This window comes from Vipera berus, assembly GCF_964194415.1.
Source record: "Vipera berus genome assembly, chromosome: W".
Taxonomy (NCBI): Eukaryota; Metazoa; Chordata; class Lepidosauria; order Squamata; family Viperidae; genus Vipera; species Vipera berus.
In genome coordinates this window covers 57,290,520-57,358,742 of record NC_138210.1, presented here as the reverse complement: position 1 = coordinate 57,358,742, position 68,223 = coordinate 57,290,520, and the positions used below count along the sequence as shown (strand labels likewise).

The following is a 68,223-nucleotide window of genomic DNA, read 5'->3' as shown; positions in this document are numbered from 1 at the left end:
CCATATTGGGGGTGATAGTAAAGAGAAATCTTTTTTCCATCATTTTTATTCTGAAACTTTTTACAGAAATGTTGTTCTTTGCTTCTCTGTGAGATTCTCTGCTTTTAAGTAATTGTACTGTTGAAAGAAACATCTTCATCAGGGTCCAGTCCAAGCTGGAAATAAACAAAATGGAGACTGCTTTAGAAATAAGGTTGTAGTTTATTGAAGAGGAGAGCCAGACAGAAAGATGGCTCTGGGGAAGTTGACCACATGTAGCTGGGAGTGGTGGGTTTTTATACCTTCTGGGGCTCTTGAGGTTGTTTCCTGTTCCTGTTTGAGGTTTTGTATTTCCTGTGTCATGTACTTTGACCTGAGTCTGAATGTGTCCTTTTGGTATTGGTGGGTTAATCCTATTATGTTTCCAAAGGTCATGTCTTTTAGAGTTTGGGTGGGGTATGTAGATTTTAGGTGTCTTTGTCTTCCTGATCTCTTCAGCTTCTACATGGAAGGCTCCAACCTTTCTGAAAGCATTACTGAATTTGCATTTCTAAAAGCTGGCCTCTGCTGAGTTTTCTGGTTCAGGTTTCTGGGTTGTTGTGTTTTTAAGATCTTCTCCATTATTTCTTTGGGGAAATATATTCTGCCTTTCTAATATTCCCCAAAATATTTCTTTCTCTGGATTCTTCCCACAGTATTAAGAATTATATTAAACAGATAAAACAGACAAAATGAGAAAAATAAAATAAAATATATAGAAGGTGTTGAATCCCCACCAAAAAAAAACAGTTGTGCTTCATCACCAGGAAATATATTCAACATTAACAACTTATCCCTGTCTCTTAAAATAAAACCAAACAGATCTTCATTCATATCTCCCAGGTCCTTGCATATAATGAAATTATCATCTTTACGGTAAAGGTAAAGGTTCCCCCGCACATGCGTGCTAGTCGTTTCCGACTCTAGGGGCCGGTGCTCATCTCCGTTTCAAAGCCAAAGAGCCAGCGCTTGTCCGAGGACGTCTCCGTGGTCATGTGGCCAGCATGACTAGACGCCAAAGGTGCACGGAACGCTGTTACCTTCCCACCGTAGTGGTCCCTATTTTTCTACTTGCACTTTTACGTGCTTTCGAACTGCTAGGTTGGCAGAAGCTGGGACGAGTAAGAGGCGCTCACTCTGTTACGCGGCACTCGGGATTCGACCTGCCAAACTGCCAACCTTCTGATCAACAAGCTCAGTGTCCTAACCCACTGAGCCACCACGTCTATCATCTTTAGTTGTGTTCATAAGAAATTGTCTGAATTTACTGCAAATAATATGTGGGTGGTTACAGAATCTAAGTGAGACATTAAACATGGTAAACAGATTAAAGAAATGTAATGAATAAAAATCAACACATTTAGAGTTGTTTTGACTTTTCCAGGGATTTTTCAAAATGCACATCTTTCTTCCCACTAGGAAAGAAGGGCAAGATCCAGTTTCTCTAGATAGTATTTGGATACCATTGGACAACTGCCTTTCAAGAAACATGCAAAAGATTCCACCATTATTTGAAATACAGAGGTTATGAGAAGATGTTTGAAGTGGAATGTGGTGGTTTATAATGAATTCAGGATTGGGGATGAAAGGGCAACCATGCGTCCTACTTTCCAGAGAGTGGTCCTCAATTTAACTTTCTCTTTTATCTGAAATTTTCTATTTCAAATCTAAAAGCGTTGGAGAAGGAAACTGCACTGACCTCCACATACTGAGAAAACCCCAACCGAAGTATAATTCAAGCTGGAGGAATGGTCGATAAAGATGACAGAGCTTGCAGAGATGGCAAAATTGATTTTTTTTTCCTCTGAGTAGAGAAAAGACAACTACACCTGTTAATGACTGGAAACCCTTTATGGATTTTTTGGATGAAAACAGGGGGGAAAATGAACCTGTGATTTGTGGATTTGACAATTAGAAAAGGTAGAATATGGGAAGAAAGGAGCCATAATAAAACTATAGTCATGATAAAACATAAATCTATTTATAACTGCTAGAAAAAAAAAGGAGCTGCTTCTTTATATCTTTTTTGGGTTTTTTTCTTTCTTTTTTCTTTATTTATTTACTTATCCCTTTTTTCTTAGTATCCTTTTCTCTTCTAAAAATATGTATTGCTTTTACTCTGTAAAAAAAAAGTTATCCAATAAAATTAATTATTAAAAAGTAGTTCATTGAAGCTTTACAATGCTCAATTCGTTCAATAGTATTTGTCTTCACATCTTCCAGTTGGCTTTAATAGGGGTGGAGGGGACGACTGACACACGTTTACTAATGGCAGGAGACTCTAATAAAGATCCTGTTCCCTGTCACAGCCTTTGAAAGACTCTGTTTCAAGATAAGGAACCAGAAGAAGAAGGGAAAGCAAAGGACTTGAAGTGCCTATCAACAGCTAATGCCTGGATAGGTGTGTGAGCCTTTCCAGGGATTCTTAGTCTTCTCAGTAGGGTTAAACATGTCATTGTTGTTTTAATTCTAGCGATTATTTATAAATTTGCCTATAAGTGATCACATTCAAATTTGATGCAGGCATATATCCCAGTTTGTCCTATGAAGTTCATTTCTTCTTTTAAAGCACTTAACTAGCAGCCAAGTCAAAACGGGTTAAGAGAAGTGATTTTAACAAACGCCTCAGAAATCTGAGGAAGTGGGCAGGAGTCCATTTTTCCACAGTGTCTTAATGGAAGAGGGAGAAGAAGCTCCTTCTCCTTCTTCTTTATAATATACAGAACAACTTCCAGTTCTTTAACCAGTGTTGATCTTCACTCACATCGACTTCATCCCAAGAATTTGGGATGTCATAATTTTTCAGTATAGTATATGTGCTGATCCAAGCACTGTGGCCTTTTTGTAACCGACAGATGGAATTTTTTTGTCAATGCACAGATTTTCTAAGTGTTGCCCAAGGCTTTTTGGTATGGCACCCAGTATACTGATAACCACTGGGACTACCACTTCCATATAATATTATTATCGTTGTTGTTGTTGTTGTTTAATGTAATAATATCTTAAACAATAATTATTACTTGTAATTATATGTATTATGGTTCATTGCACAGTCAAGCAGATGTTTAGATTGGATTTGGCATTTTTATCCACCTCTCGAGTCCTTCCAAAGGATGTGGCATAGGCAGATGTTGTTTGTTGGTATTCAAGGTATTGTCACAGCATGTAAGCTGTTCCAGATAAAGCTGTAATTGACTAATGATGATTTTTGTCAATGCTGCTGATGTTCGAATGGCGTTGTAGAGGTTTGGGTTGCACCCAAGGCATCTATTACTACTGGTATTATTATGATTAAAAAAGTGTCCCTGCATTTGATATGTATACAGAAGTCATGTGTTTTTGCCAAGATACAAACACAAGAGTGACAGATAGAAAGAGCTGCCTCCACTCATCAAGTAAAGAGGTGTTGAATGTGTCTGGGTAGAATATCTAAGGGCCTGATGAGGGAGGAGGAGAAGAGGAGGAACAAGAAAGGGCCTTCCATTCTGAAAGGCTTTCCAATCTGACAAGGAGTGAGAAAAATAAGAAGAGTAATTGAAACCATCCTAAATCAATAAGGTGGGTGTAATGTATTGGGATTTTACTTGAACTGTTTCACGTGTCTGATTGAATGCTGCTTAAAGTTGCTCAGTTGGTGTGTCTGTGTAACGGTCACTGACTAAGCCAGTCTCCAAGAAGATCATTGGATGACTTGGGGCGGGAATGGGTTCCTTTAAACCTATTGGCCGCCGCCTAGTGGCCAACCGTATAAATAGCTGCGCAGAAGCCTCTGTTTCAGTTCTGTTCCTGTTTGCCTCAATAAAGCAATGTTCCTGTTTGCAACCTCTCATCTCACTTATTGCCAACAAAGAACTCACTAGACAACAGTGGGATGGTGGTATCCTCCCAGGGGAATAGTCCCCTTCAAATTTGACAAGGTTTCTTCATGATAGAGAGCTGGTCATGATCTCTGGAAATCATCTCCAGGGATACCCCTAAAAGTCAAGAGTGCGAAGTGCAAATTCTGAATGGACACACTGTTTGATTGCGCCTTACCAAAAGTAAGATAGGCAATTATCAATCCAAACCCAGGATTTTTTTTAAAAAAAAGTCGTGATACACAATCAATCAATCAATCAATCAGAATAGAGCTGGAAAGGACCTAGTCCAACCCCCTGCTCAAGCAGGAGACCCTATAGCAGACATGTCAAACTCGCGACGTCACGTGACGTCGTGTGTTCTGTACCAGCCTGCTACCGGCCCTGCAGCAAAAGCAGGGACGACCCCTTTACAAACGGCAAGAGGATGGAATAAAGCCTGCCAAATTTATTCACATAAAACAAGAGCAAGACAAGACACCAACCATAAAACACGAGCTAAGACGCAGGAACAATCCAAGCGGTTGCCTTCAGCAAACCAGCCCTCCCACGCATTCCCCTTAAATACAGTTCAGGGCGTGGCCTCTCTGTGCCTCCTTCCGAGGTGCCCCATTGCCTCCCTCTGTTTACTCCTGACTGACTGCCTCCTGCGTCGGGCGTCCTTGAACAGGGCCAGCTGTGGGTCATCTTCATCCACGCTGTCAGGCTCACACAGCTGGGTCTGCGTCGTGACCAGATGAGAGGGGCCTTGCTGGGGGCTCTCATCAAGCTGTCCAATCCCCTCAGCAAGCTCTTCAACACCCCCCTCCTCCTCCTCTGAGTCGTCCGACCCAACTGCCGAACCCACAGGCTGACCCTGAATCACAACATCGTGCGACGTATCGGAACTTTTTCCCATTGCCGGCAATGGGATGGGCGCAGTTTCTCTGTGACATTCTGGCCCGCGGGCCAGCAGTTTGACACCCCTGCCCTATACCATTTCAGATAAGCACCTGTCCAGTCTCTTCTTAAAAACCTCCAGTGATGAAGCACCTACACAACCTCTGAAGGCAAGCTGTTCCACTGGTTAAGTCATTAAAATAGCCACAGAGAGAGAGAGAAACTGGAAAAGTCAAATCAAGCATGACGTACAGAAAAAAAAGATGGACTTCAATCACATGGTTCTGGATGACTTATTTGAGTCCTCAGTGGAACATCCCTGAAAATAACATTTAGATTTTGCTTTTATAAACCTAACTGCTCAGGTTTTTTAACACCCTAAACCTGACTGCCCAAGCCAAATTCTACCAGGGTTGCAATCAGGAATAAGGATAATTCTTGTAATGCACAATAACCCTTTTCTACTAAGTACCCTGGGAAGCAAATGCTGCAAGGAAACATCCAACACAATAAGTCCCACAATAAGTGACCCTTGGCAGTTTCCCTAAGTCCAGCTTAAATGGTGAACAGGATGTCTGGCTTCACTTTATCTGTATGTATGCTTCTTAGTTGTCCCACCATTTGCCAGTTAACTGAAATTGCACTTCATAGCAAAGGGCAAGTAAAGGTGCAATTTTTTTAAAAACCTGAAAAAGTTCTAATTTCAGTTCCCTGGCATTGAATCATGTGTAAATATGAAGGATTGTAAACTCTTTAGATTTTCCACGGTTGTCCTATACTGAACAGTACCTAGATGGCCTCTCTAACCCTTGGGCCAACCGCAGCACAAACATGTTCCTGATGAAATTTCTCTTTGATGTCAATCCTCAAGACGCCACCTTCATCTCATCCCCAACCCTTCCCCAAGGCAGCTCAAAGTCATCCTTAGCTGCTCCAGTGTTAATATAGTGTTTCCCCCCTTAAACTGACCAACCTCAGCAGTTTTGCCACAGGCACAACTTGACGCAATTTGCTTGGTCTGCCCCTTGGATACCATGTTACAGAACCCTTCTGTCTTTCCTCCTGTACTCAGGACTTCTCCAGACCAATCCCTGGTTTGAAGACCTGGATCAGCCTGAAAAGCCACTCACTACAGGGACATTCAGGGAAGGGGTTATAGAACAATAGACTCAGGTTTCTCTCTGCTCTTCCCACATCTGTCAGCTGATGTCAGGTTGCTTTTGAACACGGTTGGGAAGCTCTCATGGAACAACATTACACTTCTGTCCAAAAAGAGCTTGCTAATCTTTTGTTTGGCACAAATGTTTTGTGTGGGTGCATTCTCAGAAAGCCCAGTGATCAGCTGGTATTTCAGTTAACTGCAGCACAAAACATGCCCTGGCCACATTCGTTTTTTCTGATGTGCCCTCAGGACACAGCCTTCCTCTCATCTCCAGCCCAAAGATCCGAAAGGCTTCACTCATCTTTAAGTTGTGCCGGTGTTAAAGCAATATGTTCTTCCTTTAGTCCAAATAACAACAACAACAACAACAACAACAACAACAACAACAACAACAACAACAATAATAATAATAATAATAATAATAATAATAATAATAATAATAATGTTGGAAGGGACCTTGAAAGCCATCTAGTCCAACCCCCTGCTCAGGCAGGAAACCCTATACCATTTCAGACAAATTGCTATCCAGTCTCTTCTTAAAAACTTCCAGTGTTGGAGCATTCACAGCTTCTGGAGGGAGGTTGTTCCACTGGTTAATTGTTCTAACTCTCAGGAAATTGCTCCTTAGTTCTAGGTTGCTTCTCTCTTTGGTTAGTTTCCATCTGTTGCTTCTTGTCCTGCCTTCAGGCGCTTTGGAGAATAGCTTGACTCCCTCCTCTTTGTGACAGCCCCTGAGATATTGGAAAACTGCTATCATGTTACCTCTAGTCCTTCTCTTCATTAAACTACACATACCCGATTCCAGCAACTGTTCCTTATATGTTTTAGCCTCCAGTCCCCTAATCATCTTTGTTGCTCTTCTCTGTACTCTTTCCAGAGTCTCAACATCTTTTTTACATCGTGGTGACCAAAACTGGATGCAGCATTCCAAGTATGGCCTTACCAAGGCATTGTAAAGTGGTATTAACACTTCACGTGATCTTGATTCTATCCCTCTGTCCAAGGTCATTCTCAAGATGGGCAAAATGTGTGGTTGGGAGAGAGAGAAGAGGGGGTCAACCTATTTTCCAAAGCACCTTAAGGCCAGACAAGGAACAATGGATGGAAACTGACCAAGGAGAGATTCAATCTAGAAATAAGGAGAAATCTTTTGACTGTGAGAACAATCAACCAATGGAACAGCTTGCCATCCAATATTGTTGGTGCTTCATCACTGGAAGCTCTCAAGAAGAGATTGGACAGAAATGGTAAGGGGTCTTCTGCTTAAGCAGGGGGTTAGACTAGATGATCTATAAGATCCTTTCCAACTTTGTTATTCTATTCTATTCTAGATTGAATAGCTAAATATTAAGGGTCCTCGATGATCTCTGAGCTTGGTTGCTTTCTTGCAGACATTTCATTACCTAAACTAGGGTAATGATTTTAACCCTGAGCTACAAATATTCTCCTTTATTGGTAGCTAAATATTCCTCTGTGGAACAGATCCCTGAAAGTTCAAAAAATGGCAAAAAGGCAAGCTATTTAGTTATTTACCATATGGCAAAAGGAGAAAGTAATTTGGAACAACAGTCTGTCTCCCTGCCAAGTTGTGTGGGCATAGATTTCCAATATATACACACAGATATACAAGCATACACATATATTCCAACATGTATTTACATGGGAAAGGATACAAGTCTAGGCCCAGCTGGGAACCTCCTTGCCCTCCATTTAGAACCAGTACTATGATCGCTGATGGCCAACCACCATCCAAATTTACTTCTATGTTCTTGAACATTTAAACTGAATCTCCTCAGTACTAACAGTAGCATGATTGCTGCTGATGAAGTAGGCATCCCACCCAAGAACATCTCTCCCCCCCGACTCAACTTGGCACCTGCCAAACTGGTACGAGGGAATTCCGTTGGGCAATAAACCTTCTGCCCCTTTTTGCTGGGCATTTGAAAGTAGCCCATTGCTGCCTCACGCCCAGATGCTATGTGATTCCTCAGAACATTCAATCCTTTGACCTATGAACACCAAATCCTTGTCCGTGTATGATATGAGTTAGTAAAGGAGAAGGTAAGGTTACTTGGTGGGTGCTTCAGTAACGTGCCTTGCTTTGACCTTAGGTTGACCCCCAGCCACATCCAAACCTGGCTAGCAGTTAGCACAGCTTCTATATGTCACTATATCTTCTGGGACCATAAGAGGTCAGATCTCCTTCTCCTTCTACACCAGCCTTTTTCAGCTGGGTTCCCTGGCCCATAATTCTCTTCAGACACAAAAGAGACACAAGATTGGGGAAGGGGCAGCATATAAGCACCGCAGCAGGCCAAGCTGAAATCCTCAGCAGTGACAGAAAAACAGAGTGGGAAGGGACTTTGGGGGTCTTCTAGTCCAACCCCCTGCTCAAACAGGAAACCCTATATTATTTCCGACAAATGTTTGCCCGATCTCTTCTTAAAAACCTCCAGTTTTGGACCACCCACAACTTCTGGAGGCAACCCCATTGATTAATTGTTCTGTCAGGAAATTTCTCCTTAGTTCTAGGTTGCTTTTTGTTCTGCCGTCAGGTGCTTTGGAGAATAGCTTGACCCCCTCTTCTTTGTGGCAGCCCCTTAAACATTGTAACACTGCTATCATGTCACCCCTAGTCCTTCTTTTCGTTAAAATAGATATACCCAATTCTTGCAACCATTCTTCATAGGTTTTAGTCTCCAGCCCTCTAATCATCTTTCTTTGCTCTTCTCTGTACACTTTTTAGTCTTTTTTATATTGTGGCAACCAAAACTGGATCCAATATGACAATATCTCAAGATATTATAAAGTAATACTAACACTTTATGACCTCTGGCAAAGGATATTTTCTCCATCCCTTTTTAAAAGAAAGGTAACCTGCTTTTGGAGGCAACCAAAGCCTTAAAAATGTGTAGAAAATTTAGTTAAAATGACTTAAAGATACCTTTCTTCCCTCTCTTGGATGCATGCCTATCCATTAAAAAAATAAGATCAAACTGAAACATGCCAAATTAAAACGCATATGCAGACACAATAAATTGCATGAATAACTAGAACAAAATACAACAAATGGAATTAACCAGAGGCCCACATATTGCTAGAAGAAAAACTGGGATCTAAGAACCCAGAAGAACTCTTAAAACCAAGCTGGGCCACTATAACTAATGTACACAAAGAAACAAAACATTTTTTTTTCTTTATAATGTCCTCAAAGGGTGCTACCCAACCACAATTGTAATCAATGCATTAAAATAAAAGTGAGAATTACACACACACACACACTATGAAATCAACACACCACTTAAACAAAGATAAATGCAAACACATGCAAACCCTTAGACCTACTTTAGGACCTCCTATCCTATCAACTGTTTTGTTTCTTTTTTTAAAAAAACAATTCTTAAAATCAATTCATTAACCCAATGTTTGGTAGAATATATATGCATATATATACTGTATATAACATACAGCTTGTAGCATAGACCATAGAGCACACAGCACCTAGCATATAGCACACACACACACACACATACATACATACATACATACTATATACTGCTATGTGCTCTATACTTATCCTACATGATATTTATTTATTTAGTTTATTTTATTTTATTAAATTTATATACCGCCCTATTCCCGGAGGACTCAGGGCGGTGTACAGGGAAGATTAAAACAAACATACAAAAATTAAAATCAGATTAAAACAATTAATTAAATAAAGTCCCCGAAATTTAAAACTAAAGCCTAATAAAAATTAAAACCCCTCAGCCTGGGCCAGACAGCTCAAAGAGCCAAGTTTTCAGGTCCCTGCGGAATGAGCGAAGGTCGGGGGCAGTCCTAAGTTCCATGGGGAGCTGGTTCCATAGGGCCGGCGCGCCCACAGAGAACGCTCTTCCCCTGGGAATAACCCGCCGGCATTCCCTAACCGGCGGTATCCTGAGAAGGCCCTCCCCGTGGGAGCGCACGGGACGAAGGGAGCTTGATGCCGGCAGCAGGTGTTCCCTCAGATAACCTGGACCCAAGCCATTTAGGGCTTTATAGGTCATCACCAGCACCTTGAATCATATATATATATTATGTATATATGCATGTGTATACACACACACACACACACACATAAAGAGAGAGAGAGAGAGAGAGATTTGTATTATGTTCATACTTGGTTTTAATTGGTTTTATGATTGTTCACCACCCAGTCATTTACTTGAATTGGGTGGCTATATAAGTGGAATGAATGAATGAATGAATGAATGAATGAATGAATGAATGAATGAATGAATGAATGGGCTTATCCACCATGCGTCTTTTTGGGCTCTGAGAATCAGGATATCAATGAGGCCTTCTTTGATCTGCTCAGCAATGCTTGTGTTATGGTTATACGTCCAAGGGTTTGTGCAGGAGCAAGCAAATGCTTACGACTGAATTTCATTCTGTTGAGAAATGCTTAGAGGATGAGGACTTTGATGGATGAACCTTAGAAGGGGGAGGACAAAATAAACCCAGCTGGAATAATAGGAATGCTATAGATATAGTGAATTGGGGGGGGGGGGTTAAGCCAAAATGGCCAGCTCCATTTCAGAATCCAATCTGTGAGCTCCATGTGACCTCATGTGTATTCCTAGAGAAATACACCCCCATGAAGAATATCCAGACTCAGTTTATCCTATTCTATCCTACCAGCTCTTAAAACCTCTGCAATACAGAGAATAGTCATCTGTTTATATAACTAATGATCTCCATTCAAGCTAGAAAGAGTTGCTCACTTACTGCTTTTCCATCCTGACTCCATGATTCGGAGCAAGAAGCCATTGGCCATAGCAAGCCAAGATTTGATTTGAAACATCAAATAATTAAATGAATGGCCTGACTTTGAGAGAGCTTCCTGAACCAGTTTTTCCCTTGCTACATTTTCTGAAAAAGAAAAATTCATTTAGAATTACAAGAAGTTGTCAGAACTTTTAGAACAGGAATCAGATGTTAACCAGATTTATGTGTACTTCTATGAACAACTGCCTCCATGGGCAGAAAATGTAATGAAAGAGAAAATAAATTTTCATCTATTTATAAGGAGAAAAATAAACAGAAACCTGCTAGGGTAAATGCTCAAAATCACAACCTCTGAACCTTAATAACAAAGGGCAGAAGGATTTTGCAACCTTGTACCGTCATCACATAAAACAAGTGTGCTATATGGTTATATATTTAGTATGACTTCCTTTTATTTCAGAAAAGAGTAGATCATACATCAGAAAGGTTTGTGGTTCACATTCTGAAATCACTAATAATACGAATGCTCCAGCAGGAACCATCACCAAGCCACATCAGCTAGAATTCTGACAAAACCAGACCAAACGAATAAAAAGCACAGAGGAAAGCCAACAGTCTAATTGCAAACAGAGCCACAACCTCTAAGAATAACCAAATCTTTGTTGCCGAGTTTCAGCTCATTGCGCTTGTGTCAGAAATAAATCAGCTTAAGCAGAATTGATTGTTCCAGAATGGGGCAGAAGAAACTTGATGTAGGAGGGCTGTTGGATAAAACCAGTTGATGGCAAAGAATGTCTCCAGCTTAAACAATCTGAAGGAAGACACAAGGACTTCTGCAATTGAACTACCTGCATATTTTTTTTAAAAAAATGTAGTAATTTTCAAGGAGAGAGGATCAAATCAGAAAGGCTGAACTGGTCTGGGGAGTGAGAGGGTTTTTTCCCCCCTCATTTTCCTTACTTGAACTTTCACCTCAGACTAGCATTTGACTCATACAATAAACAGAATTAGGGGGATCAAGGTTCAATACTATGGCAAAAAAATTATAATTATACTTTAAGTCAAAGGTGAACAAGCTTTTCTTTCAGGCAGAAGGCTGTGATCCCAAAAATAAGTGAAGGCATGATGTAGGTGAGCAAGAAGCAAAACTAACTCTGATCTTTTTAATTTAAAGAGTTATATAACACTAGTCCAATTACAATTTAATTTGAGACCTCCCTACAATTTAATACCTCCATGCATATAATATTGGTATCTATGTTTGTATGCGCACAAACACACACACACACACACACACATCAGACGAATCTTATTGCATTCTTTGACCAAGTGACAAAATTAGTGGACCAGAGGAATGCTGTGGATATAATTTATTTTGGACTTCAGTAAGGCATTTGATAAAGTAGACCACAACCTACTACTTGATAAGATAGAAAAATGTGGGTTAGACAGCATCACCATGAGATCAAGGTGTGGTCCTCAATGGAACTGCATCTACATGGAGGGAAGTGTGTAGTGGGGTGCCCCAGGGCTCTGTTCTAGGCCCAGTGCTCTTCAACATCTTCATCAACAATTTGGATGAGGGGATAGATGGGGAACTCATCAAATTTGCAGACAACACCAAGCTGGCAGAAATAGCCAACACTCCAGAAGACAGGCTTAAGATACAGGAGGATCTGGACAGACTTGAACACTAGGCGCTATCTAACAAAATGAAATTCAATGGAGAAAAAAAGTAAGGTTCTACACTTAGGCAAGAAAAACCAAATGCACAGGTACAGTATAGTATAGGTGGTACCTTGCTCAATAGTAGTAACTGTGAGAGGGATCTCGGAGTCCTAGTGGACAATCATTTAAATATGAGCCAGCAGTGTGCTGCAGCTGCCAAAAAAGCCAACACAGTGCTAGGCTGCATTAACAGAGGGAGAGAATCAAGATCACGTGAAGTATTAATACCACTTTATAATGCCTTGGTAAGGCCACACTTGGAATACTGCATCCAGTTTTGGTCACCACAATGTAAAAAAGATTGTTGAGACTCTAGAAAGAGTGCAGAGAAGAGCAACAAAGATGATCAGGGGACTGGAGGCTAAAACATATAAGGAACGGTTGCTGGAATTGGGTATGTCTGGTTTAATGAAGAGAAGGACGAGTGGGGACATGATAGCAGTTTTCCAATATCTCAGGGGCTGCCACGAAGAAGAGGGAGTCAAGCTATTCTCCAAAGCGCCTGAAGGCAGGACAAGAAGCAACGGATGGAAACTAGTCAAGGAGAGAAGCAACCTAGAACTAAGGAGAAACTTCCTAACTGTTAGAACAATTAACCAGTGAACAACCTGCCTCCAGAAGTGGTGAATGCTCCAACACTGCAAGTTTTTAAGAAGAGACTGGACAACCATTTGTCTGAAATGGTATAGGGTTGGACTAGATGATCTCCAAGGTCCCTTCCATCATCATCATCATTATTATTATTATTATTATTATTATTATTATTATTATTATTATTATTAATCCACACATACACACACACTCTCATAGTTATGCTTTTTTCTGATCCTTTTTCCAAAAGAGGTATTATTTGTGTTCCTTTTTTTGTTTCTGGTGCTGTGCCAGTCCTCCATCAGTTATCAAATGCAATAATTAATACCGCTGAGATCTGACCAGCTGTCGTCTTCCGGATCCCTCTGATAGATGCCATCATGCACTGCTCACTTGAATTCAGTGAAATATTCCAAGTATCTTTCTAATGTGTTCCTTTGATATCCCAGATTTCAATCTCCCCCAAGATTGCCCTCTTCAGCTGTGATGGATTACAGTTCTCATCAGCCCCAGGTAAAATGTCCTCTCATTTACCTTGACAAGTGAACAGATTGAAGGATGGGCACTGGAGAACATGAAGAGAACAAGAAGCAAATCCAATTAGGACTAGGAAAAAATGTAATTGAAATTTGGAAAAGCAAAAGGCTTATCCAACTCGTCAAAGGTCGACCTCATATTCATATTCAACTTTCCTTCTTTAATCAAGCTATCTTGGTCAATTTGTCTTGCAAATAGGTGTGTGATGAAAGTCGCATAGAGAAGAAGCATTGAAACACTCTCTCCTAAATGAAAAGCTGCCAATTCTTGAACATGGTATTTTATTTGAGGTGGGAGGGTCATTTTTTATGTTTGACTATCTACCCAAACCCTCATGCTGATAAAACAAAATAAAATTATATATATTGGATTGCTAACAAAGAATTAAAGTTATGTTAGCAATCCAAAAATTTTACACAAATATGAGTTGTCACAGTTGCGACTACAGCTTGTGGATGGCCTTAGGTTAGGCTGAAACAGGCAATAAGGTTTGGCCTGTATTTGGGCCTGGCAAGATATTCTAAAAATACTTAACAAATACTATATATATATAGTTAGTAATTCAAAATTTTTACATATATATATATATATGTAAAAATTTTGAATTACTAACAAAGAGTTAAAAAAAGAATTTACACAAATATGAGCTGTCACTGTTGTGACTACAACCTGTGGATGGCCTTGGGTTAGGCTGAAACAGGAAATAAGATTTGCCCCGTGTTTGGGGCCTAGCAAGGTATTCTAAATACTTAACGAACACTTAACATATATATACTGTATATATATATCAGCCTCCCTTTAATTCTTTGTTAGCAATCCAAAAAATTTACACACACACACACACACACAAACACACACACATATATATAATGTGTCACATTTATACAGCCACCCCTCTCACAATCAAGTAAAAAATAAGTAAAATCAGAAACCATTTAAAGCAATTATACCCCACTAAAATGGTTTAAGAGGGCAGATTATAATCATGTGTCTTGAACCCTTCTAAAATTCGAGAGAGGGAGCACCAACTGTAACATTATACTTTGGGAGCAACCCAGGAGAAAGCCCTCCTTCTCAGCTTTCAAATATTACTTCTCTTCCTCATGACAGCAATGCTATTCAGAAGGGGGGAAAAATGGATTGACTAGGGTGACACATTGCTAGACCAGATACTTCCCACATAGACGAGAGTTTCTCAGTAGAAGAGAAATTTTTCATCTGTTGTGTTGAGGGACACATCTTACGTCTAGCCATCATTAATTTATTGTCTGTCCGGCTTAGGCCTAATACGTTGCAAGGAGTCAACTACTAGCGATTATACATAGCGGTTTCTGGTTTGTCAGGTTGAGTAAATTGGCTTATTCCAGTTGGTCCAGGGTAATGGGAAAATGGAGGCATTACCTTGGTCAATTTCTTAGCTTGGAATAATGGTCTATTTTGCGGGCACGAAGAGGGGATGCAAGAAATGGAAGGGGAAAAGCCCATTTTATACGTGGAAATTGTGGGTTTTGAAGCAAATATCCAAAAGTGTGCTGGAAGACACTTCCAGGAGCTTTTGTTATATTTGGGGAAATTAACAAAGCTCCTTGTTAAAACAAAAGAAGTTTGATAAAGTTAACATTTCTACTTCTAATTTCTGTGGTCCAATCCACAGATAGGGCTGACCTGAATCCACTAGGCTATTTAATGATCATAATGGTGCCACTGTGAGCAAGAGGAAGACAGAAGCCCATCTGTATGGGGCTCAGGGTCAAGTTATGCAATGGACCAGCATGGGAAAACCGTGAATTTTATGCGCTGCACAGAGAGGGTGTTGAGTTCCCTAAGGCTAATAACAAGCCCAGCTGCTGCATCCCGCGTGGCTCCAGTTACCCCTGCAACCTTTTGGGATTGGCAAAGTCAGCGGCCTCAGGAGAGAATGGAAAGGAGTGGGAGCCATGGAGAAAAGATGGGAGGATTGGAGAAACGGGGTTCCGGAAAAGAATTGGAATCTTCGGGACTCTGAAGAGTTGAGAATGGGAGTATTGGTATAGAAGACTTCATCCTTATGGCAAATCCACTTACGTTGATAGTTATGATTTTCTCTATTGAAATAGTAAGGAATGGAGAAGAAAATAGAAATGAGGTACAAGGGAAGATTTTTTCCATTTCTGCTTCCCACCAGGTTCTCTTTGGGAATTCCAGACATCTATTCCTAAATCTATTTCTCAAATCCAAATCTAACTGCTTTCTCAATATTTTCACATATGGTGTTAAAAGTGAGTTTAGGCATCTATTGCTCCTTTTTTTTCTCGTATATGATGCTAACAGGAGACAGAAATCAGAACCACATTCTGGCTGACACAGGCATCATGTTTTTATTATACATATAAGTGAGATTCAAACAAACAATATAGGAATCACCAGGGCTTTTTTTCTCATAGAACGCTCAGAACGGAGTTCCGGCACCTTTTTTGGATGGAACCTTGTAGGGTAGGCAAGGCAGGTTGTATGACATGTGTGAGTTCCAGCACCTTTTTCTTTTACAAAAAAAGCACTGGGAATCACCAAAGGGAGAACTTTATGCAGGCTTAATAAGCCCCGGCCAGCAGTTACCTTAGGTCATCCCTGATTATTCAGCTGGTGGATGCACATCAGAAAGTGCATGGGGCTCAGACTGGGTTAATGGCCTGGGTTCCCCATCACGTCCTTGTTTCAACTTGCAGTGCCAGTGTTCTGTACCAGCCTGCTACCGGCCTTGCAGAAAGGCAACCCCTGTACAAACGGCAGAGGCTGGAAAACGTCTGAGGCTGGAAAACGTCTGCCAAGTTTAATTCACAAACAAACAACAGAACATGAAACAAGATATCGGAACTTTGATCCTCAAACGGAGCGGTTGCTTTCAGCAACCAGCCCTTCCCCAAACACTCCCTTTATTTAGAGTTCAGGGCGTGGCCTCCCTGTGCCTCCTTCCGAGGAGTCCCACAGCCTTTCTCTGCTTGCTCCTACTAGACTGCCTCCTGCGTCGGGCGTCCTTGAACAGGGCCAGCTGTGGGTCATCATCATCCGCACTGTCGGGCTCGCGCAGCTGAGAAGAGGGGCCTGGCTGGGGGCTCTGCGAAGCCTCCAAGCCATCATCAGCAAGTTCGTCTTCAACACCCTCCTCCTCCCCCTCGTCTGAGTCATCCGAGTCATCCGACCCGGCTGCCGGACCCACAGGCTGACCCTGAATCACAACAGCCAGGAGCTGCAGCTGGTGAGGTCAGTTACCCCATCCCATCTTCGACTTATCACCCTTCTCTAGAACTTCTCCACAGAGGGATGGGGTTACCTCAGGCCATACTGCCAGGCCCACCAACCCAACCCAAGACGAGCAGAGTCTGTAAATGGTGGGCCTGGAAACTCCCTGTCACTGAAGCCCTCTTCTGCTCCTGAAGGACATTCTCTGAGAAGATCAGGATAGAATCTTCATTTCCCAATGTTAAAAATCCGAGGCAGGCAGAGATCTGGACTTTTTGTACACAGGATCCCCCAATTCCTGAAGACCACTGGATTTTTTTTGCCAAATTTTTCATTATCACTTGCTTAGCAGAAGCAACAACAAGTAGGAGGGGACCTCCTTTTCGTTGAATTAACATCTTTGACAAGGTTATATTTGAAATGGTGTGAGAAGTGTTCTGTATTTTTCTTCCAGCCTTTCACCTCTGCCCTTTCCACAAATTTCAGTTTATTCTCAGTCCTATCTCTGTGGCCTCTCACAAAACATAGGTCAGGGCTTTTCAACCTTTTCACCCATTGCACCACTTTCAGGATATGGCAACATCCGAGTACCATCAGTCACCTAGCAAGGTGTCAAAAACTTGATGACCCCCCCCCACAAAAAAGGAAAAAAAGTAATGAAGTACAGGTAGTCCTCGACTTACAACAGTCTGCTAAGTGACTGTTCAAAGTTACAATGGCACTGAAAAAAGTGCTCCCGAAGCCACAGCCGAACAAGACACCAGCCTGCCTGCCCGGAGGCGCTCTTCCTCCTGTCCAAGGTTTTCATTGTTGTGAGCATTTCTGTTGAGGATTGGCAGCGGGGGTGGGGTGGGGTTTTTTGGTTTTTATTCCCCCCCCCGCTGGGTGGTTGCAGCAGATTTTGGTCACTTCACATGACCCTGGGACACTGTGACCGTCATAAATATGAATCGGTTGCCAAGCATCTGAATGTAAATCACAAGACCCTGGAGATGCTGCAACATTCCAGTTGATCGGCACTGCTTCTGGGCTCAGCAGACATGCCGGGATCAGCTCCGAGCTCCAGCTGGAGCCTGGCGCTGATCCTGGTGCTTCCACTGAGCCCTGACAGCCCTAAAGAAGCACTGATTCTGGCACTTCCGCTGAGCCCTGACAGCCCTGCAACTCCAGCTATTTCTCGCTCAGGCTTGTGCAGTGCTGCCACCTGTTCAGCTCATTCCCCTCCCCTGCTACCACTTTTCTAGGATGGTCACGTACCACCTGCCAGGTGCCAATGTACCACAGGTGGTACCCGTACCACTGGTTGAAAAGCCCTGACATAGGTCACTTGATAGTGATTATAATAGTACTTAGCAACATTTTTCATTAGAATTCCAAAACAGAGAGGAATAAAATAAATCCAAACCTTAAAGCCACACATAATTACAATAATTAAACCATAAGTCAGAATCAGTGCAATAATGACCATATGGATGAATAGCATCTTTTTTTATAGATAAGGCACTCATCCCTGACTTCTCCTGAAAGAGGAATCCAGAAACCGTGGATCAAAAGATGGTTATTTGCTACAGGGTGTATGTGTCACCAAGTGATTTTAAAAATGCTCCGGCCAAGTGAAAACATTGTCAACACATTATGGCTTTTGCTTAGTACTTTGCTGTTGTACACTTTCTCAGGCTTTGCCAGCATGGGAATAGCAAGAATGCTGTCAGCTCTCAGCTTTGCTTATCTAACACATGAAAGCCTACATTTGTCAGTTATGATACCACAAAGTTTGTAAAGCCTGAGTAAAATTAATTTAAAAAATAAGTGGTGTTATTTAGTTCTTGTCCAGCCTAATACCAATGGGTTCGTTTGATTTATCTCCAGGAGGCCCATACAAATTCATTTACCTTTTTAGGGATCAGGGAACCACAAAGTTTGAGAATCACTGCAATACACATGGTTTAACAAATAGTAGTTTAACATAACTGATGAAATAGGACAGGTTTCTGCTTCTAGACGGGAATTGCACCAATATATGGCTTGGGAGTACAATAATTATAAAACTATACCACTGAGCTCCCATTTTGTATCAGGCCCCAAACCCAATATTGTAGTGAAAAGCAAAAAATAAAACAAATCTAAACAGATTCCATCTATCTACAGTCTGCCCAGTACAACTGCAGATAAGATGGTGAAGAATCAGGATGGACTTCATAGATTAGAATTGAAAGGGGCCTTGGAGGTCTTCTAGTCCAACCCGCTGCTCAAATCAGCTGGAATTTTGAGAACTGCAGTCCCAGCACTCAAGGAGAAAGACTGAAGTAGGGAATAAGGCGAAAGATATGGCATCAGTTACAAACTTCCTTCTTTTGCTGGATTAAGAAATTCATTTGCACACTGATATCCAGTAGCTGCCTAGTGCTTCATATCGCCAGACCATCTCTTCAACAGCTTGAAGGTCCTTGAGGGCGGAGCAAAATCTCACGAGAGCTGCATAATGTGTGGAATGGATAGAGCTGGAGTAGGTCCAGGCAGATCTGGAATCACAGCCTTGCTCAGTTTTGAAATTCAATGTGATCACACCTCTCAGCCTAGATAGCAACATGGTCTACTTGTAAGGTTTAAATGGGATAAGCTTTATCAGTTCATTACAAGTGTGAGATACAACTGTTAATGTTTTCTAAGACAAAGAGAGAGCAAGATATCTTTGTTAATAAATTGGGTTGGTTGTTTTTTTTAAAAAATAAAACTGAGAATCAAAACATGCATGTCTGGCATATCTAATAATAATAATAATAATAATAATAATAATAATAATAATAATAATAATAATAATAATAATAATAATAATAATAATAATAATAATAATAATAATAATTTTATTTGTATACCGCCCTTCTCCCGAAGGACTCAGGGTGGTGAACAGGGCAAGCATATAAAAGTACAAAGATACAAAAGTTAAAAAGAATTAAACACAGTGCCCAAGTTAAAACAATAAGTAAATATAATAAAAACAACAATAAAATCCCCACCCATCCCCCATCAGGCCAGGCTGGCTTGTTCGAACAAATACCGTATATACTTGAGTATAAGCCGAATTTTTCAGCCCACTTTTTGGGCTGAAAAAATCCACTTCGGCTTATACTCCAGTGAACAAAAAAAAAGAACTGTCCCTTCGTTCGGAACAGGCTGCTGAGAGAAGGGAGCGGCAGAGCCTTGCAGAGCTGGTAGAGGTGGCGGCAGTCCAGCGTTGTTTCTCCCCCTCGTGCGTGCGTGTGTGTGTCAGACCCACGGGAATGGCTGGTAGGGAAGCGGCATTCCGGCATTCCCCCCCTTCCTGTGTGTCGAGCCCACGGGGCTTGACACACAGAGAAACGCAAATGCCGGACTGCCGCCACCTTTACTAGCCATTCCTGCGGGTCTGACACACACACACACACGCACGAGGGGGAGAAACAACGCTGGACTGCCGCCACCTCTGCCAGCCCTGCAAGCCTCTGCCGCTTGCAGGGCTGGCAGAGGTGGCGGCAGTCCAGCGTTGTTTCTCCCCCTCGTGCGTGCGTGTGTGTGTCAGACCCACGGGAATGGCTGGTAGGGAAGCGGCATTCCGGCATTCCCCCCCTTCCTGTGTGTCGGACCCACGGGGCTTGACACACAGAGAAACGCAAATGCCGGACTGCCGCCACCTTTACTAGCCATTCCTGCGGGTCTGACACACACACACACACACACACACACGCACGAGGGGGAGAAACAACGCTCTGGGCGGCAGAGGCCTGGAGAAGGAAAAATCGGCCGCAGCCTCGGGGTCGGCTTCTCCGGGGGCGCCGCCGCGATTCTGCAGGGGCCAGGTAGTGAAGACTCGCCGGGGAGGATGGGTGCCGTTGCAGCGCCCGGGGAAGCGTAGCCTGCTTGACCCACGGCCGGCGGGGGAGACCGGTGCAGGGACACGCCGGGGAGCCTCCGCCGTGGGGAGGTGCCGCCACTGCCTTTCGCTCCTCCACGACTGCGGAGGCTTCCCGGCAGCGACGTCGAGAGCCACAAAGCAGGAGCGCCCGCCGGACGGGTCGCGGCTGGAGGGCCGACCTTTTTCCTTCCGTGTGCGGAGCGAAGCGCTTCGACTGCGTCGTGGAAGCGCCACCCGAGAGTCTTTTGGGTGGCGGATCCAGCCCCGCCACGGGCGCTGAGTTTGAAGAGAGGCTGGGCCTCCCGCTGCATCAGCCGAGAAGTGGAGTTGCCGGTCCTCGTACTTTCTAAAAGCAGCGGGTGCAGATGCGCTGCTGAAATGTTCAAAATCCAACTTTTCTGCTTTTTGAAACGCACCACCGGCCGCTCCATCCAGAAGCCCAGATTCGGGAGGGCTGCTTGGCTTCCACTTGAGCCCATCTATGTCTGCGAGCCCCCCCCCACTACCCCTAGACCTCAGCCTGGGTCCCCTGTCCGACCCGGAGGAGTATTTTTTTAAAAAAACTTCCATCGGGATTTGTTCCTGGAGTTTAAATCCTTGCAGTCCGAAGCAAGAGAGAAAGCCACGACCTCCTCCTGCGGGAGATTCTCTGCCGGCTCCGAAGAGCTCGACCACCAACGCCGGGGCGGCAGAGGCTTGCAGGGCTGGCAGAGGTGGCGGCAGTCCAGCGTTGTTTCTCCCCCTCGTGCGTGTGTGTGTGTGTCAGACCCGCAGGAATGGCTAGTAAAGGTGGCGGCAGTCCGGCATTTGCGTTTCTCTGTGTGTCAAGCCCCGTGGGCCCGACACACAGGAGGGGGGGGACGCCGCTTCCTTACCAGCCATTCCCGCGGGTCTGACACACGCACGCATGCATGAGGGGGGGAAACGCCGGACTGCCGCCACCTCTACCAGCCGTTCCCGCAGGTCTCACACACACACACACACACACACACACGCACGAGGAGGGAAACAACGCTTGACTGCCGCCTCCCTAGCAGACCTTCCCTGCGGGATGTGCTGCCAGGAAGCCTAGCAGCCTGATGAGCGGACCCTGCGAACCGCGGCCGAGCCAGCTCCGGGATGCTGCCAGAGTCAACGAGTGGCTCGTCGTGGCACAGAATATAGATATGTTGCTAAGAAGGGGCCAAGCTTATACTTATACTCGGCTTATACTCGAGTCAATAACTTTTTCCAGTTTTTGGGGTAAAATTAGGGGTCTCGGCTTATACTCGAGTCGGCTTATACTCAAGTATATACGAGATATAGTTAACATTTGACATATATATATATATATATATATATATATATATATATATATATATATATATATATATATATATATATATATATATATATATATATATATATATATATATATATATATATATATATATATATATATATATATATATATATATATATATATATATATATATATATATATGTCAAATGTTAACTATTTAGATTACCTTGCTAGGCCCCAAACATGGGGCAAATCTTTATTTCCTGTTTTCAGCCTATCTTGAAGGCCATCGAACAGGCTGTAGTCACACCGGACAGTTCATATATATTTGTGTAAATTACTAACAAAGAATTAAAGGAGACTGATGCATTTCTGACTCTTTAGTCTTCATCAGTCAGCCTTACCCTTCTGAGATTTGAACCTGGGCTGATTGCATATTAGGCAGTGTTATTTACCTCTTGAGCCACAGGATCTCTCTCGCTTTGTTAGCTTTCTGCAAGGGGAGATATGTGTCAAATGTTAACTATTTAGATTACCTTGCTAGGCCCCAAACATGGGGCAAATCTTTATTTCCTGTTTTCAGCCTATCTTGAAGGCCATCGAACAGGCTGTAGTCACACCGGACAGTTCATATATATTTGTGTAAATTACTAACAAAGAATTAAAGGAGACTGATGCATTTCTGATTCTTTAGTTTTCATCAGTCAGCCTTACCCTTCTGAGATTCGAACCTGGGCTGATTGCATATTAGGCAGTGTTATTTACCTCTTGAGCCACAGGATCTCTCTCGCTTTGTTAGCTTTCTGCAAGGGGAGATATGTGTCAAATGTTAACTATTTAGATTACCTTGCTAGTTAACATTTGACACATATCTCCCCTTGCAGAAAAAATTTACACACACACACACACACACACACACACACACACACACACACACATATATATAATTTAAGGTCAGAGATTCAAGTTTTATTTGATGACTATTTCAAGTCTCATAGCCTGACCAGAGATCTGCTTTGAACAAAATCATAAGGATGAACATCAGTGTTGGTGGGAGGCAGCCGGTGCACAGGTAAAATCACTATGCTAATTTGAGGAGGTGGAGTGGAGAAAAGTAATTTAAAACAACTTTTTTCTGTGCCTGAAAGAGAGTGTGAAGTTAGATCTACCTGCCAGGAGGCAGTTGAAGACATAGACCACCAGCCAAAAGCAAAGGTAAAAATGTCCAAGGAGAAGAAGGTGTGGGTTTTTCGCACCCTGCGGGCTCCTCATGAACTTGCCGATGAATGAGGACACGTGTCTGAGCTTTCTCGGGATGAGGGCCCAGACCGAAGTCCCAAGCTCTCTTTTATTGAGATACCAGCAACGCATCAGCAACAAGCAATTAGCAACGAACAATTATCTAAGCGTTCAGCTATCCATGAAGCAGTTATCTTAAGATTACGAATGGTTACATCTCAGCCATGCACTAAGCAATTATCTTAAGGTTATAAATCAGCTACATATCTGTATGGAATGTCTTTGTTCTTGTTACTTTCTTGTACGTGTTCCAACGGGGGTGTCCGTCTGCACGTAGCAAGGTCATCTGATTTTTGGTAAACTGCAACTTATGCACAGAAACGAAACTTATCTCTGCCCTGAGCCAGACCTGCGCCATTTTATGTGAGCCTAAGGTGGAAATATGACAGGTTTCCTACATCTCCTCCCTTTTTGTTTTTTGACCCAAGGGGCTCAGGAGGACAGAGATGTGGTGCATTCCGTTGCTAAGCATAAGGCTTTCTTTTGGCCCTCCTCGCCATCTGTGTCTAATACGAAGGAGGCCTTTTCAATGGCGCGGTCCATAGTATTTGACTCAAGGTCTTCTTGAGGCAATAACTGATATTTTCTTACCCACAAGGCATTTACATGCTTGATGGCACGTTGCTCTGCTATAAATGAAATGCTATTAGAGATAGCTCTAACAAAAATAGGTAAAATACAAGGCAAAATAATACATCCTAAAGCAATCATACTAATTAAAGCTACAATAGCTTGCAAACCAGGTAATTTGGGAAACCAGGAGCCAAATAATTCCTGAAAGTTAAAACCATTCCATGTTTGAACAGGAACATGAGCTACTTTAATCATTTTATCTGTGATCTCCTGAATCACTTTCCCACTGTCATCAATTTCAATACAACAATTTGTAAGATTAAATTTTCCACATACCCCCCCTTCTTTAGCTAAGAGATAGTCCAGGGCCAATCGATTTTGCATAATATAAGTTCTTGATTTAGCACTTTCTTTTGCTAAATGGGTCATGGCTGAAACTGTTTCATTAGTGACAATTTCTACAACTGCTTGTAGCCGAATCAGACGATTGAGTAAGTAAATTGGGGTCCTATAGCCATAGGTCCCATCTTCTGCCCAAGTTGCAGGTCCATAATAATGGATTATACGGTCGGGGGGCCATTCATTGTCTTTCCAAACACCCCGATGAATGTTTTTTGTGTCTCTTTCACTACGGATGTTACCAATTTCTTCATAAACTGGAACACCCAACACTTGTCGCTGTTGGAGGGGCAAAAGGAAAAAGCTAGGCCTGATGGCTCCTAGAACACAAGAACCATACCAGTCCTTGGGAAGAAAATTATAAGCAAAACGTCCACAAATCCAATATAGGCCGGTAGGAGCTTTCCATTGCAAGGTGTTGTTTTCTGGATCTAACAGGAAGGCCATGTTTGTCATTTGTGCCAATGCGTTGTTGGGCTGTGAGTCCGAAGAACCTGACCACCAAGTATTGTTCTCCCAAGTCCCTTTGCATCTTAGTGAGCCCACGTTACTATGGCGAAAATCAGTCTTTTTACGTTGGTAATAAATGTTGCCTACCAATTTGGTAGTTATAGCCCAAATTTCTTGTCCTTTCTGATTAAAGGTGTAATTGGCCTGATTTTCTAACATTTGAGTGTAATTGAGTTCATGGGCTTCCCATGGCCATTGATCACCCATGTTAGTGCCCCCACACACAAAACAATTTTGTACCGTGAGCTCCTTTGCAATGGTTTCTGCCAAGGCCAAAAACATGTTGTGAGCTCTAGGGGGAAGTACCAACCCCTCCATTTGTTGGCTTTCTTGATAATAAGAATGAAAAAGTGACTGACTAAGGGGATCTAAATTGTGCTGAATAATCTGGATTGTTAAGATTACACTGGGGTCTGAGCCTGTTCCGTCGATACCCAGCCCATATTGATTGTTGACCCCTTTCCAGGAATGCGATCCCAACCAATTTTGTGGGACCGGGAATGTCAAATTTATTAGGTTGCAATTATGCCGGTGGCAGGAGGAGTTTGCTGGCAACCTGGTAATATAAAGTGTTTTATGCTGATTATACCTGGGTATGGTATCTGGATGGACAGTCATTCCTCGGGACTGAAAATCCACACATTTCCAGTCCCCACAATAGGTGCCTCTGCCGCAAGAGTCACGGTAGTCGGATCGTCGGGCGCATATATACTTTTCATTGTTGGAGTAAGTTCGCCGCCATTCTAAGGATCCGCATGTACTGGCCCCTTCGTCCATGGCTCTGCACGCATCAAAGATGACAGATTGAGAAACCTCTTTGTTATAAAAATCATGACTAACCAGGAGAGCTGACCCTGCTTCAATTTTAATTGTGTATCGATGAGTGGGTCCCTTTGGATTGAAACATTGAATCTTACCAGCATCAGTACAGATGGAGTATGATGTACCATTATAGGTGCATTGATGTGAAAGTTTGGTTTTGCAAGATAGGTGAGTGTGAAAAATCAATGTTCTAGTTATGAGGGTGCCTTGTTTGGTGGTTGCCATGCAAAGTTCACATTGTCCTTTAGTCTGAAGCACCGCGGTCGCATGAGTTGGTAATGTTAATGAAAAACCGATAAGAGTCACAAACCATATTGTCGTCTTTAGCGGGGTCCATAGTTGTTTTTGTGGAGGCATGATATGGGCGAACATGACGACCGGGGATCCACAGCACTTTGTCTGGCAGTTGAACAGCTGCGTAGCCTCTGCCCCAGGTGATAAGGTCTGCGGGGCCTTGCCAAGTCAGGTCTGGAAGTTGTCGGTACCAAACCTGTGGCTTAGGGAGATCTGAAGAAGAAGAAGAAAAATGCCGCTCTGCAGCTGTGGTTAAGGGATGGCCAGTCAAGTTTGAAAAGTTCAGAGTGTAGAGGCAAAGGTTAAGAGTTTCTTGCACTGCTGGGAGGTTGGGGTTTCGTTTTCCCCCGTTCTGATTTTTATAACGATCTAAAGCATGTTTCAAGGTTTGGTTAGCTCTTTCCACCAAGGCTTGGCCTTGGCTATTATATGGAATTCCAAATTTGTGTGTTATTACCAATGATGACAAAATTCTGCCATGGCTTGACTGCTATAAGCAGGGCCATTATCTGTCTTGCGTTCTTTTGGACATCCCAGCACTGCAAAGGTCCGAATACAATGATTAATGACATGTTTGGTGGCTTCTCCCCTTTGGGGGGTAGCCATGATGAATCCTGAAAAGGTATCAATTGAAACATGCAAATACTTCCATGGGGCAAATGGTGCATGTTGTGTGACATCCATTTGCCAAATTTGGCAAGGCTCCAATCCCCTGGGATTGACACCCATAGGGATTGCAGTTGCTTGTTTACTGCAGGTTGGACACTGCTGGCGAATTGCAATAGCTTCTGCAGCGGTGATGCCAAACTGCTTTTGCAAAGCTTTGGAATTTTGATGAAAATATGAATGACTTTCCCAGGGGGTGAGGGGTTGCAAAGAACAGGCTGAAGGTCCGGAGGCAGCCTGATCTGCAACATTGTTTCCCTCTTGCAAAAAACCTGGAAAAGGCTGATGACTACGAATGTGAGCAACAAAAATAGGATGTTGGCGTTCAAAAAGCAAATTTTGCAAGGTTAAAAAAAGTTGTAACAAATCTGGTTGAATGGAGGGGGATAAATAAGATCCATAAATCACTTGAATTGTGTGATAAACATAAAAGCTATCCACAATAAGATTCAAAGGTTGAAATGAAAAAATTTGACAGGCCAAAATTGAAGCAGCCAATTCAGCTTTTTGAGCTGACCACTGGGGTGTTGTTTGCTTGGTTATCCATTGACCATTTTCCAACCAGGCACAGGCGCCACACTCCTTGCTCCCATCTGCAAAAACTGTAACAGCCGAATGTAGGGGGTGAGGAGACAAGGGTGACAACCAGTCAATGGGTACAGTGCGAACAATTTGCAAACAATAATCGGGTGGTGGGTGGCAAGAAACCTTGCCATGCCAATCAGCTAAGGAAAATTGCAATTCACTCGAGGTTTGAAAAAATGATTCCCAAATTTGCAAAGACATAGGCACAAAAAAAGTGTCTATCTCCAGCCCAATCAAGGCTTTCGTTCGGTGACGAATTTTAAAAATCAATTGAGCCAATTGTGCTTCTCTGGTTAAAACAGAAACTTTGGGCGTGTGGGATAAATGAATCCACTCCAAAATTTTCAATTGGTTAGCACATAGAACAATAGCAGCAGTAAATAGTCCAGGCGTGTTTAAAATAATAGCAGCAAAAGGAACATACGACTCCCATCATGCAACATCCACCTCTCACTTTCTTCTACTTCCCATGTTTCTCCCTTTCCATATTTCTATAGTACATTCTTGTTCCTTCAGCATTCTAAGGCTTGTGTTAAGGCATACAATTCATGTATGCAATTCACAAATCTGTGCAAACCAACTTAAAAGTATGCAATTCACAAATCTGTGCAAACCAACTTAAAAACCACTTTTCTGTTTCTCCCTTCTATTATCCATTCATTCACTGCCCTTCTGCCACTCTGGCCTAACTTCTGTCTTTTCTGCTTCCACAGCTTCTATCAACTTTTGCATGAGCCAACTGTTTCCCTTAGCTATTAATCAATCCTCTACATTTCTCTTCTCCAAAAGTATTGAAGATTCCATAATCATATTTGGAGTCAGTGTATATGTTCCTCCTTTCCTGTATTAACAATCTCAGAGCCTGTTGTAAGGCATAAAATCCACAGGTTAGTGCTGATTAAGGGAGGGAAATTCTCCCAGATATCACCTTCTATCAATGTGTCCTGCACACAGACACAAAAACATCAAAAAGAAAAAAACAAAAACAAAAAACAACTCCACAAAAAGATCAGAGTAATTTCTTTTGGGTGATGTTTAACTAAAACTCAAAGATTTCCAAAAACTTGTCCAAAAACTTGTCCTGTGCCAAATAATTGATCCCTATCTACTTGAGGTAATCCAGCAAGAATTTTTTTCTCTATTTCTTTTTTTACTCAGATTCCCAAACTACATATTGTGAAGGTGTCAGTATCATGTGTGCAATGGACTTCCAGTTCCTCCAGCTGCCGGAGCTGGTTAAATGTTTACTGGATAGCAAGATAAATCTTCCAATGTTAGCTGTCCTGATCGGGCGGCTTGTCTAACAGCATTTGCCACCATTCCTTCTTTAGGACAATTGTTAATTACTTCTGGCTGAGCCTGAGGGGCACTGGGAGCCGCAGCTGAGGTGCCCTGCTGAGTTTCTCCCGGCTGAGTAGGTTCCTCATAAGGAGGGGGAGCCGGAGAAACGGAAAAGGCTTCTTTAAGTCCCTTTTCGTGAATCCACAAACTTTCCATTAAGACTCGCCAGGCTGTTAACATTTTTGGAGGTGCTCGAGGAGGTTCGTGGAGCCATTCTCCAATTTTTCTCCAAGTCCCTGTTTTCAACGAGCCCTTTTCCGGATAAGCCGGAGTATTTTCCCAAATATATTCCATTAAAGCAATCAACTCCTTTTTTGAAACTGCTGGTAATTGTTTGCCACTACTTTTAAGTAAAATATTAGAAGTTCTGACTATTTCCTCAAGCTTTTTCAGGTTCGCTGCCTGTTGCTTAGAAAATTTGTTCCCCATACTCACGAATGGATCGTCGTCTTCACGAGGCGAGATCGTGTGCACAGCCTATTCCAGGCGATGAGTATGGAGACCGTCAGACGTATCCACTCGCAGCAGATCACGTCGGGGTGCTGGGAACCCGTTGCTTGAAGCAGCTTGAAGCAGCCGGGTTGCTGGGAACCTGCTGCTTGTGAACAGCCAGGTTGAGCACGGCCACCATCGGGTGAATGAGGATGGACGGCTGAAGACGTATTCCGCAGAATCACGTCGGGGTCACCAGTTGTGGGTTTTTCGCACCCTGCGGGCTCCTCATGAACTTGCCGATGAATGAGGACACGTGTCTGAGCTTTCTCGGGATGAGGGCCCAGACCGAAGTCCCAAGCTCTCTTTTATTGAGATACCAGCAACGCATCAGCAACAAGCAATTAGCAACAAACAATTATCTAAGCATTCAGCTATCCATGAAGCAGTTATCTTAAGATTACGAATGGTTACATCTCAGCCATGCACTAAGCAATTATCTTAAGGTTATAAATCAGCTACATATCTGTATGGAATGTCTTTGTTCTTGTTACTTTCTTGTACGTGTTCCAACGGGGGTGTCCGTCTGCACGTAGCAAGGTCATCTGATTTTTGGTAAACTGCAACTTATGCACAGAAACGAAACTTATCTCTGCCCTGAGCCAGACCTGCGCCATTTTATGTGAGCCTAAGGTGGAAATATGACAGGTTTCCTACAAGAAGGTAGTGTCAAAAAACTCAAGATGATAGCTGTGACCAGGAGATTGAAGCTTTGCACCTTTTTAACGTATGTCTTGTACAAAAAAAGTGGTGCAGGTAAAAAGGAAGAGGGTCTTCAATATCATGGTCACTGATTTGACTTTTTGGAACCTCCCACCTTCATGGCAGTGTGGTGGCTAAGTGGTTAAGATGTTAGACTTGTACACTAGGCTGGAAATCCGACAACCCAGGTTCAAAACCCAGGCTTCACACGACAGGGTGGCTCGCGTCCTTGCCCCAGCTCCTGCCAACCTAGCAGTTTGAAAGCATGCAAATGCGAGTAGATAAATAGGTACCACTTCAGTGGGAAGGTAGCAGCGTTCTGTGACATCATGTTGGCCACATGACACGGAAATGCCTTTGGACAGTGTTGGCTCAATGGATTTGAAATGGAGATGAGCACCACCCCCTAGAGTCGGCAATGGCTAGCAGAGTAAAATCTGCAGGGACTCCCTTCACCTTCATATGGATATCCCTCAACAGTTAGGGTCCTAGAGACGACAGCATAAAGTCAATGGCAGCATGTGGGCATCTTCCTTGAAAGTAACAATTTAATTGTCAGTTACAAATTACATCACTTGCAATGTTTCATCCTCATAACCACCTTGTTAGGTAATTTAGGCTAAGAAATAATGCTCACCTAAGAAGCTTCACAGCTCAGCAAAGCTTTGAACCAAAGTGACCTGATGGTTAGTTTAATATCTCAGCTGTTGTTCCCCCAGATGTGATGGACTACAACTTACAAAATTTCCATGTAGACCAGACAGTATTACGCCAAGTGAGAGGGCTGCCTGAAGCAAATTATTTTGGCTTTCATAAAGGGACAGCAAGTGGTTAGTTGCTTAATTTATTGCATGTTTGATTCCCAGGCTGGGAAGAGAAATGCATTTGGGAATCTTCTGCCTGAGGTACCATGACACTATATCAGTGCAGGACTGGCATTTGCTGCCAAAGCAAGCTCAATACTGCTGTTGACCAATTGTAATGGCATGTGGGAATGACTTTGAGAGCCAGGGGGAAGAAGCCACAACCGAGGAAAGTGTTGGGTAAAAGACAGCTTAACCCACAAAAGGGATGTGGGCACAGCAACTGTCTCAGAAGGGATTCTCCCTAGTTTTTTTTTACTGTAAAGGCAGTGGGGGAGAGATATACTTTCAGACTTGTAAGATTCTGTTTACATAACCTTACAATAAAGTAAAATTAGTTCATCAAATTGTGCTTCCTGTCTGGACTACATCACAAGCTGACGTCAATCTTGCAAGCCTGAAAGAACATTTCTCCCCTTCACCTTGCAGGCCAAGAAACTAAGAAGAGTCCCTTCTCAGATGTTTGCCACACCCACATATTTCTGTGGGCTAAGCTGCCTTTTATCTGACCGTTGCTATGGTTGGGATTCTCTCCCCCCCCCCCTGCCTTCTCCCTCTCCCAAGATCATTCCCACATACCATTACCCCAATGGACCCTCCTGGCCATTTTTAGCAAGGGTAGAACAGAGGGCAAAAGATGTCCACCCAGGATAGGTTTCCTACAAATCAGATGCCTTCCCAAACAGGTTGGGCTACAATTTTCCGATTTCTTATCCAGAGTGGCCAATAGCCCCGCTCACGGAGAATTCTACAGGAGGTCTTAGTTTTTTATTGAAAAGTTTTAAAATACATTTTTGAAACATATACCCCATCTACCCCACCCCTCTCCCCATCCATCCCATCCCAACACACACACACCGACTTCCCAGAGCCGAATACAGGGTACTACATCATACAATCTTACTCTAAAATATTCTAATTATTATAATTACTCTTTAAACCCTATCGCACTTTAACTCTCCTTAGCCATAGAAAAGAAAAATAATATAGCCTTTAATTACAATAACTAATAACTATTCAAATGCTAAATGATACTTTGTAGTCCCATATTTGTTCTGGATAAAATCAATCCATCTTCTCCATTCCACTATATATCTCTGTTGCGAGTGATCTTTCACATATGCCGAGATTTTAGCCATTTCTGCCAAGTTCGAAACTTTCAAAGTCCATTCTTCAATTGTAGGCAGGTCCTCCTTCTTCCAGTATTGCGCTACCAAAAGTCTTGCAGCTGTTATTAAATTCAGCATCAATTTAGTTTCTATAGCAGTACAATCACTGATAATACCCAACAAAAACAATTGTGGTAAAAATCTTATCTTTTTCTTAAAAATTCTACAGGAGGTCTTGTACCCCAGCACCTGCTGGGAAGCCTGATCTAGTCATCATATATCAGGGGAATGGTATTAATTCTGCCTCCCTTTCTTTGCTTTTGGCCTCAAAGCAAACACTATTTTAAAAAATCAGCCCTTGTGTATGGTTATTTTGTCATTCTTAACTCTATTTCTGTCAAAGACGTAACAAGGGAGACAAAGGTTTCTATTCAGTTACTATAAAAAACCTTCCAGAGCCAGTAATTTTATTAACCCCATTTCACAAAGTGATTGTGAGAAGAAGAGAAGGGGGGAAACCTGTATCTCTTCCACAAGTTCCAAGCAAGAAGGGGAATGTCAAAAAAAAAACAACACCTCAAGATGGTGACTGAAGTCTCAGTCTTTGATATATAGCCCCATCTTGACTACCCCTCTGGTTTAAGACTACATCTCTGTAAATCAGATTTCCCAGATTTGATGCCCTGCAAATGTCTGTAATTACCAGCACTAACTGGCATTTACACTTCAACCCAGTATCGCCCTAAGCAAGACTGTGCGTACCCTTTCGCTAGGCATCCATCCTTGCGACTGCGTCGCAAGAGCAGTTTGTTTGTTGCTAGAGGCACCCTCTATCTTGTCACGTGTCAATAGGAGTTTTGTTGGAAAGCAACCATGAGAGGAGATGAATGGCTTTTGCACGGTACTTTTAAGTTTCCCAAAGGATCAGCCTATTGTGGGGAATGGGGTGGACCTCTGGTTCAGTTTGTCTTTTCTCTGGGGACGCTCCAAAGCCCGGAGCTAGGGCTGAGTGCTGTAGCTACCGCTCTGTTCACTGAATGCATATCTACATTTTCTTGAACTGCTTTTGCACCAATGTGATCATGAAGCCTGTGTGCCAAGCACCGTGGCACCCCAGCTGCATGCGCAGGGGACAAGGTTCACTGAGGTCTCATACCTCGCCGTCACTCCCTTCCCCCCGCCTTGCCTGAATGACAGGTCCTCTTACCTCCCCACCCACCTTCTCCAGCCACCAGATCCGTCTTGAAGGAGGTGGTGTCCGTGTCTGTCCCCTGCTGGGGCACCGGCTTTTACCCTATATGGGGAGCAGCTGGGAGCTCCTTAGGCCCAAAATAGATGCAGCTGCCTCCTCTGGATTAGAGAGCTCAAGAGGAGACTTTCAGAGGGAAAGGGGAATTAAGATGGGAAGAGGGGGGGGCTGGGAGGGAGAGGAATGACAGAGAATGGAGAGGTAGGCCGATAAAGGAGACTGAACGGGATTTAGCATGCATGGACCAAAAGCCAGGTAGATCTCTATGTGGATTATTGCTAAATAAATGCACATGCTTGTTTTTGCGTGGCGTCATCTACTCTAAAATGGAATGCTGAGGTTTAAAGCGGGAAAAAAACACAACCTAATGGGATTTAGGTAGGGCCGTGTGCAGTCAGCATCACCTTGCTAAGGTTACCTTTGGTAATAAATATTGAATGTGATATACCTTTATTGGCTTCCTACAAGTTTCTAGCCCTCATCGATGCACAGATAGGCTTCTAACAATAGGAACAACTGATTAAGTTTTGAAGTTTTTTGAGGGTGGATAAGCCAGATTTCCAGTCATGACTTTGTCCCTTGTCTCCCTGAATAAAAACAAAATACAGTGTATAGTTCTGTTCTTTCTAGTTGCTCTGCCCCCATAAGCCACACCCCTAGGCAGAGAATTTGGACTGGTATGATACTTGGTGTTTAGTGGTGGCTTGAAGCACAAAATATACTTTTATATTAAAAATTGGATCTCTGTACTATTTTAGGCCTGGCAAAAACAGAAAACAATTACATGCTTTTACTGACTGTGCACATCTATTCAAAGGAAAGTCCTACTAAGTTTATTGTCAGGCAAGAGTGCATAAAATTGCAATCTTATTGTAGGACAGGATAAATATTGGTCTTACAAAATGTTTGTAATCAGATTCCCAAGACCTATCAATTATGGCCACATGCGGTAACTATGGAAAACGGAATAATGTTTTGAGTATTTGAGTCTTTCCATTGGAGAACTTAATTCTTCACTTAACAGCTTGGGAACTTGAGATCCTTACAGGTCTTTGGTAAATCACAGACTCCAATACAGCTTGGCCTTGATTTAGTTCACAGTCTGACAGCTGCCAGTCTCCTCTGGATTAAGTTTGTCGCTGGGGCTGATCACTGCATCTTTCCTATTTGGTATTAGGAACATTTTAGTGAGGGCTGCAAAAAAATCTAGATCAAACTCAATTTCATTGAGGGCCACATCAGCATTGTGGTTGCCCTCGGGGGGCTGGGTGGGTATGGCCAGGGTGGGCGCGGCCTACTGGTTGGGCGCAGCTGGAGTGCTTATGGCCTACTGGGTGGGCATGGCCAGCTCTACATCATTGGCATCAAGGGTGCCTATGGGGGCCTGGGCAGGAGTGGGACAGATCTGGGGGTCTCTGGCAGAAGGAGGGTCTCTGGACCAGGGCCAAGGCAGCGGGGGCTGTTCCCTCACTGTTTCCAGGATGGCTTCGGGGGCCACATGAAACCACTTCATGGGCCGGATCTGGCCCCCGGGCCTTGTGTTTGACATGTCTGATCTAGATGATCATAAGGTTCAGAATTGGCCATTCTGCATCTCTTTGCTGACATTTTGAGGCGGTCCAGGTTTTTGCAATCCTACTGCTTTGTATTTTAAACCATGGTACCCAGGAATACAGAGAACAGCAGTCTAATTGTTCAAATTGGACAATCTTGGTTTAATTAAACATTACAAAATATAATTCAGGACATCTCTAGAACTTTACATAATGCAGATTCCATGCACTCTAAAGGGGATGGAGTGGCAGCTTTTAGCAAGCCTCCTGAAGATGCTCAATATACCATAGTTAGAAGAAACTTGAGCGACCAAATGAAACTGGGGAGGATAGTGCAAAGTTGGGAAATCTGCTCTCCAGATATTGCAGAACTACAACTCCCAGCATCCTTCACTCACTGGCTATGTTGAATTGGATTAGTAGGAGTTACTCAGCAACGTCTGGATCCCTTCCCAGCTACACTGCTTTTTTCTGGACAACCTTTGATCAACCACCTCCTGTTTATCTAATCTAGTTCAGGAAATGATAGGAAAGAGAAAAACTGAAACCAGTATTGTCATCTTGAACACTTAAGAGGAAATCTGGAGATAAATGTAATTAGCAAGTTTAACAGCAAGATACAATAAAAATGTCTGCCGATAAATGTAATTATCAAGTTTAACAGCACAATACCGAAAATGTCCACTGAAAATGATGACAAGGAGGGGGTTGGATAGGGAAGTTAGAGAAAACATATAATTCTCTGTTATAGCTGGCCAACAGGATTGCCCCAAAAAGTTCTCACTTAATCAAAATGGAATATTTATATGTATCTAGGTTATTGTGTCAACCCCCACCATGATTCCCCCCTTTTAAGACTGAACTTGAAGGCAGAGACTAATTTTTTTTCATAAGCTATTTTAGGAGTCTTTGGATTGAAAACCAAGGTTAAATGGCTTATATAAGGCTACATAGACTGCAAATGACATAACCCTTTCTTAGGGTCCAAGCGTAGAATACTGAAGCTAGCCAAATTGTTTTGGCACATGAGGCAGGAAATCTTATGAACACCTCACCCCATCTCTAGCAGGAAACTCAACAGTATATTGACTATCATCTCATTCTACCTAACAGTAGAGCCTGCCCTCTACCAAGGATGATGCCAATGTGGTCAAATGGATTCTTTCTAAAGACAGAATAAGAAAGTTGGAAGGGACCTGGGAGGTCATCTAGTCCAACCCATTCAGGCAGGAAACCCTATAACATTTCAGACAAATGATTGTCCAATCTCTTCTTAAAATCCTCCAGTTTTGGAGCATCCACAATTTCTGGAGGCAAGTCCTTCCACTGATTGTTCTGTCAGGAAATTTCTCCTTAGTTCTAGGTTGCTCCTCTCCTTGATTAGTTTCCATCCATTGCTTTTTGTCTTGCCTTCAGATGCTTTGGAGAATAGCTTGACTCCCTCCGCTTTGTGGCAATCCCTTAGATCAGGGGTGTCAAACTCACAATGTCACTTGATGTGTTGCGACGTATCGTGACTTTTTTGCCATTGCCGGCAATGGGGTGGGCACGGTTTCACTATGACTTATCCGGCCTGCAGGCCGGCAGTTTGACACCCCTGCCTTAGATATTGGAACACTGCTATCTTGTCCCCCCTACTCCTTCTTTTTATTAAACTAGACTTACCCAGTTCCAACAACCGTTCTTTATATGTTTTAGCCTCCAGTCCCCTAATCAACTTTGTTGCTCTTCTCTGCCCTTTCTAGAGTCTCAACGTCTTTTTTATATTATGACGACCAAACCTGGATGCAGTATTCCAAGTGTGGTCTTACCAAGGCATTATAAAGTGGTATTAACACTTCATGTGATCTTGATTCTATCCCTCTGTTGATGCAGCCCAGCACTGTGTTGGCTTTTTTGGCAGCTGCAGCACACTGCTGGCTCATATTTAAAGTGATTGTCCACTGGGACTCAAAGACCCCTCTTCACAGTTACTACTACTGAGCCAGGTACCACCTATACTACACTGTGCATTTGGTTTTTCTTGCCTAAATGTAGAACCTTATTTTTTTCACCATTGAATTTATTTTTGTTAGACAGCACGTAATGTTCAAATTACATCAGAAACCAGGACACAAGGATTATCTCACACTTGGCATTTGAAGCACAGCCACATCTGACCATATAATGGCAGCCATTTATCAAAGGCTTTGTATAGATCTTTGTATAGATCAGGGATCTTCAAACTTGGCCCTTTTATGACTTGTGGACTTCAACTCCCAGAATTCCTCAGCCAGGCACACTGGCTGAGGAATTCTGGGAGTTGAAGTCCACAAGTCATAAAAGGGCCAAGTTTGAAGACCCCTGGTATAGATTTTGCATATATTTTGTATTGCAGGCTTCCAATGGTCAGTTGCTAGAGACACTTTGTTCAACTGTGATCAGCCACTTATGGCCCTTCCTGGACAGGAGGATCACTTATAGAATCTCAAACTTTCATCACTCCTCATCCGAACGACTGTAATATGCTCTAAATGGGGCTGTTATTCAGAAACTTCAGTTATCTAGAATAGAACAACCTGTTTATTAGCTGGTGATTATTGTCAGAAATACACAACAATACTGACTGTTAGAATCTTCACGAGTTGCCTCCAAAAATTGTGGGTGCTCCAACACTGGAGGTTTTTAAGAAGAGATTGGACAACCATTTGCCTGAAATGGTATAGGCCAGGGTTTCCCACTTGAGCAGGGGGTTGGACTAGAAGACCTCCAAGGTCCCTTCCAACTCTGTTATTCTGCTACATTATGCCTATACTCTGGGCCATGCACTGTTTTAATTGCACATCAGGGTGCAATTAAACATTGTGGTTATCACCTATAAAACCCTATTTCAGGACTGTGATATCTGTAGACCTTGTCTAACTTGAATCTGTCTACCCACTTGAACATCCTGAGAAAAATTGGTTATTGCTCTCCCCCCCCCACCTCCTTTTTCAAGGTATAGGGCAGGGGTAGACAACCTTGGCTCTTTTTATGACTCGTGGACTTCAACTCCCAGAATTCCTGAGCCAGCCATGCTGAGGGGAAAGGGAAAGGTTTCCAAGCTGAGCCATGCTGGCTCAGGAATTCTGGGAGTTGAAATCCACGAGTCATAAAAGAGCCAAGGTTGCCTACCCCTGGTATAGGGAGTGAAGGCTGGTACGGTTTGCTTTTCAGTAGTAGATAGGTAACCTTTATTGTCTTTTTTTTTACCGTGCACATTAAAAATGAAATTCTGTTGCCTGGTCTCAAAAGTGTACACATACATAGGTAAAGGCAGGGCTTTTTTTCTCATAGAACGCTCAGAATGGAGTTCCGGCACCTTTTTTGGATGGAACCTTGTAGGGTAGGCAAGGCGGGTTGTATGACATGTGTGAGTTCCTGCACCTTTTTCTTTTACAAAAAAAGCACTGGGTAAAGGGAAAGGTTCCCCCGCACATGCGTGCTAGTCGTTTCCGACTCTAGGGGCCGGTGCTTATCTCCGTTTCAAAGCCAAAGAGCCAGCACTTGTCCAAGGACGTCTCCATGGTCATGTGGCCGGCATGACTAGACGCCAAAGAGGCATGGAACGCTGTTACCTTCCCACCGTAGTGGTCCCTATTTTTCTACTTGCCTTTTACGTGCTTTCAAACTGCTAGGTTGGTAGAAGCTGGGACGAGTAACAGGCGCTCACTCTGTTACGCGGCACTCGGGATTCGACCCGCCAAACTGCCAACCTTCTGATCGACAAGCTCAGCGTCCTAATCCACTGAGCCACCGCATCCCTACACATACATAACATAGATATAATTATCCCTATTGTGTGAAAGATGCTTCCTGTAGAAATTGGAACTTATTTTGACCTTTTGAAAGCTTTAGAAATTTTACAAATGAAGGCAAGTTTTATTTAGAAATTTTATTTCAGAGTACTTCTGCTGAGTCTTATTCTGCTGTACCTGAAATGGTATAGGGTTTTCTGCCTGAGCAGGGGATTGGACTAGAAGACCTCCAAGGTCTTTCCAACTCTATTATTATTATTATTATTATTATTATTATTATTATTATTATTATTATTATTATTATTATTGTTATTGTTATTGTTATTGTTGTTGTTGTTGTTGTTGTTGTTGTTGTTGTTGTTATATAGAGGAAAGCTTTATATTTTCAGGGCTTTTTAAAATTTTACTTGTTATGATTTTATGAATACTTTTTTTAAAAAAAAAATCTGTTCTTGCACTTTTGAACCAAAGCTTCATTTCCAGACATATGATTTTCCTTAGGTAAAAAATTATATTACTATAATTTGCATTCTTAAAACTCAAAAGCAGGTGAGGCAGGCTGTTTCTTGCAGGTGGAATTAGAACCCTTTTTTGGGTGCTTATTGTTTTAACAAAATTTGTGAAGACAAGATCAGCATAGTTGCAGCATCCTGAGGTCACATAATTGCCATTGGTGACTTTCCCAGCCAGCTTCCGACAACCGAAGACAATGAGGGAAGCTGGATTTGCTTAATAATTGGAGCGAGTCACTTGAAAATTGCAGTGATTTACTTAACCTGGCAAATTAATGTCATAAAATTAAGCACGACTCACTTAACAACTGCCTTGCTTAGCAACAGAAATTCCAGTCTCAATTATGGTCATAAGTCAAGGATTATCTGTATGTGTTCCAGACCAACACAGATACAATAAATAGCAATACTTCCAAAATTCAACCAATTCCCTTCTACCAAAATTATTGAATAGGTAAATTATCCTAATTCAAATGGCATTTAAACATGATAGTTAGTAATAAAGGGGTTAAAGAACTGATGTTGCCCCAAAGCTCAGGTTCTTATTCAGAAATTAAAGACTTACATACATTCCTGCTAAAAGAGCCAGCAAAACTTCAAAATAGAGCTATTTATGCTTGATGTGGGCTGTATGCAGTGCTTTTTTTGTAAAAGAAAAAGGTGCCGGAACTCCGTTCTGAGCTTTCTATGAGAAAAAAAAGCCCTGGCTGTATGCATTTGGATTTTATCTGCTTCCCTACCAGAGTTTGCAGCTGCTTCAACCTGAAATGGCTGAACTGATTAAGAATTTGAAATTTAGCCCAACTACTCTGGAAGGCACCAGATTGGGAAAGGTTATTCTAAAGTTAAATGGCTAATTAACATGTTATGATTAAGTTAGTTAAGGTTCGCTACACCTACGAAGGTCAACAGCACCCCCTTCTGGCCTACGTAGGGCTCCATGAACTCTCAATTCAATAAATTAAGAAACATTCCCCATTCCAGATTTTGCATGCTGTCACCTTGGCTGCATAGAAATTCAAAATACTGCCAAAACAACAATGATTATTGCTGTTCTCTATTAGCATGAATCCATCTATTAGTATTAATATTCTGCTTGATTAGATGCTAGGATTTATGAAATTACCCCTCACCAACTGTAGCTGCAAATAGCTCGCTTAATTAACATGATAAAAGAATGCTTCTTACACGTATCTGAAAATAATCTGAAAAATAAAAAAAACATAGGAAATAACAATAATCGTATTTGCACATCACACTGTGCCACAATTTGTTGAATAACTACAGCTGGCTGGGTTCATGCTTTGGCCTTAAGAGCATATATCTATTTATTATTTATTTATTTATTTAGTTACATTTATATACCGCCCTATTCCCTGAGGACTCAGGGCGGTTTACAGGAAATTAAAAAATCCACCATACAAAAGTTAAAAAAAACCAAATTAAAAAATATTAAATTGACCCTGTATACTTAAAACCCCAATTAAAAATTTCTCCTCAGCCTGGGCCCGAGAGCTCAAAGAGCCAGGTCTTCAGGCCCCGGCGGAATGATCGGAGGTCGGGGGCAGTCCTCAGCTCCACCGGCAGCTGGTTCCAGAGGGCAGGCGCTCCCACTGAGAAGGCCCTATCCCTGGGTGTCACCCGCCGGCAATCTCTCACCGGCGGCACCCTGAGCAGACCCTCCCTGTGGGAGCGCACTGGGCGAAGGGCGTTTGATGCCGGCAGCAGGTGTTCCCTCAAATAGCCCGGACCCAGGCCATGTAGGGCTTTATAGGTAATAACCAGCACCTTGAATTTCACCCGGAGGGCAACCGGAAGCCAATGCAGCTCGCGGAGTAGAGGTGTTACATGGGAGTATCGGGAGACCCCCATTACAACTCGCGCGGCCGCATTCTGCACCAGTTGAAGCCTCCGAGTGGTCTTCAAGGGCAGCCCCATGTAGAGAGCGTTACAGTAGTCCAGACGGGAGGTAACAAGCGCATGAGTAACTGTGCGTAGGGCGTCTCGGTCCAGATAGGGACGCAACTGGCGCACCAGGCGAACCTGTGCAAAAGCCCCCCTGGTCACGGCTCCTATGTGGTCTTCAAAATTGAGCCGTGAGTCCAGGAGGACGCCCAGGTTGCGAGCCCTATCAACGGGGGGTAACACCTCACCCCCCATCGTTAGAGGTGGAATAAGTTGGTTAACCCGAGATGCCGATATGCACAGCCACTCAGTCTTGGCGGGATTGAGACGAAGCCTGTTTCTCCCCATCCAGACCTGAACCGCCTCCAGGCACCGGGACATCACGGAGAGGGCATCGCTGGGTTGGTTCGGGGTGGAAAGAAAAAGTTGGGTATCATCAGCGTACTGGTGATACCCCACCCCGAAACCACGAATGATCTCGCCCAGCGGCTTCATATAGATGTTGAACAGGAGAGGCGAGAGGACCGACCCCTGAGGAACTCCACAAATGAGAGACCTCGGGGCGGATCTCTGCCCTCCTGTCAACACCGACTGCGAGCGGCCCTGGAGGTAGGAGGAGAACCACCGTAGAACGGTGCCTCCCACTCCCAACCCCCTGAGACGCCGCAGCAGGATACCATGGTCGATGGTATCGAAAGCCGCTGAGAGATCTAATAGGACCAGGACAGAGGAGCAACCCCTGTCCCTAGCCCTCCAGAGATCATTCACCAGCGCGACCAATGCCGTCTCCGTGCTGTGTCCGGGCCTGAAGCCCGATTGGTACGGGTCCAGATAATCAGTTTCCTCCAGGAACAGAGGGAGCTGATGCGCCACCACACTCTCAACAACCTTCGCCAGAAAGCGAAGGTTGGAGACTGGACGATAGCAGGCTTCTTGAGGAGGGGTCTCACCACTGCCTCCTTCAAGGCGGCAGGGAAGACACCCTCCTTCAAAGAAGCAGTTATTACTGCATGGAACCAGCCTCGTGTTCCCTCCCGAGCCGCATAAGCTAGCCAGGAGGGGCACGGATCCAACAAACAGGTGGTGGTGCTCAGTCTCCCCATGATCCTGTCCACATCATCAGGGGAAACAGGGTCGAACTCAGTCCAGATAACATGCTCAAGACCGCCTGATTCCTCCACGTCAGACTCTGCCCAGTCAGAGTCCAGACCGGTCCGGATCCGAGCAATTTTGTCCGCCAGATGATGACTAAACTCCTCGGCTCGTCCCTGCAAGGGATCCTCTCTCACCTCCTGGTTAAGGAGGGAGCGAGTCACCCTAAACAGGGCGGCCGGGCGATTATCTGCGGACGCGATAAGGGCGGCAAAGTAGTTAGACTTCGCCGTCCTTATCGCCGCAAGATAAGACCTTATAAAGGTTCTTAACTGCAATCGGTCGGATTCGGATCGGCTGGATCTCCAACCGCTCTCTAGACCTCGTCTCCGACGCTTCATCTCCCGGAGCTCCACAGAGAACCATGGGGCCCAACGGGATCTGCGCCGGGTCAGAGGTCGCATGGGTACAACGCAGTCAAGTGCCCTGGTGGCAGCCGTTTCCCAGGCCTCCACCAGAGCATCGACTGGGCTGTGGGTAAGGGTGATAGGTATAGGCCCAAGCGCCCTCTGGAACCGATCCGGGTCCATTAGGTGCCTGGGGCGGAACCACCTGGACGGTTCCGCCGCCCAGCGGCAGGGGGTGGCATGACGGAAAACCAGCCTCAGGAGGTGGTTTTATCACCCTAGAGTTAAGATGTGCTCTAGTTAGCACAGTGGAACAACCATAATTTCCTTGGCAAGTGGCTTACTTGTTTCTGGAATTTTGTTTTTAAGACTGTGCAATGCTTTAGCTTCAAGGTCAGAAATGAAATAACTTCATGTTTCTGAGCGCTCAAAAGAACCTTTTGCAGATTTGAACCTTCCCAGTTTAACTTAAAGCAAGGTTTGCCAATCTTGGCAATTTTAAGACTGCTGGGCTTTGAGCTCTGGGGAATTCTGGGAGTTGAAGTCCATGCATCTTAAAATTGCCAAGGTAGGGAAACTCTGGCTTGCGGCCTTGGTATTCATTCTCTAGTCTAGTGCAACTCCATTGAGGTATTCACCAGACTTAGATGGTATTACCGTCTGTATGATGGGTTCTTTCTTCCAACTCCGTGTTTCAGCTCTTTTCATAGATGTTCTATTGGATTCAGATTAGGACTCATAACAGGCCACTCCAGAAGAATCCAGTGTTTGCTTTTCTACCATTTTTGGGTTCTCTTAAATGTATATTTTGGGTCATTTTACCTGCTAGAGGACCCAGGATCTGTGACTAACATTGTATTGTTTTTGCTCCAGAATGTCTTGATAATCTTGATTTCATAGTGCTCATCAGAGACTCAAGTCATCTGGTGCTGGAGACAGCAAAGCAACCCCAGAACATTATGGACTCTCCTCCTCCACGTTTTACAAACGTAATTTTCTTTTCTTTTAAAGTATCACTTTTCTTTTGTGCACCTAGATGTGCTGTGACTTACGAAAAAGTTCTAATTGTGTTTCATCTCTCCAAAGGACATTCTCTTAGGATTGTGGCTTCTCATAGTAGCAGTTTATTAAACCCTACTCTGCTTTTTCTGTCAGTCTTTCAAAAATGGGGTCTTCTATCATGGATACCACTTTCAGATAGCAGTGGATGGTGCAACTTGATATTGTTGTACTTGATTGTAGAGGTCATCCAGGATCTCCTTTTGAAATTTTCCTTGGTTATTTCTTCACCATTCAGACTATCCTTCTGTTCAATCTGGAGTCAATTTTCCTCTTGCGGCCATGTTCAAGGAGGTTGGCTACAATCCCATGGACCTTAAACATCTTATTAATAATCATGGGCACAGGAACATATAGCTCTTTAGAGATGGGCCTGCAGCCTTTGCCATTACTATAAAATGCCTTATCCTAGAAACTTCTCGTGATATTGCTAATGCAGAGTTTAAGCAGGTAGCAATTAAGTGGCTAATAATAATAATAAAAAGTTGGAAGGGACCTTGGAGGTCATCTAGTCCAACCCGCTGCTCAGGCAGGAAACCCAAAGTGCATGGCAATACGTCAATGAAGATGCTCAGCAGAGAATCTACTATCCAGGTAGAATTGGGTTCTTCCCCAAGGTGTGTGGCAATTCTACCTGAATGACTTGAGAATCTTCATTTAGGAGTTGGTACATTCCAACGATCTCTGCCTACTCAAGATTCCCCTAACTAACTTGTTCAGACTGAAGAAACTGCTTGGACGGGCAGCAGGAAAAACAAATCCAGTTGCCACGACTCAACTTCCAGACTAAGTCACGATGCTATTGGTGATTTTAATTTGGCACTATGTGAATTGGGCCACTTTCTACTCCATTTTTTTTTTCAAAAAATGGGACATATTTTTTACAACGAAAGGGACATATTTCAGGACTATTTTCCATCCAAAGCAGTATCTTTTCAGATGTACCCTATTCCTTCATTCGGTCCCTGCAGATAGAGAAAAGCCAATGCAAAACACTTCAAAACTGTTACTAAGAAAATCAGAGAAATCTCCATTAAGCAATTAGCAATCAAATGTGACTAAGAGGAGGCTTATATGTGAAGCCTGATGATTATCAAGCATTATACTGATAGTCCTTGCTTAATTACCATTCATCCAGTGACTATAGAAACTCACAAGGGTGCTGGAAAAATAACTTTATACCTCATTTGCAACTCTTTATGACATATGCAATGTCCCTCAGTCAAATGATTACCATTAGTCAACAAGAATTGCTTTGTTCTTACCGATTTTCCCCCCTTGCAGAACAGAGAAATTGGAAAGGGGTTTCAAGAGAGTAAGCTGCTTGCTCTTCTACACATCGAAAGCAATGTAATCACAACCTCTCCTTTGTCTGACCCTTTCTCCCCCCTTCCACAGGGAAGATTGGAGTGGAAAAGCTTTCAAAAGGGAAAAATCAATTTGTTCTTCTACATCAGGGCTTTTCAACCAGTAGTACGGGTACCACCTGTGGTACATTGGCACCTGGCAGGTAGTACGCGACCATCCTAGAAAAGTGGTAGTGGGGGAGGGGAATGAGCTGAACTGGTGGCAGCACTGCACAAGCCTGAGCGAGAGACGGCTGGAGCTGCAGGGCTGTCAGGGCTCAGCGGAAGTGCCAGGATCAGCGCTTCTTCAGGGCTGTCAGGGCTCAGCGGAAGCGTCAGGATCAGCACCAGGCTCCAGCTGGAACTCGGGGCTGATCCTGGCGCTTCTGCTGAGCCCAGAAGAAGCACCGACCAGCTGGAATGTTGCAGCATCTCCAGGGTCTTGTGATTTACATTCAGATGCTTGGCAGCTGATTCATATTTATGACGGTCACAGTGTCCCAGGGTCATGTGAAGTGACCAAAACCTACTGCAACCACCCAGCAGACAGGGAGGGAATAAAACCAAACACCACCCCACCCCACCCCCGCTGCCAATCCTCAACAGAAATGCTCACAACAATGGAAACCTCGGACAGGAGGAAGAGCGCGGGTGGGCGGGCAGGCAGTTGTCTTGCTCGGCTGTGGCTTGTGGGGGCACTTTTTTCGGTGTCATTGTAACTTTGAACAGTCACTAAGCGAACTGTTGTAAGTCGAGGACTACCTGTACTTCATCACTTTTTTCCTTTTTTTTTTTGGTCATCGAGTTTTTGACATCTTGCTAGGCGACTGGTGGTGCTCAGATGTTGCCATATCCTAAAAATGGTACAATGGGTGAAAAGGTTGAAAAGCCCTGTTCCACATATTGATAGCCTGGCAGCAGGAAAGAGTCAGAGATTGCCTATAGAAATCACTTGCTTTTTTTTTTCATTCCTCCTCACGCCCCCCCACCCCATCAAAGCAAAGCCTGGAGAGAAACAGATTTCAAGAGAGCACTATACAGGTGAAACTCGAAAAATTAGAATATCGCGCAAAAGTTCATTTATTTCAGTAATGCACCTTAAAAGGGGAAACTAATATATGAGATAGACTCATTACATGCAAAGCAAGATAGTTCAAGCTGTGATTTGTCATAATTGTGATGATTATGGCGTACAGCTCATGAAAACCCCAAATCCACAATCTCAGAAAATTAGAATATTACATGCAATCAATAAAACAAGGAGTGTACATAGAACAATATCGGACCTCTGAAAAGTATAAGCATGCATATGTACTCAGTACTTGGTTTGGGCCCGTTTTGTAGCAATTACTGCCTCAATGCGACGTGGCACGGAAGCTATCAGCCTGTGGCACTACTGAGGTGTTATGGAAGACCAGGATGCTTCAATAGCGGCCTTCAGCTCTTCTGCATTGTTCGGTCTCATTGTTCTGAACCAGCCCTCTTCTGGCCTTGTAATAAGGCAAACCCCTATTCAGAAAGAAGAGACTGGAGAGCGTCCAAGGCTAAAAGGCATCTGCCAAGATTTATTACGCAGTTAACAAAAACACTAGAGCTTGTCTTCTCAAGCGGAAAAGTTGCTTTCAGCAACCAGCCCCTCCCCAAACACTCCTTTTATAGAGAGCTCAGGGCGTGGTCTCCCTGTGCCTCCTCCCGAGGAGTCCCGCAGCCTTTCTTTGTTTGTTCCTGCTCGACTGCCTCCTGCGTCGGGCGTCCTTGAACAGGGCCAGCTGTGGGTCATCTTCCTCCGCACTCTCGGGCTCACGCAGCTGAGAAGAGGTCCCCGGCTGAGGGCTCTGCAAAGCCTCCAAACCGTCATCAGCCGGTTCGTTTCCCTCCTCCCCCTCATCTGAGTCATCCGATACATCGGAGCCGGCTGTCGGACCCACAGGCTGGCCCTGAGTCACAACACTCATGTCTCTCATCTTTCTCTTGGCAATGCCCCATAGATTCTCTATGGGGTTCAGGTCAGGCGAGTTTGCTGGCCAATCAAGCACAGTAATCCCACGGTCATTGAACCAGGTTTTGGTGCTTTTGGCAGTGTGGGCAGGTGCCAAGTCCTGCTGGAAAATGAAGTCAGCATCCCCATAAAGCTCGTCTGCGGAAGGAAGCATGAAGTGCTCCAAAATCTCCTGGTAGACGGCTGCGTTGACCCTGGACTTAATGAAGCACAGTGGACCAACACCAGCAGATGACATGGCTCCCCAAATCAACAGAGACTGTGGAAACTTCACACTGGACTTCAAGCATCTTGCAGTGTGTGCCTCTCCATTCTTCCTCCAGACTCTGGGTCGTTGGTTTCCAAATGAGATGCAAAAGTTGCTCTCATCAGAAAAGAGGACTTTGGACCACTGAGCAACAGACCAGGTCTGTTTTTCTTTAACCCAGGTAAGACGCTTCTGACTTTGTTTGTTGTTCAGGAGCGGCTTGACAAAAGGAATACGACATTTGAAGCCCATGTCCAGGATCCGTCTGTGTGTGGTGGCTCTTGATGCACTGACTCCAGCCTCAGTTCACTCCTTGGGAAAGTCCCCAACACTTTTGAATGGCCTTTTCCTGACAATCCTCTCGAGGCTGCGGTCATCCCTGCTGCTTCTGCATCTTTTTCTTCCACACTTTTCCCTTCCACGCAACTTTCTATTAATGTGCTTTGATACAGCACTTGGGGAACATCCAACTTCTTTTGCAATTACCTTTTGAGGCTTTCCCTCCTTACGGAGGGTGTCAATGATGGTTTTCTGCACAACTGTCAGGTCAGCAGTCTTCCCCATGATTGTGATTCCTACTGAACCAGACTGAGACCATTTAAAGGCTCAGGCTCAGGAACCCTTTGCAGGTGTTATGGCTTAATTAGCTGATTAGAGTGGGACACTTTGAGCCTAGAATATTGCACCTTTACACAATATTCTAATTTTCTGAGATTGTGGATTTGGGGTTTTCATGAGCTGTACGCCATAATCATCACAATTATGACAAATCAGGGCTTGAACTATCTTGCTTTGCATGTAATGAGTCTATCTCATATATTAGTTTCCCCTTTTAAGTTGCATTACTGAAATAAATGAAATAAATGAACTTTTGCACGATATTCTAATTTTTCGAGTTTCACCTGTCAGCTGTTTGCACAAAATATCTGCAGCATTGAAACCCTGGGCTGTGGTGCAATCAGATTACTTTAAGACAGTAAAAAGGCAGTCCAGCATTTGGGAAGTGGTTAGGAGGCAAACAACGCCAAAACCAAACCAGAGATGTGAAACTGACTCGTCCCATATTTGCCAATCAAGGCAGGAAAATTAGTTTAAAGCAAAAGGACGCCTGACAAACATTCATCTTACCCCAAAATAAACAAGCTGCTCCCCCACCTTTCCGTTTTTATTCATTTTACTTACTATATTTTTTTCTTTTAAAAAGTTCACTTTAAAAAGGTAAAATGATGTTTCCTTTATTTTTTTTATACAAACTCCCCCCCATAAACAAAACACAGAACTGTATCCCAGAATAATTAAAAAAGGGAGAGAGAAAAAAAAATTGAAAAGGCGGGGAGGGGCGGGGGGGGGGGGCTGAGCAGTCCAACTAGTCCACAGTAGAAAAATAAATCTTAAAAGAGGAGGGGAAGGAGGGGAGCAGTGGGAACAAGAGGACAGTCTCCCCAAAAAGCTGCATTTTCATAGCACGAAACCATTCCCTGGGGTGTAGACTGTTTTAATAAGTGACCAGTTCCCATGATTTGGAGGGAAGGAAGCAAAAAAAAAAAGAAAGAAAAGAAGAGAAAACAGAATATAAATATATATTTGAATTGAGGGGGGGGGGGCGGGAAGCAGCCAACTTTCCCCAACAAGAGGAAACTGGGAGAGGAAAGGATTACATTCAGAAAACTCCATACATTCACCAAGAAAGGCAAGGGTAACAAATGATGGAAGTCAACATTTATCCTGGAGCTAAAACCACTCCCATTTCCTCCAGTTAGTGTTTCTTGTGGACTATCCAACTGCAGAGGCTTGAAGAAAGACAGGGGTGGGGGGGTGGTATGAGGAAGAGGAGGAGGAGGAGGAGGAGGAGGAGGCGAGAGGGAAAGAAGAAGCCAATTTCTCCAACAACCCAAACAGGACCAAAATAGTGCAGACTGTGAGGGGCTGAAAGCGGATAGCAGAACCCCCAAGAGGGGTTGTGTACCTAGATTGGGTGGGGAGAGGGGGGGGAGGGGGGTAAGCAAAAGTGAGGCTCACGCCATAGCCAGGGAAAGGGGGCAGGAAGAACTAGGGGATGAGGCCCATCCCCACCTCAAGGATTTCTCAAGGAAAGTCTGTTGGGTGTTCAAGCCCATCTGGTACCTATGGTCAGCCTCAGATCTTCCACCTAGTAATGGTTAGAGCAAAAAGGGCTTGTTCCCTTTTCTTTTTTTTTCCTTTCTTTTTCCGTATCGCCGCTGGGTTCAAACAAATGAGTACTGGTTGTTCACAGCCCTGGCTCGCCCTTCTGACTCCTCTGGCAGAGGAAGGGATCCCCCGACTCTCACCGATGCTCCCTCATCCATCTCTGGCTCCATCTGGGCCTCTTCCTCACTCTGCCCTTTTGGTTCCAGCAGTCCATGGTCCAGAGGAGCGTGAGGTGGCCGGGCTGGAGGGAGAGGAGGCGGCAGTGGCAGGTTACGAGAGATGCTCGGCTCTGTGGAGGGAGAGAAGAGGCAGATGGACAGATAGAGAGACAGGATGGTCTGGGTTTAAGGGTAGGAAGAAGGAGTAAACACTTGAGAGCCCGTATTTATATCTCAGCAAGACATTCTCCTCGGTGAACAGATGCGGCATCAACTATGTTACGGTATCCAGGGCTTGTCAGATGCCACCGTTCAGGAATTGTCTGGAAATGGTTGTATTGTGTCGATTGGGCTTCTAAAATATGTTTTTCTGCAGTAGCCCCTGAATGAAATCAAGTTACTATTGTTGCAAGACTGTATAATAGACAAGGGCTGGTTAATGTCCCTTGGGGCTGCGCGCCACATTTTTAAAAAAGTTACAGAAAAACAGGCGTTTTCTATAATCCATTACAACATGCAAAATTGGCGCAGAGCATAGTGCTTCCGCATAAAATGAGCTTAAATCATTTGTAAAGCAGTCCCTTGGCTTAGTCAGGTTCCTATTCCAGGAACCTTTTGCAAACTGATTATACCAGATTGCACACTCTGCTCATGCGCAAAAGCACGGACGTCTTACACATGTGCAAGAATGGGCGCATTACATTTTGAACTATATCCTTAAAATCAGGTTTACTTAAGCCAGGACTTATGTGCGGTCAGAAATTGTTTGAACTAGATTATTATTAGGACTATTACCTACTCAAAACAATCTTACCTATTTAATTTTTAGGTATTTTTACTGTCAATCTACAGTTAGTGCATTTTAAGGACATACAGCTCTCTGAACTATCATTCAACAAGGTGAAATCCTCAGCTGTTGTAATGTATTAAGTTTCTTATTGGATGGATACCATTCAGAGATTGCAGTTCCAAATATTAATAGAAAAAGGTGGATCATTATGGAGAGATGGAAGGCATGATAAATTGCCAGCATTGAAATTCTGTCCATTATTCTATACCAGCATGTCTCAACCTCAGCAAATTTAAGAGGTGTGGATTCAACTCCCATAATTCCATAACTGCCTGGCTGACGAATTCTGGGAGTTGCAGTCCATACATCATAAAATTGATAAGGCTGAGAAATACTGCTCTATTCACCTCTCACAGAATAGCAATATACTGTGAAATATGAGCATCAGAACACAATTTTCCAGTGAAGAGAGAATTTCAAATACTTCTAAAATTAGAAGGGATTCTTCATGTATTTTATGCTGGCAATATTAGATAATTCATTCATTAAACTACTTTAAGGAATGGCTAAATATACCAGGTGAAGCCATAATATGATTTATTTTGTCCTATGAAACTCCAACCTACATAATAAATGCTGAAGATTCTACTGTTTAAAGTTGGGGAAACTGGCAATTTTTAAAAGCATAAACATTTAGTCTCCATTACAAATATCATGTGCTATTTCAGAACTATGTTGTACTTTTCTTTTCTTTTTTCTCCCCTACAAGATACCTGGATGGTATCTCTTTACTCTCCTACCATCCGGTAGGAGATATAGGAATATAGCCAGCCGTACCAACAGGCTGAAAAATAGCTTTTATCCGTGGGCTGTTAGGCTTTTAAATGGGACATAATCTTATGCAGAATTGACTTGGGAGGCCAGTGTGTGGTGTAGTTGGTTCACATAGTGTGGTGGGATGGAGGGTTTGTTGTCACTGTGTGTTGGGGGGAGAGAGCACGGGGGGGGGGAGGCTCAGCTAATCTCAATGTACACATGTTGTACTTTGACAATAAAGGTTTTATTTATTATTATTATTATTATTATTATTATTATTATTATTATTATTATTATTATTATTATTATTATTATTATTATTATTATTATTATTATTATTTGTAGACAATACCTATGCGATATACTGTACCTAACTTATTTCTAGAACATATTTAGGAGATATAAGACTTTTCAATTATGGATACCTTCCTGTGCTTCATAGTGGGGACAAAAGTTAAGGCAATCATGTTGGCCTTTTTTCTACTCTCTGTTGCCCTAATAAAATTTTTCTCAAACCTAGAATTCATTAGATGCCTTGGCTTATAACTCTCGTTAACACCCGCAAATGGGGAAGGCAGTCTAACCCAAACCGTTATGAAGGATCTGGCTGGTCGAAAAGAGGTTTAATAAATAGTATTCTTCACGTTACATTATAACCCTGCCCGGGAGGGGAGGGGAGGCAAAGAGGGAAATATCACCAAATTCAGGATTGTTTCAGCCACCTGAGTTAGTAAATTTCTAGAAGAGGGGAGTAAAAGAGGCAGCGCTGCTCTATTATTTGGAGTTTGGGTAGATAAACCTTTAACTTTGGGCTGTTCTGCAGAGTTAAGTGAGGCTTCTCTGCAGAGTTCTGCTACATCTAATACAACTGAATTATAGAAGGAGTTGCCCAGGTGATAACTGAAACAATAGTTCTAAGATCCCCCTCTCCAGAACAAGAGAAGTTGCCTTATGCCAAGCCAGACTATGGTTCCATTCAGTTAGAGAAACTATTAGGGACTCTTCGGGGTTCTGTACAAAAGCCTTTTCTTAGTCCTACCTGGAAACGCCAGAAGGAGCACCTGAAATCTCTTCCCTGCCTCCTGGTGTCAGACACAGTGGATGGCGTAGACACTGCATTCACATGACCCATGGATAGCGATGGCTATGGCGTGGGGGCCGTGACACATGCACACACACGGTCATATCCCTGCCTTCCTCCTGTGGTAGCTATTGCACACTTACACGCAGTCACCCGCGGAGGCAGGAGCAAGGATGGAGATGAGGTTGGGGGGCGAGTCGGGGTGCCCACTGAACCCAGACACTGGCGCTCGGCTCCCAGCCCGGTCCCGGCCTGTGACAGAGATGCCCACATCAGAAATAGGGATTGGGAGGTGAGGAAGAGAGGGAGCAGCGAACATGGGGTGGGTGGGCGTGTGAACGGGTTTATCCTCCCTCCTGCTACCATGCATGGCCGCATAGGGCTGGAAGAGAAGGCTGGACGAGGAGTGGAGTAACCAAGGAGGGGCAGACCGTAACGACAATGGGAAAAGATGGGAGGGAGATAATGGAGCATGACATGGACTAGCAATCGTGTCTATGCTCTTTCCACCCCGCAGCCCCACGTCATCCCTACGCTCACCGTGCAGCCTTTGTGAAGCCACCACGTAGCTGACAAGCGTCACGTCACTGGAGCCCCCTGATTCGAGGGGGATGGGGTGGACCCGGAAGTGCTCCAGCATGTCAAAAATTGTCTGGAACCAGAGATGCTGAACACGGCACTGCCCTTCTTCGTTCAAGGAGAGGCGCAGGTGCTAGGGGTAAGAAAAGGAGGCTGGGTGGGGAAACTTCTCCTGGCCAAGATTCCAGCCTATCCTCTCCCCAAGGCCTCCAAATCTTGAGGCGAGATGGGAGGCACAGAAATCTAATAAGTGAATAAATAAAAGAAGCACCCTTTGGTGGATTTCCCCCGCCACACTCACCTTGGCTTTCCCCTGGAAGTTAAAGGTCAGGACATATTCGCCCCGCCGTGTCTCACTTTGACGCACTAAGAAGACGCCGTGGCTGCTTGCTCCTCCTGCCAACACCAACTGGGCGGCTTTGAGACGGGACAGGGTGCCGTGGAACCATGGGTATTCAGAGAGTGGGTGCTCAGGGTCACCAAGGCTACCCCCACCCGGGTCGGGTTCTGCTTGGAAGAGGAAGGAACCTGAGCAAGGAGAAAAGCAACAGAAGAAGGCCAAAGCTCACTCAGAGGAATCCGGGCCTCGCCTCCACAACGTTCAACCCAAGAGATCCTGAAGTTGCATGGCCCAAGGAAACCTTGACCGGATGGCCTACAGTTTCCAGAGGCTGTCTTGGGAAGAAGAAAGTTCAGGCTAAGTGATACAAACCATCGCCTGGAAGTGTCCAGCACATGGCCCTGCTTACTTCGGACAGGCTAGGGGCTGGGCAGCGTTGTGCTTCTCTTCAGATTTGTGCCACTCAGCTCAGCCTCTCGGTGCTGTGAAACAGTGCCCCGCTGCCTTCTGAAACCAGGCAGGCTGGGGGCTGGGTGGAATTCAGCTTCGCGCCGCCTGGCTCAGCCTCTTGGTGCTGTGAGGAGAGCGCCCCAGTGCCTGCTGAAACTGGGCAGGCTGGGGGCTGGGTGGCATCGTGCTTCTCTTTGGATTCGCGCCACCTGGCTCAGCTTCTTGGCATTTTGAGGAGACCACCTCTCTGCCTGCCAAAACCGGGCAGGTTGGGGGCTGGGCAGCGTTGCGCAGGTAACGTCGACTCTCACACTGCTCGTGGCATCCCCTCCCCAAGAGCCCACCAAGCCAGATATGTGAAGTAGGCGAGGGCCATGTGCTGGCCACTTCCAGGCGATGGTGCATTTGTTCATTCCTCAGGAAGGATGACACTTCCCCAGCTACGTTTCTTTCCTATTTTTCTCCCTCCCTCATCTCAAATATTTTCCCACCACTCTGTTCCTAGGAAGGAAGGAAGGAGGAAAGGAAGGAGGGAAGGAAGGAAGGAAGGAGAGGGAGGGTATGAGGGAAGTCCTGCCTTAGTCCTGCCCTGCTCTGGGCTTGTCCATAGGGACTGCCGACTACTGTTTCTCCTCCACCATGATGCCACTCCCAATAGGAGCTCCAGGAGCGGGGGTGGGGCCTCCCCTAATCTGGACCAAGCACCAACTCATCCCACTTCAAAGCATTACCTGTGGTTTCAGGGGTTTCTGGGAAAGTTGTATGGAGGAAGCCGGTGGGAAATTGCCCTTCACTGACTGGCACCCGAGGCAGCAGTTGAGGAGGCGGCAGCTCCATTGAATCAAAGGGTGAGGCAGCAATAGAGACTGAGCTGGGAGACATGGAGGCTGAGGGACGTTCCATCAATCCGCCGTAGGCGCCTGGAAAAGAAACATTACAAGCTGGGCTGAGCCGGGAAATCGTACTCCCTCTTCCATCTTCTAAAAACCAGATCATTTCCTCTTCCGAGGTTCATAACCTCACTTTGTACCTAGACCCCAAAGACGGAGGTGTCTTTGCCATCCTCCGCAAGAGAGCACATGCTCTGTGCTTTATTTCTCTGTTTTTCTTAAATCTACAGCAATCAACGGCACCTAGCTAACCTTGGCAGGTTCTGGAAAAAGTTAAGAAAGGCCAAATTAGTTGGCTGGGAGACCATCAGGAAACTCTACAGCTATAGGCTTGATTGGAAGTTGAACACACACTGCAGAAGACAACCATGGAAAAGCACTTCCATATTATTGCCAACAAGCTTGATTTCAGGGATTTCTATTTTTTTTTAACCTTTACCTGTTTTTCTTGGGAAATTAGTAGCGTTTTGCCGAAGTTTTATGTGGGGTTTTTTCCCCCCCATAAATATCAAATCTTGGATTTAATACTAATTTGCATTTTTCTCACGTGCTCATCTTTCAAGGTGTAGTTTGTGCCTGAAAGCTCTTTTTGGTATAATGTGTAAAAAAACAACAACCCATACTAAATAAATCTTACTGGTAATCAGCTATTGCTGGATTGTCACAGCATCCTGTAAGGTACAAAGATTCAGCTAAAATTTACTGACTCAAGGTCACGCAAGAAGCTTATCTGTCTGGGATTTGAACTCTGGTCTCTCCAGTTCTGATTTCACAATCACGCCCTATGATGGCTCCACCTACTTTTAAACAACCTAGAAAATTCTTGATTTAAAAAAACCAACCTTTGAGGATTTAGTTGCATAATTGCAAAAGATAATAATGTAATAAGGATGCTAGAAGGATTAAGTATGTGGGGATTCATTTTTCACCCTTATAAAATAATTATATAATATTTTGTGTTGCTTTAGTTTTAAGATGATTATGAAAATTTAATTGGGAAGATTTGTAGTAGTGTTTATTGATATTCTGTAGGTTATGCTTTGTTATTTGGATGGAAAGTTTTAAGCCTGGAAGGTAGTGTATGGTATTTTAAGTTGTATAATACATTAGGAGAAGGCAAGGTTGTATAAATTTGGTTTTAGTATGTTAAAGTTTAGTTGGATAGAAGAATAGTTTTATAAAACTGATATAAATTGTTTTATGTGTGATTGAAATTAATTTGTAATACTTTTATGGGCAATATTGGAGTAGGTAATAGAATATAAGAATATAAGAATGATGTGATTATATAAAAAAATTTTAAGTTTGGAAGTAATCTATGGTATTTTAATTTGTATATCAGGATAATATGAATTTAAAGCTTAGTTGGGAAGAAGAACAGCGTTAGACAATTGATATAAATTGTTTTATTTGTGATTGTTTTTATTGGGTAGATTGAAAAGTATTATATTGTTTTTGAATAATTATTGATATGATATATATATATGTTTGGAGTTTATCTATATGAGTTAAAGTTCGATAGTCTATATAGTTCAGGATTGTTTGCGTAAGCTAGATTATGATTGTTTGTATTTTTATACCCTGTATTCTGCTCTGGGAAGTGGGGGGGGAGGGGAAAGGGAGGGTGGGGTTGGGGAGGGTTGGGGAGGGTGGGAGGGAAGGGGGCTGGGGGGGGTTCTTTTTCTTTTCTTTTTTTTTGTTTTGTTTTTGTTGTTTGTTAAAGACAAAATGTATTCTAAAACTTTTTAATAAAAAAAAACCAACCTTTTAAAAAAGTTTTTTTTAAAAAAATTAAAAATTCCATCAAATATTTAAATGGCTTAGGAGAAATCTCTATGGTATCTTTGCTTAGTGTAGCTCAGGGGTCTTCGAACGTGGCCCTTTTATGACTTGTGGACTTCAACTCCCAGGATTCCTCAGCCAGCGTGCCTGGCTGAGGAATTCTGGGAGTTGAAGTCCACAAGTCATAAAAGGGCCAAGTTTGAAGACCCTGGTGTAGCTGGTAAACTGATCTAGACAGAAGCTTCGGAAGCCTACTATGATACTTCCTCTGTTTAAGACAATCCTTAGCTTCCTATTAGTCAATTAATATGTCATTTTTCTATCAATATTCACTATTATTTTAATTAGTCAAACCCAGAAAGCAAGGACAGGTAAAGGAATGAAAAAATTCCACTTTCATTATTCATGCTAATGGAATAGTCACTTGGATTCCAGCAAGCCTGCATAGTGGGCCTGATTGTCTAATCTTTTCAATCAGTTATAGTTAGATCTATCAGATACAGATGGTCCTCGACCTATAACCATTTGTTTAGCCACCATTCAAAGTGACAACAGCAGTGAAAAAAGTGGCTGATGACCAGTTTTCACACAACTAACTGTTCCAGCATCCCCAGGGTCATGGAATCAAAATTCAGGCACTTGGCAAGTAGCATGTATTTATGACAGTTATACTATCCTGGGATCATGTGATTACAATTTGTAACCTTCCCAGATAGCTTTCAGCAAGCAAAGTCAATGGGGAAAGCCAGATTTGCTTAATCAACACATGTTTTACTTAACAACTGCAGCAATTCATTTAACAGCTGTGGCAAAAAGGTCGTAAAATGGGGAAAAAGTCATTTAACAATTGCCTTGAAATTTTGGACTCAGTTGTGGTCATAAGTCAAGGATTATCTGTATCACAAAATACACCCTATTACCAACAGTTATAGAGTCCAGGCAGGCCATCTCATCTCAGTTGGACAAACTTTATGGAAAGTTTCACCTCGTTGTTTGTGCGCTTAGTTAACAAAATCAGCATTATCTTTAAATATTTATTTCCTGGCTGCCAAGCATGGGTTCATATAACTTTCATGAAGAAAGCAATCACTGAAAAGACATAGAATTCTACTATAGTATTACCATAAATGATATTTTATGTAGCGGAAAAAGCCAGAACTCTGATTACAACCTAAAACTACTACACTCAGGGATAAGCAGATCAACGGATTAGCCAATCCACAAATTTTTTTAAACCAAAATACCATGAAAAATGTGCCACTAGTGAATAAGCCAACCCTCAAAATGTTTTGTATCTTTTTAATTTTCACAATTGGGCTTACTCAAGGGGAATTCATAAGATTATTCATTTTTCATGTATACTAGTTAAAAATTTGAAGATCACCTTATCTGCAGATGGACTTATAAACAAGTATAATTGGGATATCCCAGGGGTAGGCAACCTCGGCTATGCTGGCTCAGGAATTCTGGGAGTTGAAGTCCACGAGTCATAAAAGAGCCGAGGTTGCCTACCCCTGGGATATACCCAAATAAGTCGTATTACCTTGTAAGTGGAACTCAATTTGAAGTGCGGGGGGGGGGCAGCACCTACAATTCTTGGCTTATTTTGCAGGTATGTATGGTAGTACTTCCATGCCTGCTGGTTAAGACATTGCACAGTAGAGCTTTTCAGAGAATGTCGTCCTTGAGAGAAGCATTCTGTAGCATGTTCTAATGCAGGGGTGTCAAACTCACATCAGCATTGTGGTTGCCCTCAGGGGGCCGGGTGGGTGTGGCCTGGGTGGGCGTGGCCCACTGGGTGGGTGTGGCTAGAGTGCGTATGGCCTACTGGGCGGGCATGGCCAGCTCTACATCGTTCGCATCAAGGGTGCCTATGGGGGCCTGGGCAGGAGTGGGACAGATCTGAGGGTCTCTGGCAGAAGGAGATGGGACTGGGGCAAGTGCCAAGGCAATGGGGGCCGTTCCCTCACTGTTTCCAGGATGGTTTTGCGGGCCACATGAAACCACTTTGCGGGCCGGATCCGCCCCCCGGGCCTTGTGTTTGACATGTCTGTTCTAATGCAAACAGACTGCCCGCACAAAGACGTCACTGGAAAGCCTCTTTGTCCTTGCCGAGAGATCAAGAAGCTATACATTGTGCCAAATACACACCTTGGCTGAGCTGTTCGTTGCTCTCACTCGGCACCATGGGAAGTTCCCGGCTGGGCATACTATCCGAGTGGTTCATGCATGGCTGATCCAGGCTATCAGTGCTTTCTCTGTGAAGACAAATATCATTAGGAATGTTTCCATATTCCAAGACCACGTATACCTAACAATTTGATGTTGGCCTCAGCAAAGAAAGATTCTAACTTTTGTTATATCAATCAAGCCACTCTATGCATCTGACAGTGAGCTGCAGCTCACAAATGCTTATCCCTTTTAATAATAGGTATTAGTTGGAAAAGGGGCCACCGGACAACTTTTGATTTTTGCCACCACACAGCACTTGAACACACATTTTTCCTGCGCTATTAAACCCCGTTTGTCAGTTTTCCAGAGGCATTAGCTTCCAGAGGCATTAGCTTCTACTGTTGGAAGCAAAAAAAACCAAGATAACCTGGAGCTCTTATCCGATCGCTCGTTTTAAGGAGCAAGAATCATGTACCTGTTCCACAGCCATCCAAACCTCAGGGTTGCACCACTGTTCAACGAAGGTATAGTAAGAACATTATTGTTAACACCTGCATATATGTTCTCCCTCTCCCTCTTATCCGAATCTTGCTTCCGCCAGCTCTCATGAGAAACTGCTTTATAGAAAACTGGGTATTGAATCATATTGTTTGTTATTATATCCCCAGTCTGTGGAGAAAGGACCAAGCAGCTTGCCAATAATGAGAGATGATGGAGCTGTTGTCTAAACATCTGAACAGTTACACATTTTTCCACACCTGATCTCCTTTAGAGAACCAGCAAACTCTATAGAGGGAAAATCTTGGTTCCCCCATCAAGTTTTTGTTAGGCCATATAACTAACTCTTCTCTCTGCACTTCTTGACTGAATCTGGGAAACCTGTATACAAGGTATTCTACCACTGAGCAATGGCCTTTCTTGATGCTTAGGGCAACTTACCCCAGGCCCATGCATTCCTGAATGTCAGCCAACCATGACCGCATCTGCAGTGAGTCAACAGTCTCAAGGATGTATTCCAAGGAACTTGAGAGCTTGGAGAAAGGGGAAAAAATAATAAATATACAATACTATAGGATGGTTTCTACTCTAAAGCCCCGTTTCCCTCTGAAATGATGAACTCATATTAGTGAGGGTGGAACACCACCACCACCCCGCAACCTCAGCTGATATTATGAAGTTTATTGCAAACATGATATCAAAAATTGAGAAACATTCAATTGAACTGAATTGAATGAAGACCCGATGCCCATCCCATTCGCTCTCTCAGTTTTGGCTTTAGTACTGCTTTTAATAATATTTCCATCTGGTAGTTTTAATGTTTTAATTATTTTTACTTGTTTTATACCTCGCAAAACTACCCGGCGTCACTTTACAGGAGAGACAGGTGGCATGCATGCATGCATAACTAACTAACTAACTAACTAACTAACTAACTAACTAACTAATTTTCAAGAATCATGCATGCCCGTAACCACAAATCAAATCCAAGGACTTAATCCATCTGTTCTTACCTTAAAGTGGTTACATACATATATACACACAAAATATGAAAACCTTCATCTCTGGCCTTTGACAGAAGGGCACCAACACTGATCAAAGTCAGCAACCAAAAAGATATTTTAGCAGCTGCTTAACCCTCCCCTCATTCAGCTGTGATTTCTTTGCTAGGTGCGTTTGTGGTTATCTGCATTCCATTGCTTGAATTCTCAAAGGTTTTAAAATTTAAGAATCACCAAGAACCCAAACTCCTTTCTCCAACACGCGTACTGATCTAGTTACATCATTTAAGAAGCCATTTTATATACAGAAGGACGAGATGTATTCCTCTCCTCCCAAGGACATAAAAAAAGTTTGGAAGGAAATCTGCTCAGAAACATCACCACCGCCAAATGGAGGCAGCACAGCTGGAGAGGGATGATAGAAAGGACCATTAATTTTCTCTTCTGATAATGCAAGAGGCAAGAAACAGACAACTGCTAAAAACAAACTCCAGCCAGAGATTAGTAATGGATACTGATTCAACAAACAGAAGAGGGAGTTCAGTTCTATGCATCCCTTGGCTATAGATACATAACTAGGAATGCTTCAATTATTACCAAATCTTAACTGTACCCCATCAGTCTTTTTCTGACCTTCAGCACAAAAGTGTTCTCTTTGTCTGGCATCTCCAGTGGAGTTGTCGTCCGCACATCCATTACACAGGAACAAGCAATGCTGACCCGGGGCTTTGGTGCCTGATGGTTGGGGTAGAAAAAAAAAGACTTGTCATAACGATATTCTCAAGGCCTCAATTAGGAATCCCAAGCTTTTGGCTTTTCCCCATGGCTTTTCTCTTGCCTGAACACAATGACTCATTGCTCACCTTTGGTGGGATGTAGAACTCCAACAGGTAACCCTCCCCTTCTCCCTTCCCTGCTTTGCGCAGGAGAAGACGGCATTTCTGCCAGCGTGTCCTACTGCCCCCGCCTGACCCATCATCAGCCACAATGTAGTTCAGTAGGCCTTCACGGCGCACACTCGCCACTTCGACTCGGAGAGTGGCTGGGGAGGCTCTGTTGAGGCGAAGACGTTCAAATCGGTGAGTCCAACGGTCCGAGTCACCGCCCCCCGAAGAATTGGAATTACTGTTGGCTCCAGTGGGTGTCCCATCTCCACCACCCGAGGATGGTTCAGCTGACGTCTTCCACTGCAGAATGCCACGCACGCTACCTCGGACACTGCGGCTAACACTGCGCAAAGAAAAGCGCTTCTTCAGCTTTGGCTTCGTAGCGGTAACAGCTGCCACGGTGGAGACGTCTTCAGAGCTGCGGGACTGGCTGCTAGAGAGGCCAGAGGGTGGGCCCAATGGAGGCTCAACAGGGGAAGCCACCGAGGAGTCACTGCAGGTCTCAGAGAGGTCCCGTGCAGAAGAACAACCAGTGAAAGGGGCAATGTCACAGCGGGGTGGCGAGTCACTGGTGTAAGCCCGGCTCACCTCAGCCTCGAAATGTTCTAGAAAGTGCTCTGCAAAGCGGTGTGAGAAAGCAGCTTCGGCTCCTGGGGTGGCAAACTGGGGGTTCTCGCCAAGGAAGGTCCGAAAACGACGGGCAAAATCAACTGCAGCAGCACGAGCATGGACTTCGCAGAATTCCCGCCAACCCAAGGAGGGAAGAGAGGCAGGTTCTCCCACCATTCCTCCCCCAACTGGTGACAATGGCAGTGCGCTTCCGTTCATGACCGCCCAGGTAGGGCTAGATAACAATACATCCAGGGCCAGGATTGGGTTGCTATTAGTATCAGTGGTTTTGTGACCTGAAGAGGGAGAAACAGAATAGTTATTATATAAACTACAGGGAAGAAACCATCTGCATAAATAATGACCTTTCGGGGTTTTGCTTATCAACCAACCATTTCCTCTTCGTGCATGTTTCTTACTAATCAATGGGGGGGGGGTTGGTCTTTGTTTGATTGAGAACTGTAACTACTAACACCTTTACATTTCTGAGCATTTCACACATGCTTAAAGGCTTAAGATACCACTCTTAAAAACCAAAATAATAGAAGAGTCGGAATATTTTAAAAATAACATAATGAAGAGAGCCGCTTTTCCATCAGAAACATAATTGGAGAAAAAAATGGAAACAAGGAACAAAAAAATTGCATAAAAGAATGATGTAGAGCTTGCACATTTTGGGGTAGCAGAAGCAATGTCTAGATAATTGTGCTAGCTAAAAATAAGCACTTTTCCTTAGTGAAACCAAAGCTAAATATTTTTTTCTGAAATGTCTCTGGACAAAATAAATTTCTAAGACTGAATCATTAAGCCAAGTATCATCCTATATTTATTATATGGATGTGGGAATGATTAGGTCACAATGGTGTGATAAATCTTACTATCAACACTGAACTTCTGTATCAATACTTCTGTATAAAAGAGTCTCAGAGAAAAAAACAAAAATTGGTAAAATATAAACTGCAGCATATTGGCAAGATGAACAGTCCCTTGCTGGGTACACAGACTTCTCCAAAGAATACTGGGCCCAGTTATATAGTGATCTTAATTTACACTTTATTTTTGATACAGAATGCATACTCCTGAAAGTTATACTTCTTTTGCAAATTTAAATACGTTTGTCAAAATGATGTTTCTAGCAAATTTCAGATTCATCCCCGAAAATAGATAAAAACAAAAGATGATGCCTACCTCAAGAACATGTGCAGTATAGTTCTTACTATAGTATTTCCCATGCTTGAAATCATTTTTACACAGAGCACCTGCATATCAAGGCAAAAACTTTTAAGGTTTTATTTACACAGAGGGAGTTTTCAGTCTAAGCATGTCTTTTCAAATCAGTAACCTATTTGCATTTCCAAAATGTCAAAACCTCAAAAAAGGAACTGTATCCTCAACTATCAACTCATTTGGTAAAGCATATATCTGTAAAGGTTTCATGCAAGAACCTAAGTCCCCAGTGGAGCTAACTCTGAAAAGCTATTTGTATGATTATGCAAGTCAATCTTCTCTTGTTCTTTAAATTTGAGATTAGTCAAAATGTTGTGGTCTCACAAGAGACTTATCCCTGTTGTCGCTTAGGAAAAGCCTAGGTCACTTTATTTTCATCCCATCATTACTGTTTTTTATAAATAACTCAAACCAGCGAACATACCTAAAACTCCTTCCTACTATTTCCCCCCACACGACAATCCTGTGAGGTAATTTGGGCTGAGAGAGCATCGATGGCCCCAAGTCACCGAGCCCGCTTTCCTGGCTAAGGCAGTACTGGAATAATTTATTATATTCAATAATACTTGAACTATTTTATAAACTGTTTTCTAGACCTTTGCTTTTTAAACTGAGAGTAAATACTATCCAACAACGTGCTGAACTTTCATTGAAATGTGCATTTCTTTGAACACGAATCAACATAGGTAGGAAAACATGTATCTAATGAAGAACAAGATAAATGTTGTGGGATGGTCCTTGCCCGCATGGAAAAAGTTCCCACAACTGAACGAACCTTTGCCTTGGCCTCATTTAGCAGTATCTTTTAGGCATGCAACCGAGGACCTAGAAATGCCATTAAATATAGGATTATTATTTTTTTGGACGAAAAGCAAAAGGTCTGAGATGAGGGACTTTCTGTGGTTTAGGCACCGAAGGGGGAAAAAAAATTGACAAAGAGAGGCAGCAGCAGCACCACTAAACAGCTAAAGATATTGGAGCGGGACCAGGTTCTCTGCAAGCTTTTATGTGCGAACTGGAAAGGCGAGAGGGAGAGAGAGGGAGGGGGAGAGGGGGAGAGGGAGAGGGAGAGGGAGAGAGAGAGAGAGAGAGAAAGCAAGGGGAGAGGCGGGAGTTGCTTCTGACGTTCACAGCAAAGGCAGGGCGTTACACTCCTTTAAAAGACCTCCCGCATGGGGGGGACCGATTCACACGACGTGGCTCCTTTTCCCGCCCCGCTCCTGCGACTGGAAAAAAAGCCCCGCTTGGCGACCTGCTGGGCTCTTCGGAACTTGCCCGCGCGGCTTTCCCAGCGCCGTTGGTGGGAAAGCAAGGAGTCGCTCGGATTGATGAAGCCTCCCAGTCGTACCTTGAGCCAGACTGCGATGTAAAAGACACCCCCCACCACCACCACCACTACCCCGGCACCCTCTCCAGATCCTGGACCCAGCAACCCAAAGACATCCCCGCTGGCGGGAGGGACGGGGGACAGAAGAGGAGCCGTTTTCAAGGGCGGACAGGGGAGCCGAACGGGGAGGCGAAAAGGTCTCCGCGCGAGTGGGAAAAGCCCAAGGGGCCTCGGTTCGGCTGGGTGGGCATCTTATCACTCACCATCCCGGCCTCGGGTTCCTTCCAGGAGAAAGGGTTTGTCTGTCCCCTCTCTCTCTCTCTCTCTCTCACTCTCCCTGGCTTTCTTGCACCATTTCCGCTTCCGGGTTTAGGGTGGTGTTTGTTTGTTTTGTTGTTTTTTTTTTGGTTTGGTTTTGTTTGTTTTGTTTTCGTCGTCGGCGTCAATGGGTTTTTTTTCCCCGTTTTTCACTTCCGTCTTCGTCATCGAGTCGGAGGAAGAAAAAGCCGAAGGGTTGAAAAAACAAACAAACGACGGGCTTTACCATAGAGAGTAAATGGCCCCGGCTAGAAGGGTCACGGGAAATTCAGAGAACCTTCTTCACCTCGCTCGCCTTCTTCGTTGGCCGCTGCGTCCAAAGTTGTTACCATGGCGGCCCGTGACGTAGATTTGACGAATGCTCGTGGGACGCGGAGGGAGGCAGGGGAGTTCTTTGGTGGTGAGCGTCTTGCTTCGGTTGCTCGGGCAACGGCACATCCGGAACTCCCCGCCTTTCGCAATTCCCCGAATGGTAACTAGGAAGTACTGTAAACCCCACCGCCGTTCAACGGGGTTGTTCTTATCTTATGCCAAGGCCGGAAGTGCTTGTAGGCGACTTTCGAGCATATGCAGAGGTCTCTCTAAGCAAGGAAAGCCTTCTGTCAACTTAGGCTAGAGCAGGGGTAGGCAACCTCGGCTCTTTTATGACTCATGGACTTCAACTCCCAGAATTCCTGAGCCAGCCAAGCTGGCTCAGGAATTCTGGGAGTTGAAGTCCATGAGTCATAAAAGAGCCGAGGTTGCCTACCCCTGGGCTAGAGGAATTTCCACACCGAAAATGTGTTTGGCGGCTAGTTCCAAACCCCGCCGCCGAGTTTTTCCTTTTTCTCCCACTTTTTATGATTCACGCCTCCATTGGAGAGCCCATTTATAGCCGATGAATCTCTGTCTGCTCGTGACAGGTATAGCTAGTCCTCGACTTACAACACTTCATTTAGTGACCGTTCATAGTTACAACAGCAGTGGAAAAAGGGACCGACCACTCCAGCATCCTCCCCCATGGTCACATGGTCAAAATTCAGATGCTTGACATATGACCCATATATATGTATGACAGTTGCAGTGTCCCGGGGTCATGTGATCACCTTTTGTGACCTGGCAAGCAAAGTTAATGAGAAAGCCAGATTCACTTAATAACAGTGTTACTAACTTAACAACTGCAGTGATTCACTCATATTTCTGACAGTCGCAGTGTCCCTGGGTCATGCAATCACCTTTTGTGACCTTCTGACAAGCAGTGTTAACTGCAGTGATTCACTTAACAGCTGTGGCAAGAAAGGTGGTAAAATCGGGCAAAATTCATGTAACAAATGTCTCACTTAGCAAAATAAATTTGGGGATCAATTGTGGTCATAAGTCGTCGAGGACTACCTGTGTGTTCTGATAATGTCGGTGTTCGGCATAACATCCAGAACCCACCAGTCATGGGGGTAGCAGGAATCCAGGGGCAATAGTACAAGGGAGAAATTGTAAAGAGAGGGTATAGCTGCAGCACAGTATAGCACAGATGTGTCAAACTCGTGACGTCACGTGACATTGGGCAATGTATCGGGACGGTTTTGCCATTGCCGGCAATGGGGTGGCCGTGGCTTCTGGATGACACGTCCAGCCCGCAGGCAGGCAGTTTGACACTCCTGGTATACCACAACTCAGTGGCCGTGGAAGAGCATTAGAAACCTGCCTTCCACCAAAAAATTGTGTATGGAGAGAGTAGTGACCCATCTGCCTCCCACGATCTCTACACCAAGAGCAGGAAAATCCAAGGAGACCCTCTTGATAGCCTTATACAGATGGGGCTGATGGGAATATGATAGTGATATGAGCCAAGATCTGTGCTCTGGCTCAGCATCTCCCAGATGTAGTTTCACTTTTGGATACTATCTTGCATTGATAGCTGAGGCAGAACAGCTGCCACTGCTACTGTAGTTGAATATCACCACCTGCCATTGTGCCATTAGTGCCAAAAGGAAGTTTTTAAGTGTGTTTGTGCGTGTGAAAAGCTGGCATTGTATCGAATGCCTAGGAAATCTACAGAAAGCATGACGTTTTGGGGCAAAGTATGAAATGTCTTATTTTAATATGCTATATGTACCTTCCCTAGGCATTGTATATACAGGTAGTCCTTTTATTATTCATGCCTCCATTTGAGAGCCCATTTATAACCGATTAGTCACTGCTCGTGACATATACAGACAGTCCTCAACTTACAACAGTTCACTAAGTGACCATTCAAAGTTGCAATGTCTCTGAAAAAAATGACTTATGACAGTTTTTCACACTTACGACCGTTGTGGCATCCCCATAGTCATGTGATCAAAATTCAGATGGCAACTGACTCATTTATGATGGTTGCAATATCCCCGGGACATGTGATCATGGTTTGCAACCTTCTCAAAGTCAAAGGGGAAGCCAGATTCACTTAACAACCGTGTTACTAACTTAACAACTGCAGTGATTCAATTAACAAATGTGACAAGAAAGGTCGTAAAATGGGACACAATTCACTTAAATGTCTCAGCAACAGAAATTTTGGGCTCAGTTGTGGTCATTAGTTGAGGATCACCTATAATAGCCAGGTATTATGTAGAATGATAAGAATTATTTAGGCAAAGTATGAAAAGAGAGTCATAAAAAGGGTTAGGCTAACCCTAACTCTAGCCCTTTATTGAAAATATGTATATGAAAATGAAAGAATAAATGCAAAATAATGTATAGAAAAAGACCAGTATTGACCTACTTGCTTCAACAAGGAATGCTAGAATGTCATTTTAGCGGGATTATGTTACACTTTACTGTTTGCCTTTTGGCATTGTATAGAATGCCTAGAAAATGTGTGAAATATTAAGAGTTCCATGCTTTGACATCCCATTTTTGGCATTCTATAGATTTTCTAGGAAAATGCCTAATTTCATAGATTCATGGTTTTATATACAGTGTGTGTTTGTGTGTATGTATGTGTATAATTATGTGCATATACATACACACACCTTAGGGTGGCAAACATATCTAATACTCCTTCCTCCTCCTATTTTCCCCACAGCAATTTATGAGTTGTGTTGGGCTGAGACAGACAGACAGAGAGAAAGAGAGAGAAGAGAAAGAGACTGGCCCAAAGTCACTCAGCTGGTTTTTCATGCTTAAGGTGGGACTAGAACTCACAGTCTCGTGCTTTCTAAGCCACAACCTTAACCACTACACTAAACTGGCATACACTATCTCCCCTGTCTTGTCCCTCTCATAGCTGCACTCACTGCCAGTCCCAAGACAGCTTGGCACTACTTTCCATATCAAACTTAATTAAGTATGGGATGGACGCTGTTTCTCTTTTTGGGATGTTCCCTATCTGACTTAACATCTTCATTGGACAGAATGCTTTCTTGGATTCTAGCGCATGTCTGTTCAGGTGGGATGGTTCTGGCCTTATCCCCCTTTATTTGCCCCTTCCCACTGTTGTAATTCCAATTCAGAATGTGATCTTTCTTCTTCATGCTATCCCAGCTCTTCCTGAACAATTTGCCTATTGCTCTTCTAATGATTGCCAAGCTGCTCTGGAGAGATATTTTATACATGCTGGAATCCCCCTAGCACATACACATGCTTTCAGAGAGAATCCTACACTAGACTCAACCTGCACTGCCTTCTTGAGGTTTATCAATAAAAATAACGTATGGATTAGCTGATTAGCTGCTTAGCTTCTGCAGATTTCTGTCCCCCCCCCATGCCTTGCCAAAAGTGACCAAAATATGCCCTGCTGATCTGCCAGCTGTTCAGCTAAGGAACATTTCAGTAGGGTTGTGAAAAACGAAAATATTGGCTATTGTTCTTTTATGCAAGGTTTAGGCCCAGGTAAACTGATTCAGGCCTCATGGACAAAGTATTGACCAAAGTCTGTGCTATGCTTAATTTTGCAGTTTGCAATTGTATTTTATTTAAGCTGCCTGCAATTAGTGCAGGTTCGCATCCCACCAGGCTCAAGGTTGACTCAGCCTTCCATCCTTCCGAGGTAGGTAAAATGAGGACCCAGATTGTTGGGGGCAATAACCTGACTTTGTAATAATGCCGCTTGGGGGGGGCGCAAAAGCCCTAATAATAAGCAGGCATATACATAGAATGAAGGCTATTGCTAAGCACATTGATTTGTGCTTTAAATTGTAAGCTGCCCTGAGTCTTCGGAGAAGGGCGGGATATAAATGGGATTAAAATAAATAAAAATAAAATAAAAATTTTGCTAAGCTTGCTTGTTTCAAATATATTTAGAATATAAAGTCTGGAATGGTAAGAAATAGGGAACTGAAAGTAGCTGATGGATGCAGGTTCCAATGTACATGGGTATATGTGGAAAGTTATGTTCAGCAGAGGGTCAGCAGGAAGTCAGGAGAAAGTCAGCAGAAGTC

At 43.6% G+C, this 68,223-nt stretch overlaps 1 protein-coding gene across 3 annotated transcripts; it reads right to left on the bottom strand.

Annotated features, from left to right (window-relative positions):
• Positions 1-48,910: 48,910 nt before the first annotated feature.
• Positions 48,911-64,114, bottom strand: LOC308676605 (SH2B adapter protein 1-like). 3 transcript variants are annotated; one of them, XM_081342513.1, is made up of 11 exons: positions 63,775-64,114; positions 62,146-62,216; positions 60,325-61,253; positions 60,095-60,196; positions 58,902-58,993; positions 57,942-58,048; positions 53,850-54,038; positions 52,630-52,856; positions 52,290-52,461; positions 51,893-52,001; positions 48,911-49,193 (listed from the first exon to the last, which is right to left on the bottom strand). In XM_081342513.1, the coding sequence occupies exons 3-11, from the start codon at positions 61,174-61,176 to the stop codon at positions 49,175-49,177; spliced, it is 1,869 nt and encodes a 622-aa protein (XP_081198639.1). In that variant the 5' UTR covers positions 61,177-61,253; positions 62,146-62,216; positions 63,775-64,114; the 3' UTR covers positions 48,911-49,174. The 3 variants fall into 3 exon arrangements, with proteins under 3 accessions (XP_081198639.1, XP_081198637.1, XP_081198638.1); XM_081342511.1 differs by lacking the exon at positions 51,893-52,001; XM_081342512.1 differs by lacking the exons at positions 51,893-52,001; positions 62,146-62,216.
• Positions 64,115-68,223: the final 4,109 nt, after the last annotated feature.

What these genes read in the sequence shown, in the direction of transcription:
- LOC308676605 (XM_081342511.1), bottom strand. Translation starts at nt 61,176, where the DNA reads ATGAACGGAAGCGCACTGCCATTGTCACCAGTTGGGGGAGGAATGGTG. An exon ending in AGAACACTTTTGTGCTGAAG is followed by an intron (nt 58,994 to 60,094) that starts GTCAGAAAAAGA and finishes CCTTTCTCCAAG; the next exon opens with CTCTCAAGTTCCTTGGAATA. An exon ending in CAACGAACAGCTCAGCCAAG is followed by an intron (nt 54,039 to 57,941) that starts GTGTGTATTTGG and finishes TTTCTTTTCCAG; the next exon opens with GCGCCTACGGCGGATTGATG.